Source organism: Eleutherodactylus coqui, chromosome 2, assembly GCF_035609145.1.
Source record: "Eleutherodactylus coqui strain aEleCoq1 chromosome 2, aEleCoq1.hap1, whole genome shotgun sequence".
NCBI classification, from domain to species: Eukaryota; Metazoa; Chordata; class Amphibia; order Anura; family Eleutherodactylidae; genus Eleutherodactylus; species Eleutherodactylus coqui.
Window position 1 is genome coordinate 299566137 of NC_089838.1, and position 72089 is coordinate 299638225.

General features: G+C 46.8%; 2 protein-coding genes across 3 annotated transcripts in view; both read right to left on the bottom strand.

Moving 5' to 3' along the window:
• Positions 1-16131, bottom strand: part of PPP3CC (protein phosphatase 3 catalytic subunit gamma) — a 67494-nt gene extending 51363 nt beyond the window's left edge. The window contains exon 1 of the mRNA XM_066593456.1: positions 15676-16131. Within this exon, the coding sequence (XP_066449553.1) occupies positions 15676-15730 (55 nt within the window). The 5' untranslated portion in view covers positions 15731-16131. The remainder of the gene's footprint in view (positions 1-15675) is intronic.
• A 6717-nt stretch (positions 16132-22848) lies between these two features.
• On the bottom strand, positions 22849-56178 carry SLC39A14 (solute carrier family 39 member 14). 2 transcript variants are annotated; one of them, XM_066593459.1, is made up of 9 exons: positions 56020-56178; positions 54258-54496; positions 46162-46342; positions 37539-37708; positions 33285-33407; positions 31364-31540; positions 31071-31278; positions 26966-27150; positions 22849-24180 (listed from the first exon to the last, which is right to left on the bottom strand). In XM_066593459.1, the coding sequence occupies exons 2-9, from the start codon at positions 54486-54488 to the stop codon at positions 24034-24036; spliced, it is 1422 nt and encodes a 473-aa protein (XP_066449556.1). In that variant the 5' UTR covers positions 54489-54496; positions 56020-56178; the 3' UTR covers positions 22849-24033. The 2 variants fall into 2 exon arrangements, with proteins under 2 accessions (XP_066449556.1, XP_066449557.1); XM_066593460.1 differs by lacking the exon at positions 37539-37708 and adding an exon at positions 41150-41319.
• Positions 56179-72089: the final 15911 nt, after the last annotated feature.

Genomic DNA, 72089 nt, shown 5'->3' on the forward strand with positions numbered 1-72089 from the left:
CCGCTCTGCACAGTGTATGTGTGTGGGATAGAGATGTACATCCCAGATAAACACCAGAACTTGCAGCGTAACCCTTTCATTGCAAAACAGCTGAGGCGTGTACACAGCGCGGCGCATAATGGTGGCACTACACATCCGTCTAATGCCAGCACTGGGCAAACTAGATTCAATTTCCCTTAGTATAACTCACACTGAATGGCCACTTTATTAGGCCGGCTTCACATCTGCTGCACAAAATACTGGAAGAGAAAGTGCTGCATACAGCGCTTTTATCATCCAGCAAAAAAACGGGCAGCTGGGCGGAAGCCGAACCGCCTATTATAGTCAACGGGGTCCGTTCGGCGCGGTTCGGTTCCGAACGGAGCAGGAAAGTGTATCCAACAAGCATAGGTGTGAAACCACCAATAGAAACCCAGACCCCCTTCACGATTGGCGCTCCCCTGTATAGAAATTAGGGCTGTGACCGTAAAACGCTTGTCCATTAAAGGGGTCAGAGGAGGATCTCAAAAATCATTCTGATGCACAGGCATTGAGGCAAATTAGACACTGGTACTCCAACTAATTTGTCCGAACACAGAGCTCATGGTTCCTTAGCAGGGATGGGCTATAACAGCAGATAACTATTGCGTGGGAGGTCAGAATTTGGCACGAGCAGCATGAATCGATGACCCCTTCCTGTCAGCTGGTCAGGACATGTCATTTAATCTGTAAGAACTACAAGAAGCTTCCTGTCCGCGTGGGCCAATATCCCCGCAGAACAACCTCAACGCCCAGTGGAATCTATGCCACGATGAAGTGCTGCGCATCTGAAGGCCAAAGGAAATTCAACACGCCACACGATGGGGGTCTCTAAAAAGTGGCCAACCAGTGTATATATACTGTAGCCAAGCACACTGGTGGAAAGTTTTAAGCCACGTATTAAAATGATGCCACAATACAATTCGGGACGTGCCCAACGCTAGAAGGGAATATTTACATGCGCCTTTACGCTACACCATTTAGAGACGCCCTACCATCACTGAACAGCCAATGGCTTACTTCTTTGAGCATCTCTAGATTAGGGCCACAAAATATGCCCACTGTAAACCCTCAGGGATCTATCAGATCTCCGAGGGGTCACGTGACACTCGTAAAGGCGCCATTCACTTCCCAAAAGGAACGTTGAGCATGAAAACGTCTGCAATGTTGCTCATTGTGTTGGAACAACATAAAAATCGTCGTACTGCCTTCACCCTCCTCCGCCGCTCCCGTTCCATGATGTGCTCTGCTATAGCGATGACATGTAACCCCTGCAGACTATCACAGTCATTCTTCGGCCGGTGATCATCTGCAGTGGTTACATGCCCTGTTTTCAGGATGCTATTGTGTCACAGCAGGAAGTAGAGAGCAGCGAGGGACCTGGAACGGCAGGGGATCGGGTGAGAATTTTTTACGTTTTTTTTTCAGGTCATTGCACCATAGTGCTAGTAGAAGGGAAATATGGTAACGCCTGGCAAATATGGTAATTCTAAGACAACATTTATTATTACAGGCCACCGCCAACCTCGGAGAACGTGTTAGGACAACCTCATAAGGTCACTACTGCCAGCGTGTACTTTCCTTCTGCAATAAGGGATCTGATTGGTAGCCAGACTCCTCTCTACTACAAGCTCTCACACGCGTTGTGCCTTGACATACACAACTGACTGAAGTGCTTTACACGGAGCGGTTATCGTCCGGTCTACCATTTTACAGATCTAACTTTAGTCTAAATAAAAAGTTTTAAAAAGTTTAACATTTTTTGTACTTTCTACTTATTTTCACGGATTTTCAGTTACCGCCTGCATCCTACTCCAGCACCGCCTCTACAATTCTGCAGCTCAGCGCTGTAAATAGCCGACAGCAGCCGGACTCATAGCAGCCTTTTCGATCTCCTATATGACTGATGAAGAGTTAGTTTTAGCGCAAAACGTATCTAGATTTCAGAATTTGTGTATATAGCTCCTATGCCAACCTATGGACTCTGTGGTCACAGACTACCACCAATCCTTGTATAGCCTGATTCTGCAGTCTTACCGTCTTCCACCAGCCTCCTAATTCTTTGCATTAGAGGACCGATGGAAGAAAATAGGACTGCAGGATCAGACTACATAAGGTTTGTTTTAATGTGTTACCATGGACACACACAGGTTCGCACAGGCAGAGACAGAACACTGAGACAAAATGATAGGAAATTCGGAATTAAGACCGATTGCAAAAGGACTATTTCTCATTTTAGGTGCATTGGCACAACAGAAAAGAAAAGGTTGCAAAGGTGGTCGTGCCTTTTAATTAAGGACTACATAGCGACTTCAGTCGCACTGTGCAGACAAAGATCGTTGTATCAAAGTAACTTTCTATGCAGATTAGGGCTGTGCAGCGAGTAGAGCCTGCACCATCAACACCTAATGCAAGCCAATGTGGTTCCATCGCAGCTCCCAAGCTGCTGCGATCCGCTGAGGTTGAAGTAATTTTGCAATACGGTATGTCTTATTTCAGAATTTCCTATCATTTTGTTTCTGTTCCTATACAATCCTATGTGTCTCCATGGTAACAGACAACAAAGAATCTCCGTGTAGTCTGATCCTACAGTCATACTTTATTTAATGTTCCCAACTTTCTGCTAACATACATTCTGTAAGTTACCAAGAAGTAGGAGGCTGATGGAAGAAAGTGTGACTGCAGAATCAAACTATACAAGGTTTGTTTGTGGTCTGTCACCATGGAGATGCATAGGTTTGCATAGGAGCTGCATACACACACACAAAAAAAGAGCCTTTTGCAAAATGACTTCATTCTTGATGGTCGGCATAGACTTTAAAGAGGTTTTCTGGGATTAGTATTGATTAGCGATCCTGAGGATAGATCATCCGCGGTCGATTGGTAAAGATCCAGCACTTGGGATCCCTGCTGATCAGCTATTTGCCGGGCCTGTTATCATTTGGAAACAGAGCTAGAAGCATATAGCTCTGTCCGCAGTGCATGGCCCAGGTTGGTAATGCAGGTATGGAATTCAATGGAAGCTGCACTTGCAATATCAACCTAGACCACTGTATTATACACAGAGCTGTCTACTTCCAGCCTTGTCTGCAATGACAGGGGGCCCGGCAAACAGCTGACCCTGAGGATAGGTCATGAATAGTCAAGTCCCAGGCAAGCCCTTTAAGATATCTAATTTTGTTTTACAATGCCGAGTCCCATTAGGAGTCCGGCAGCGAACCGTGGTATCTGTCATACAGCGGATTCAGTGCGAACGTTGTCTAATCTGTATAATGGCGTTTATGGGTCCTTAAAGGAATGCATTTCATTGATTTTGGCAGTTTCAGCTAAAAGCCGTACAAAATCGCAGACTTTGATCTCACACCCATAGTCAAGTGAAAGTGTTTTTGTAATACACTGAGCTTGCTGGTATATACAGGCAAAGTATAAGAAGTAGCGGAGCATACAGATCTGCTGCCCCGAGGTCAGAGAACTCCGCACCTGTTCCTCAAGGTTATAAGCTAGCGGCTTGTGTGGACAGATGTTGATAAATATACACACAGATATAGTGTCCATAGTTGAGATGTACAGTGATACGATACAGCAGCCCCCTCCCTCCGCTGCACCCAAGTGATCCAGATAATTAGGGCACGTCTCTCCTGCGCAGCCAGAAGACTGCAGGCCCAGCAGCTAAAGGTGCTATAATCTTACCAGCTCCAGATCTACTCGCAGGCAGCAGTGTCTCTGCCAAGGGAAGTGTCTAATGCCAAGACATTGAACATAACCCCACACCTGTACCAGGTGCGTCCTAAGACAGGTCACTGCTGGAAACCCTTGGAGGTCTCTGGATCGCGCCAAGTACACGCTCAGATTTAATTCCAGCAATGCATCTACCAAGCAATGTCAGAGAATGCTTGTACCGCCAAAACAGCTCTAACCCATCGAGGCGTGGACTCCACAAGACCTCCAGGGGGGGGCTGGCTCTAAGACGTTAGCAGCAGATCCTTTAGGTCCTGTGAACCTCGGGGTCCGTGGGTCGGACTTGCTCTTCCAGCACAAGATCGGATTGAGGTCTGGGGAATTTGGAGGACAAGTCTCACCTTGATCTATTCCTCAAGCCCTTCCTGAGCTAATTTTGCCCTTTTTGGCAGAGGGCATTACCCGGCTGAAAAGGGCACTGCCATTGGGGAATACGGCTGCCATTAATACCCAGCAGAACATTGCCTGGTGCATCACGTTGCCTCTGCCAACTTGCCTTCTTTCCATAGTGCATCTTGGTGCCATCTCTTCCCGGTGACGGACCCAGCTGTACATATGATGTAAAAGAAAACATGGCCACCTTCTTCCATTGCTCCATGGTCCAGTTCTGATGCTCCCATGTCCATTGTAGTTGCTTTCGGTGGTAGACAGTGGTCAGCATAGGCTTTCCGATGGATCTACGGCTACACAGTCCCACATACAGCGAACTGCGATGTCCTGTGTGACCTGACACCTATCTATCATTGCCATCAGGAGCTTTTTCAATGATTTGTACTAGAATGGTTCTTGCGTGAGATCGGACTAGACCGGGCCTTCGCTTCCCACATGTTTCACTGAAACTAAGGAATCCATGACCCTGTCGCCAGTTCATTAGTTGTCCTTCCTTGGACTACTTTTGTGGTAGGCACTCACCAGTGTTAAGGCAGCAGAATGCAGTCTTAAGCTCTCGCTCACAACCTGAAGGTTGCGAGTTTAATACCCGCTTGGTTCAGGTAGCCGGCTCAAGGTTGACTCAGCCTTCCATCCTTCCGAGGACGGTAAAATGAGTGCCCAGCTTGGTGGGGGCTGCGGAATAAGTTGATGCTTTACAAATAAAATGTCCCTTCCCACTTCCACTACCTACTGGAAGCAGCCCACAAGCCCTGCAGTTTTAGAGAAGCTCCGACCCAGTCATTTACTCATCGCAATTTGGCCCATGAAAATACGCTCAGATCCTTACACTTGCCCATTTTTTCTGATTATATCAACTTCAACAACTGACTGAACACTTGATACCTAATATATCCTACCCGCTGACACTTCACCTGTCAATGATTTGAATGCTATGATTGACTGGTGTATATCCGATAGACTCATGGAGGTGGTAGGAGAACATGACGTATCTGCAATAGGAGATGTACTGTATACAGCTTTCCTCGGTGGACTAGAATGAACACTATGTATATAGATTTGCATGGATATTAAACAAGGACAATGCAACAGTCATCACCAGCACAAACCTGCAAAGTAAAATAGATGGTGCCACCATAAAAGTAGTTCTGGCCACCTCCTTCACAAGCAATAAAACAATGATTGATGGGTGGCAACAATTGCCTCTCTATGATCATTGCTGCTGTCTTTTCTCCTTGGTATTGTTTTAACAAATGCCCGAATGCTCCAGACCAGCAAACTGCCAAAACCTGTGCTTTTATAGAGCTGGTTACACTTGCTAATGATCAGTTAGGCAAGGGCATTTGAATAGCAGCACCTGGCTATTACTTACCCTCTTACACCCTTACTGCTTCCATAGGGGTTATTTAATTTTTAACACACCGCTTCTGCATTTTGCCCTAGTTTTTGTTAAATAATTAGATGGTGTAATGTGTCATATGTTGCTGTTCATCTGAGGTTGTATTTACCTAAGTTTTAGACCTTCTTAGGACCAGATTTTATTAAGTCTTGATACTTAAAACCATTGAATTCAAAGAGGGTGTACTTCATTCTTCATATGACTGTATGTAACAATTGGAAGGGGGTTAAGGCTCTTTTACACGGCCCAATTTACCGGGCATGAATGTTCCTCCAAACGTTGATTTGCCTGACAATCAGGTCGTGCAAAAATTGTCAAAGATCAGTCAAGAAACACTTGTCAACTGATTGGCGACTTGCAGCCAGCATAAAAATGTTAGCTTGTCATCTACACATCTTACTGTGTGAACAGGGAGATATACAGCCAGCTTATGAGGACCATCGATTGGAACTACAATTACTCATCCCCATAAGCTGATTCTCGGCCCGTATGAAAGAAAATTAAATGAAAGTCGATCGATGTGCATGTTGCTTGCGCTCGTTACATAGGGCCAAGAATTGGGACTTCTTTCTCTACAGCATGATTTACTTAATGAAGAACATTAAATAGATGACAGGAATACAAAATGATGAGAATGGCGCTACAGATCCACAATCTTCATCCCTTGGGACTCGTGTAAAACTGATCCTGTCACTTGGATAGTCCAATTTAAGGAGTTGCCTTCATAGGTTACACCTTATCCATATACCCTACTGGGGCATGTCATAAAGGAGGGGATCACTACATAGATAATGTGCAGGGCTGCTGTATTAAGGCTGATTTAGACACAACGATAATAGCTAAAAAGATATCGCTCAAGCGACTTTTGAGCAATCATCGTGTCATTTACAGCTCAAGATGAGCGATCACCTTGCGCTGCCAGTGGAGGCTGCGGAAGACAAGCGGGGTGTCCCCACTTGACTTCTGCATCCAGATGGGTTTTTTTGCATGGAGCGCACGGCTGTTATACAGCCGGGCGCTCCGTGCCAGGTATGGAGAACAGAGCTGGACCGCTCCGTTCTTCATACCGAGCCTGTTATAAGGGATGGGATACAGCTGAAGCAATAGTATTAGCTGTATCCCGCTGTGAATCCCTGATAAGGCTCATCGTTGTCTTTCACAATGAGCGACGGCTTAACGAAATCTGCATGATGGATGAACATTTACACACAGCAATTATCGCTCAAAAGCTGTCTTTTGAGCGAATTTTGAGCGATAATCGTTGCGTCTAAATGAGCCTGTAGGAAGGGGAGTTTCCATAGTAAAGCTAATTTACTACAGTGGGCACCATTGCTCCTGATAAACATTCCCATTGAGCAAATCGGAAGGGCAAGAATGAGGCATCATCAACTGCCATTAGCTTATGTAACAGCTTCTTCACTCTGTGAGACTTACCGGATAGTTCCAAAAATAAGAGCAAGTAATAAATTGCTACCATTGTTATTCTCAGTGTCACATGGGCCCTGCTGATTGGCTGACAGGAATAACTTAAGAGGCATACATAACTAGACACCCCAAATTTACATGGGTTGATCTATCTGGACAACCCCTTCTTTAAATGACAACCTGCTGGCGGTCAGATGATCACCGTGGGCACGGCAGCTAAAACCTCCGATACAGCAGTTAATACCAGAGGATGAGGGCAGCACATATTGCCTTCATTGTGACAATGACCTTATGATCTAATAGGGCATAAAGCTTTTCCCCATTAATGGGCACCATTAAACCCAATACCTTGAATTAAAGGGGTCTACTTTGCTGAAGGATCCTCCTAAGGTTGCTTTTACATGGGCAGATTAGCTGCCCGTGCAACGACTGCTGACACAATATGGGTGTGTTGGACAGCACTCAGTTACAAAATGTGTATATGGAGGGTCGGGGGTAAAAGCTATTGGTTGAACAATCGTGCATCCGACAATTGCTGAAAGTGTATGGGGGGCTTTACACGGCCCACTGACCAACAAACGTCTGGACAGATATCCGTGCCAGATCATCGTGCCCAAGGCTTCTAAGGCTCATATGAAACAAAAAGTTTCTATAAACCCATCTAGGCCCAATGTGCAGCATTGGGCAGCTAAGTACATGGATACTTAATTAATGCTCTACAGAATAAGTATTCTCAAATGTAATGGCCCTAAACCTGGTCCAAAAGGGGCCCTAAAATAGGAATCTAGTAGAGAGATGGGGAATGGCCATGTGCATCCATACCCTAATATATCGTATACGCAGATGCTCCTCACCCACATTACTCCAAGCTGACCCCATGTATCTAAAGCCGACCATAAGCACAAGATGGCACATTGCTTATAGATCCATACATAGAGAAAGGCTGTCAAAATAAGTCAGCCTTGCAAGCACATTCATATACCCAACCGGCCCCAAAACGGTCATTTGTAACTTAAAATTGAAATGAGGCCGGCACCTTATGAAAACGGTCCAAAAGAAAATCTGTCTTTGTTACCCATAGCAACCAATCACAGCGCAGCTTTCATGTTACCTCAGAGCTATGAGGAATGAGAGCCGAGCGGTGACTGTTACCCATAGCAACCAATCACAGTGCAGCTTTCATGTTACCCCAGCACTATGAGAGCCGAGCGGTGACTGTTACCCATAGCAACCAATCACAGCACAGCTTACATGTTACCTCAGAGCTGTGAGGAATGAGAGCCGAGCTGTGACTGTTACCCATAGCAACCAATCACAGTGCAGCTTTCATGTTACCCCAGCACTATGAGAGCCGAGCGGTGACTGTTACCCATAGCAACCAATCACAGCACAGCTTACATGTTACCTCAGAGCTGTGAGGAATGAGAGCCGAGCTGTGACTGTTACCCATAACAACCAATCACAGCGCAGCTTACATGTTACCACATCAGTATGAGGAATGAGAGCCGAGCCGTGACTGTTACCCATAGCAACCAATCACAGCGCAGCTTTCATATTACCTCAGCAGTATAGCAAATGAAAGATGCACTCTTATTGGTTGCTATGATTTTCCTTTAGCCATCTTTCATAAGAGTGCGGTGCCGGCCTGCGAAAAACACCATGAGTGATTAGGTTTTTCAATAGACTTTTTGGATGAAAAAATGTGGCCAATTAATGGACGTTTGCAAACAAAAATCCCTGAATCATCCATTTCAGCGATAATTATGTGGGGTTTACAGCCGGTTTAAGGTCCAGGGAACAGAGAAGGAGGGGAGGTGCATCACTTGGTTCTGTCCTTTGCCTCTGCGTGTTCCTAAGCCCTCTGTGGTCTTCCAAGATGGCGGCAGCGATTCTAAAACTACTTGATGTACACCGAGCGATCCGGGTGCATCAGCAGTCCAAGGGTACGTGGGCCGGCAGTCACCGAATAATCACTAAAACGAGCGATTATGGGCGACTGTCGCCCACAAAACACGGTACCCGAGTGGGACGTTACTCAGTAGTCGCTCTGTTTCAGATCAATGACTTCTTTCAGTAGAAACAGGCGGACATTTATCTTTGAACGACTGCTTGCTTGCAGTGAACGGAGGCAGGCGGTCACAAGAGATTTCCAGTGGTCGCCGCCTCCATTCACAAAACAAAAGCACAAGGGTGGTAGTCATTGGGACGGCCCAATGACAGTCGTCCTGTCTAAAACCATTTACGACAGAAGGCACCGCTCCGATAGGCCGGTGCTGCTCACATGAGCAGCACTGGCCAATCAGAAAGCAGCATGCCCTCACTGACTACCGAACCCCAATGTATATTGAGCAGTGAGGCGGCCATATTTGAACACTACAGAACAGACAGATCAGGTAGAAGGGAAGACATAAAGTAATACGATTCACCCGGAAGGTTATTTTACTACAATGCTATAGGAAAAGCACTGAGGATTAGAAGAACATGGCTGCTTCCTTTCAAAAACAGCGCCACATATGTGCACAGGATATGTACGGAATTACAGCTCTGGCCCATTCACGTCAAACAGATGTGATTCGCAATACCGCACGGAACCTGCAGGAAGGTGTGGCACTGTTTCTCTAATGCTGCGCCCCCTTTTAACTGGAAAGCTGCATTGTACTGTATGAGATTACACATTTATACGGCATGTTTTATGGCGGCTATAAAACAGATACGCGGCGGTAATATCATGGCAGAACAATAAACTGCTGACTTCTGCCCTGCCTATGCAATAAATCATTGTAATAAGCGGGAGGCAATGTGGCAGGCTTATGTGTGACGGCGCTGACCGTCACCTGCAAATCTTGTCATGCGTGCTAAAATATAAAGCCATTACTAATATAACCCGGAATACGAATGACCTCAATCCCGGGAGTAGCGAAGCAGGCGATCAAGTCTATGCGGTGGGATGATGGGTGTAGTGCTCCACTGCCAAATACTAGAAGAAGCAGCCATTCGACAGGGGAGGGAGCTTGCTGCCCCTACTACTACACCCCAAAATGACCCCATACCGGATGCTCTCCTTCCATCTCTCCGACGCTCTCCTTCTGGGGCCACAGGAGGAGGAGGAGGAGTAATGAGGATCCTGTCCCCCTCCTCCCCAGCCTTTTCCCCTGTGTTGGCCCTGTCACCACCGGATGGCTGGCTGTTACCTGTCCCCATGCTGCATCTGTCCCACCAGGTGGAGGATTACATTAGGGACAAGAGACACTTTAAAGCCGCGCCACACACCTCCAAAGCAAAGCCGGTGTGTGCGTTGGGGAGGAGGAGGAGGGTAGGAAATCCTATTAGTGAGTCAGGAGGGGGAGGGAGATCCCTGATCAGGGACACAGAACTGCTAGATTACCCTGCGGAGAGCCGGGATCTTATATAGAACGTAGCCTACCTGTGCGTCACCTCCGAAGAAATGCATTAGAAATGCATGCAATTTATAGAAAAACTAGGTCATATCTGACAAGGCGTGCGCAGACTTTCATCCGAAAGAAGAAGAAAAAAAATAACAATTCTGAAGGTACTCACGGGTTTCTGTCTGGCTGGAACGCTTCCAAAGGAAAATGAAGCGAGATGTGATCATATCTTTTGCCGCTAATGAGGCAGACCTGTCAGGAAAGTGTAGGCACCGGCAAATTGTAGCCCGACGCAAACCAGAGAGGGTAGCGGGGCTCGTGGAACAGCCCTCTATATTATAGTCCTTGGCTGACCCCCCTGGGAACAGAGCGGACATGGGAGAACAGAACCTGAAAACACTCCCAATGTCATAGTGACTTATTACGGTCAACATTTTCTTAGTTATATCCGTTTTGGGGGGAAATTACAATATGGCTGCCATTGTCGCCAATCGCAGGAACGTGCAGATATATGGATGACGTACTTACTGCTATGGAGTCATCCAAATCTGCACCGTAGTGGGAAATGGTCTGGATGAAACTTGGTAAGTATCCTCAGGATAGTCATCAATAGCTGATTGGCTGGTGTCTGCCACTTAAGATGCCCACCGATCAGCTGATCTACTGGCCCACTGTCAGTGCAGCAGGTCCAGACATCCGTATAAGATGGCTTCAGTCTTGTTGATTTCAATGGGAGTGAAGTCATCGGTTACACTTCCGGCTCTGACCACCGATCAGGACATGGTGCCCCGCTGACTGATCGCATGGCCCGCTATCAGTGCTGCAGGTCCAGATGTCCACATCGGTGGTCAGAGCCGGAAATGTAATAGATGGCTTCGCTCTTGTTGATTCCAATGGGAGTGAAGCTAATTACATTGACCACCGATGCAGACATCCTGCTTCGCTGTCTGATCACATGGCCAGCTGTCCTCATCGGGGTCAGAGATGGAAACTTCACAGAGGACTTCACTGCCAATGAAATCAATGGGACTGCTGCCTGCTATTACACTTCCACATCCAACTACGGTATTGGAATTGCAATCGGAGGCTCCAGATTCCATTGATTTCAATGGGAGTGAAGCTGTCTCTGATATTTCCTCCTCCGATCCCGATGATGATGTCCGGCCACTGCGTCGCCAGGGTGCCTGGCAATCAACTATTGATCACCTATCCTGAGGATAGGGGATTAATAGTAAATGCCCAGAGAACCCCTTTAACACAATGGAGCAACTCTTTCAGCCAGGTTGATATAACCCCAGAGAGCCCCTTTACCTGACCCTTATGTAGGACTTGCTCACATCTACCTTAGGGTTTCCCATCTCTTTGTTCTGTTTTTGGAGCAGAAAACGTGAATTAAAAAGGGAATTAAACATTTCCATTTTTTTCCCATTGATTTCAGTGGATTCTCCAAAAAAAACACTAACTGCTTTTAGTTTGCCAACTAGATCCACTGACTTCTATGTGAGTGCACAACAAATGTGCTAAACTCTGGGGGAACCAAAGCCAACGTGTCCTCGACTACGATTTCACTCTTTTCTGGCGGCGATCGCTTGACTTGTATTAAAATGAGAAATAATTACCTAGATAATACATGGGGTCAGAAAGGCCGTCTGGCGACCATATATCGGTATAGCCGGAGGCATGAAACGCGCTAGTACTTGTGTGCATAGGCTGAATAGAGGACATTGCTCATAAAGTGGACGGTGGAGGCAGAATAGACAAGTAGTACAGGTAATATATAGCACCGGGAGTGATACATGTGATATTACATAGGTTTCCACCTAAAACCCACCTCTTTGCCAGGCTTTTATGTTCTACTTACTGTAAAAGATACCGCTGTGACAGTAACACACAGATGACAGAAGGACGGTACAAGTCCAATACATGGACTAACAGCAGCGTTATTTAGGGATCTGAAGTTGCAGCATTACAGAAGTTGTCCGGTTACAAGAAACTTTTTTGAAGCTAGTGTCAAACAGGTTAAAACAATTTTAAAAAACGGTACTTGTCCAACCTCAGCCCCGGCGATCCAGCGCTGCAGCCGTCTGTGCTGAAGGCGGGAGGCCGCACCGTCAACGCTCCGAACTCCTGGCATCATGGCGCCTATCCATAGTATAGGTGTTAAATGTATGATCAGTCTGGGTCTTACCACTGAGACCCCCACTGGTCCCGAGAACAAGGGTCCCATGTCCTCCTTTTCTTGTTACTGTGCGCTCTCTGCACCCATGTGCAGCGACGTGAGAGTGAATGGAGTGATGGTTGCACATACGAGGTGCCGCTCTATTCATTTCAACGGGGCCAACGAAAATAGTGCAATCGCTCGGATATCTCCATCTGCCCCACTGAAGATGAATGAAACGGCGCGCGGATACTCGACCGACACTCCGTTCACGCTCTTCCTCACGATGGCTATATGGGTGTTGAGAAGAAAAGTGGACAGGAGACCCGTGTTCTCTGGATCCGTTTTAGGTCTTAGCCGTGATCAAACTTGTGTCACCTATTTTATGGACAGGTGATAAAAGTCAATTTTGGTACAACCACCTTTAAGGCATATCCTAGTAATGAGATCGGCACATCCCTTTAAAAACTGTCCATGCAGTTGAGTTAATGGATGAGAAAAGCCCTGGGTTAGACACTAGAATGACCACATCATGAAAGAGATAGCAAGGATTAACCATTACTGACCATGACACAGACATAGTAATTAAGACCAAATATAGGCTAGATTCAACTGAGGGGAACGGCCTTGAGTTAGTGGCTAGAAAAGGCCAAACTGTAATTAGTGAGTAGTAACGACCAAACAGATTAGTAAGACCAAGCTGTAAACTACTAGGAACACCTATGGGGGACTAGTTAGGGCCATCAATGAGAAAGACTCAAGAGAAGGCAACAGGTCATCAAGAGTTGACCTGCGGAGGTCCACCAATCAGGATCCCCGTTGATCAGGTTTTAGTTACTCACCTATGGCCATTCTTAATAGTCTACAACACGTATTAAAGGGGTTCTCCTGGACTTTTGCTATTGACGACCTTTACTTACGATAGATCATCAATAGTTGATGTGTGTAGGTCCACTACTCAGGATCCCCACAGATCAGCTGATTCCCGGACCAGCCGTCAACATGGACAGTGCTGGAAGCAGGTAGCGTTGTCAACAACGCAGCAGCTTGGTTTCGTACCAAAACTGAGCAGCTGCAATATGAACAATGCTATTGGCTATCCACAATGACTGCCGGCCCATAGGGGAGTATCTAAAACCCAAATCGACAGAGATCCTGAGTGGTGGACCTCTGCAGGTCAACTATTGATGATCTGTTCCCTTCTACTACGGTAGGTCTATCTCATTAATTGGCCCAACTAATCCTCCATAGGCGTTCCTAGTAGTTCACAGCTTGGTCTTATAACGTGTTGGTGATTCAGTTCATGTTTGGTCCCAACTACTCACCCATGGCCTTTCCTAGCTACTAACTTGAGGCCATTCCCATCAGTTGAGTCTCATTGAGCGCTATGTAGCCTGCAAAGGGGAAAGTAGAAGCGGTTAAAAACCGCTTCTCCCTTCTCCTCCGAGTCCTTGGCTGTGTCTGACAGCGGAGGACCCAACCTGGACCTGCTTGATTGCAGGAGCAGAAACGTTAATCCTCCACCATACTTCTACTATCGACCGGGATTAAAGCCCATGACCAAGCATTGTATATTTGCGTGCTTGGTCCTTAAGGGATTAAACCGAACAATTAACGGACGAGCAAACGATGATTTTACACCTGCATGAAATGAACAATCAGCGAACAAACTGTTGTTCAATCGTTGGCTGAAGAAGAAAAGATACTGTTACAAGTAGTTGTGACTAGTCAGAGCAAAAGTTAGTGATAAGGGTCTGAACTCTGGGACTCTACTGACCACGAGGACCCTGAGTGTTCCTGGGTGTAGCGGTGGTCACGCATGTTGCATTACCCCTCCATTCATCTCTATGGGACAGTTGGAGATAGCCAACATATACGACAGTCCCCTAGAGAGGAATGAAGTAACAGTGGCTGAGTGTGACCACCGCTACGTTCTCATGATCAGCAGCAGTAAGACCCCCGCTGATCAGAGAATTATTGCTCATCCTGTAGATAGGAAATAGGTTGCTTTATTGGAACGACCCCTATAAAGGGGTTGTGTCAAGTTATAATCTTATCCCCCAACCACAGAATAGGGGGTAAGCTTCCACAGAATAGGGGGTAAGTTTATGATCGTAGGGGTCCGATCACTGGGACCCGCACTTATCCCGAGAACAGGGGTCCGGTCAGTCCCCAAGTGAATGGAGCATGGGAGATTACCAAGTTCAAGTGCTTCAGCAATCTCCGGCATGACCTCCTCCACTCCCATTCACTCGGGAATCAATCAGACCTCCATTCTTGGGATCAGTGGGAGTCTCAGCGATCACAACATCATCCCATATCTACAGGATAGGGGGGATAACTTTACAACTTGGCACAACCCCTTAAAGTCATCAAACAGTGGAAAAAAATTATGGTGGTTACAACAGGTCAAGTCATGGGAAGTAGAAATGTTGGCGTCATCAGGGGTCATGAAGGGCTAAAGAAGAGGTTCATGATGGTCAAGAGAAGTCAACGGCCACCTGTTATGGTCAAGTAGGGGTGAAGCTAAGCATAGACTCCCATTCAGATGAGCATCTGGTTGAAGAAAATGATGCAAATGTCCAGCCTACATGGACGGATCTTTGAAGTTGTTCCAATTGTAGCAAAATTCGCTACAATTGTTCTTTTCGGGGGGCAAAAATCTTCACTCAATGGTCAATGCATTTTTGTTCACATGGACCTCCCCCGATCGCAAGGTGGACCTCCCCCGATCGCAAGGTGGACCTCCCCCGATCGCAAGGTGGACCTCCCCCGATCAGGGCCATCTGTGGGAGGACCCATCAGACGGTGTTCAATTTCCCTACAGCGCCCCAACTGGGGAAATGAGGCATTACACCGTTCTCAGTCAAATCAGGGGTCTTTGCATGAATAGGCGGGGTTGTCTAGATCAAGAGATGGTCTTTGCAGCCACCCCAGCTAATAGTTGAGGGTCCTGAAAAGGAGACCCCCAGCTATTAACTCAGAATTATCTATCAAGGTATTAGGAAATGGGTTTAGTAAGACAAGACCAATGGCGGTCGGTAAAGACCGTCTTGTCCCTGGGCGCTAATGGGCGGTCATCTTGGTCAATTTAAGAGGTTACAAGGTCGATTGCCCCCCTAGGGGTCGGAGGAGATGGCATGCAGCGGTCAGTCAGGTACCTCGGACAGGACGCTCGGTGCTGGACAGCTTGTTCGGAGCCCGTGGTGCTGACATGGTGGGATGTCTTCGATGGCGGCCGGGCAGTTGTCACTCTCGCCGGTAGCTCGCTGTCACTTGCTCGCCATTGCCTGGCCTCACCCCAAAACCTGACCTCCTGAGCTGAGGATGAGCTGTCCGGCTGTCTCTGTATGCAGGCCCCTGTCACTCTTCTCACATTGCTGTCACCCGGGCCTGTCTCTTCTCAGCTGATAATCTGCCCCGTCTCTCTATGTCATCTGACTGCCTCTCTGCTAATTCTCCCGTCCGCCCGCCTGTCTCTCCCAGATATAATAGTCTATCACACCGCGCTCTCTCTCTCCTGCTGTCTCTCCCACCAGCTGTCTCTGCTTCTGACAGTCTCTCCCTCTCTCTCTAGCTCGGGCGCGTACCCCCCGCCCACCTGCCGGTGTCGGGACCGCGCCCGCAGAACACGCCCCCTCACTCGTCACACGCCTGGAAACTACATTTCCCAGAAGGCACGTGGTGATGAGAGGCGTGTCACGTGACAGGAGGCGTCTGAAATAAAGCGCCGCACAGAGAAATGAGCCGCCTGCGGCTGAGCGGTTGTCTAGCGCAACCAATCAGATCGCTTCTTTGATTAGGCGACTTGTGCTGGGAAAATAGAAACTGGAATCTGATTGGTTGCTAGGGGCAACTGCTCCAATCTAGGCCTGTGCTCGTTTTATTTACCTAAGACTCACTTTACACGATTGTATGCATATTTGCACGCATGAACGTAGCGTTTTGGCGAATAAACAGTGCTTTTTAACACAAACATCAGTGTATTTTGCTGTACTTTTTGCACCCACAAGGCATGTTCATTTGCGCAAGGCAAACAAAGCAGCACCAATTGAAATGGCTAATTAGGCTAATGAGTTTCAGATGTGCTCTTTTTCCAGCGGAATTGCGCAGTGTTTCACACATATCCTTGCATATCGCGCGCATTAGCGCACATCCCATTGATTTCTATGGGGACCTTCGAAACCAATGATTTTTTTACTTAACTGCGATTTCCGCTTGGAAAGGGAAAAAAAAATTTGCAGCATGCTTCAGTTGGGGGTGTTTTCTGCACGGACGGCTTCCACTGAAGTCAATGGAAGCCGGCATTTCGAAAAGGTCCCGAAACCCACGTCATCGCCTAGCGACAGCGCAGGGGAATCTATACTGCACATATGCGGTGGCCGGCACATCCGCTTTACATCAGAAAGAAGAAAAATGCTGGTATTCAGGGTCACCGGCGAATTCTGTGCGGGATTTCCCACATGGAATCCCTGCATGCCGTGCGCATTCGGCCTAAGGGGCGTTTCAGGCAGAACAGAATTATCCGCAGGACACAAGCGGATTTTGTCAATCAGTGCGGATCGCGCCGCGTTTTGTAACTGCGCACTGCGGTCTGTGGAACGTCCTGAGGAAGTTCTTGTGTTTTATTCTGCAGATAAATCCGCAACAACAATTTTGAAAGATGTTGTTAATTTTATAACAGAAAGCTTTTGCGCCGCGGCATTTAATCTTGCGGCTTTGAAGTAAAGACGCATGGTTTTTAAGCAGTGCTGAATTCCGTCCCGCCTGAAAGGGCCCTCACAGGCGTAACTGCACATCGTATGACGTGTATTTCTCACACAGATAAGGCCTCATGTCCAAATGCGGGAGTCCGCAGCGCAATCCGACTCTGCCCGCGGCCGAGGAACCTGCTTACCCATCCGGATCTCCTATTTTCTTCAAGGCGGATGTGTGCAGTGGATTTTTTTTTTTTTCAAACTCCTACTTTCCTGCGAAATCCGCAGCCCGTTCCACAATTTAATTGCGGACGGACCGCGGATTGGACGGCGGGATTCGTGCGGGAGCCGCACTGAACTGGAGCATGCTGCGATTTGTTTTCCGGACCAAAGGGTCTGCAAAACAAATCCGCACGCTTTAATTCATGTGCGGACGCTCATGCTTCTCTGTATTCGGCAGCTCAGATCCGCCCGTGCCCATTGGGCCTGAGAAGCACGGACTAGTACCCGGTAATTCTAATATGTTCTGTTGCAAGAATAAACAAAACCATGCCTGATGTTGAACCATGCCCGATGCAAATCACGCGTTGTGAGATGCATACAACTTGATATGAAGTACATTCTTTTAATGGATTTACCCACATGAGCGCTGCTGCGAAAAACAAAACACAGCACGTGGAGCGCCTAGCCCATTGTTTTCAATGGGACCTTAAAAGATATTGCATGGCACTCACATGCCGGGTGATGGGCATGCGAGGGTAATGCAAGGTTTCTCATTGAACTCCACGGGAAACACGTGCGCGAGGATCGCAGTTTCACAGAAGCGATGTGAGGGGTTTTTGAATAAAAACCGCACGCTGGCAGGCCAAGTGTCTCGGCTCGATATTGCGCTCACCTGTGTGAATGCAGCCTTCTACAGCAAGAAGTGATTGCTAAATTTAGGTTCCGTCTTATCGAGTTTTCTCCTACCAATCTTTGTCCAGAATGAATCTCCCCCGTTATGGATATCTGCCCGCTCTGGCGCAATATTTAATTTCTAGTCATAAGTTGAATTTGACACTTGAAGACCCAGTGTTGCCCTGACTGATTTACCGCTGTCCTCCTGCCCAGCTCCTGGCACAGACTGCCAGATACACAGCCCAAAAATGAAGAATAGACACTCAAATATGCTCCTCTCCAAATTCGAAACAGGTGCACCCTTGGAGAATTCCCCGGCCTGGCTGCTCATATCAGGCTGAAAATGGTTTTCCTGTAAAAAGGATGCAAAGCATTTCTAGGACTCCAAAATGTACAAATAAGGCTTAGTTCACATCTCGCTTTTTTGCGTTGAGGCGGTATACACTGACCCATGACGGCATTAGGGACACCTCCTCAATAACGGGATGGTCCACGGCTTTCAAACGTCAAGGAACAGATTCAACAAGGCGACCAACATCCTTAATACTCAACTCAACCCAAGTCCACTGCAGGTGCTCTGTCAGTAGGTGCACATGAGCGAGCAGAACCCACAGCCCTTTCCAGCATATCCAAAACATATTCAATGGGGTTACAGTCCGGTGAGTTTGGGAGCTGAGGCAGTGTGGAGAATTTATGGTCATGTTCCTCCAACCAGTGCCTAGCGACCAAAACGCGATGACACAGAGCGCTGTCCTGTTGACAGAGCCGGGTGCAGACGGTCAGCTACCAGGTCCCTGTATATAATTTTCAATATATTAATAAAGTAGAGGGGACTCACCTGGTGCTCGTGGGCTCATCCTCCCCCCAGAAAAAGGGGATACCAACGGCTGCACCTCAGAAGTCGACCCTCTACAACAAAAGTGTGTCTAGGCAAAATCCCTTCCTTTAACTAGGTGGAACCCAACGCCAGATTCACATACATATATATGGATGGGAGGTGTAAACAAATTTCCTTTTTATGTTGAAAAAGAAGCACTTACATCTTAGGAACTACATCTATATTTTGTCTGCTCAGATCCCTGTAGTGTTCACCATTCAAGGATTGCGGTATGATGACCAACGGTTTTGGGCCATGCCAAGAAACAGTTTTAGAGAACATGACACCGTCACCACTGGCCTATTACATCCCAATGCTGCACCCATGTGATACGGCTTCCTGCTTTTATGGCAGATGCGAACCCGACCATCTGTACGGTTCAAGAGGAAACGGGACTCGTCACTCCAGACAACCTTCCACCACAGGTCCAAGGTGCATTAACGTCTTTCCTAGGCCCATTCAGTCAATGGGGTCCAGTTGGTGTCATCATAAAACAAAACTGATCAGCTAGAGGATTCCGTTTTCTTGCTGTCAGCAAAGTTGTAGGAAAACAAATTCCCCACCCCGGCTATGAACAGAGCCTTACTTATAACCTGTATAGCTTTGAGTCCCTTTTTAAAATAAAGAAAATTTCCTTTTTTTTTTTTTTTTTTTTTAAAGGTTCAGTTAACTTATAATCAATAAAAGTTGTACTGTCTGGTCACATGACACAATTGATTTTCCATAAAAGGTACAAAAACATATATTACCATGTCAAATGTATTCCATACCATGGCCAGATGATCTGTCCATGTAAAAGGACCCCGAAGCTGCATTCACATAGGCGAGCGCAGTATCGATCTGAGGAACTGATAGTACACTTGTTTTGCTTGCAAACAATGGTGTTAAAAACAGACCAATCCCATAAGACTTCAGATAAAGCAATGTAGGAAAAATAAACGGAGTTGTCCATAATAAAAAGATGGCACATGGCTTAGATTGAGACCCTTTGAAACCCATTGGGCTTCACAGTTTAAAAACTTTTGCCAATGGTCACCACCACACCTGGATCTGGTAAAGGCGCTATGCCAGCACTGCGCTTCTGAACAACATGCGATTGTGGCGTATTGTATTCAAAGGGGTTTTCTGGTTACTTTTTGTAAATTTAATGACATGTGCAGCTGTAAGAAAATCAATACAGCAGTACTTACCCATCGTCAGCGGTGCAGTGCTGCAGCCGCGCTGTTCCAGTCTCTGGCAGGAGACTGCTGCTTGGCAGAGGCAGTATGCAGAACTCCTGGCATCATGGCACCCAGGATGTGAGTGCTGATGCCAAGAGAATGGGCAGCGACACTGTGACCTCTGATTGACAAGTAGCAGCCACCTTACTTCCATTGTCAACAGAGACCAGGACAACAGCATGGCTGCAGCACTTGATCATCGGAGCAGAGGATGGGCAAGTACTGCTTTTCTCTTACAGCTACAACAAAAAGTAACCAAACTCCTCCTAACGAAGAGCCGTTCCTTCAGATGTATGCCGTGAGGAAGGAATCACTTTCCAAGACGTGTTGCATTTATCTGAATTGGCATCATGTCTTTTTTTTTTTTTTTTTTTTTTTTAACTATTTCAATGGAGATTTAACTAGATGTGGCAGTGCGGGAGGCTAAGGTTTTTGTGCTACTTGGATTCCTGTATGCCAGGTCTCTTAGTCCTAAGAAGAATCTATCAATCTTAAAAAAGGTTCACAAGATAAATTTAGGAAACCATGATAGTACCGGATCGAACTTCAGTGTGCTATGGAATTCGGTAACACCTACAAACCTCAAGTGCCCAAGGATGCTAAACTATGTTCTTCTTAGAATTAGATCTAACCGTTTTATTCCCTCACAGGTTTGTCCTTCACCGACTTGCCTTTATACAATGCTTTTCTTACTTTTACACATACCTACCCCCCTCTTTTTTTTCCCCGCCCCCAGATCATTGACTCCCTTAAGAGGCTATTCTTCTCTTATATGGGGACAGATCTAGTTCATGGGTGAGGTCGTATTGCCAACCAGTAAAGGATATTTAGTGAGCGGATCATGGATCTCTATCTTCATGGGGTCCCTCTTCTCAGTGGTCTGAAGTGTTGGTCCCCATGTCATCCTCACACTACCTTATGCTCTGGCCGGTTAATTCCACCTCCTTGGTTATGTTATGATATATTGTGTATTGCACCAGTAATGCAAATTTTTATGGTTTGTTAACATGATTTCACAGTTTTAGGGCTTATTCAGACGACCGTATATCGGCTGGGTTTTCACGCCGAGCCGATATACAGCGTCCCTCTCTGCGGGGGGGGGGGGGGGGGCTGGAAGAGCCGGGAGCAGTGCTCTGAGTTCCCGCCCCCTCTCCGCCCCTCTGCACTATTTGCAATGAGAGGAGGCGAGACAGGGGAGGGGCTAAGTGGCAAGGAATTAGTCCCCATCCCGCCTCTCCTCATTGCAAATAGTGCAGGGGGGGGGGGGGGGTGGAGAGGAGGCAGAAAGGGGGCGGGAGCTCAGAGCACTGCTCCCGGCTCTTCCAGCCTCCTCCCCCTGCAGAGAGAGACGCCGTATATCGGCTGGGCGTGAATACCCGGCTGATATACGGTCGTCTGAATAAGCCCTTACACCGATAACCATGATGTATAGAAAATTAAAAATGTATAAATAAAGAAAAAAATAATAAAATAAATCTAATCCCTCTTTAAATGGGAGTATTTTTCCATGGTTTTTTTCTTTTACACATAGAACATGCAGTACATTTGTCTGTTTTTGGTGGTAATTCCGCTCATTGCAGTCTATGAGAAGTGATTAAGATACAGATGCATCCTTATTTGCTTTCATTGGTATTAATTTTCTAATGGACAAAAAACAGATCTGTATTTGGCCAGCAGAAAATAAAACCACTGAACGCGAATACAGAGACAAATACTCCTGCGATTGGAGCGCAGTTTCATCTGTCAGGCTGTCTTTACACCTGCGTTAGCCCTTTCCAGCAAAATGTAGTCTCCATTCAGTTTTGAAACAGTAAACCCAGAATTAAACATTTTTGTTTCTTTTTATCCTGTCGCCTTCAGTAGGTTTTCAAAAACAGATTGCTTCTAGTTCTGCAGGCCGCAGCGCCATTTGTTCCGATAAAAACAATAAAAATGAAATAAGGAAGGGGAAAAAAAAAATCCTTCATTCCATTTTCTGCTCCAAAATTGAAACAGACACAGAATTCTACTGGAAAGCTCTAACGCACTGGCGCAATTATACAATTATGGGGGATGCGGTTGCACCCAGACCCTTAGTGGACCCATAAGGCCTCTCTTCTCCATATTAGGGGGCCCAGTACTAAGCATTATAAGCTGGGGGCCCCGTTACAGATTTTGCATTGGAGCCCAGGAGCTTCAAGTTACACCTCTGCATTAAGGGGTTAAGGGAAGTTAGCCGCACCCCCCCCCCCCCATCCAGGTTAAACTTTTGCACGCATGCCCATGAGCTCCAACGCAGGTGTGAACGGGCCCAAATTCTTCCAAATTATGGATGCATTACAATAGTCTTGCATGAAACCATCAAAGTCCAAGTAAATATAGATTTACCACCAGTAACCGGTTAGATCCACAGCCCAGTCTGTTCCTCCAAGACATGCTATGGATCTCCGACACTTCCAGATATGATAAAAATCCATCAAAACCATTGTGGTTCGAAACGTGCAGACATGCACTATTCCTTAGACCGCGCTTTAACACCCATATAAAACTGGCCTTGGAGCGTGTGACCAATGTAAACAGTACTATAGTAAAATCCATTACCTAGTTTGCAGGGAAAGTGTTAGTCTCCTCTATTCGGGTTATAAAAAAAGAAAACAAGGACTCTACAATTAAATATTTTATTGTCAGAACCTGAGATGGGAGTTTAGGAGGAAGAAGAGAACAAGTGATGACCGCCATCTTCACCCTTGCTGTACTGCCAACCCAAGAAATAGCAAATGATGGTACAACAAAAAACAAAGGTTCTGCCATCAGAGTATTTCCGGGTGCTCCGATGTTACGGAAAGCATTGTGGATAAGGAATAGTGGCAGTACGGTAAGGAAGGACTTTACCGCCGTAGAACCGTCACACTCAGTACTGCTGTTCCCAAAAGACATATTAGCCGAGCGTTATCGGATGCCCTCAACTATTAAATATCATTCACACAAATACCAAAGTGTGCAAATCCACTGGCGAACCTCTACTACAACTGTGCTATTCTATCACTGTGCTACAAGCTGCTATACTAGTGTCGAGGGCTAGCTTCTAACGTCATGGCGGCCTCTGCGAACGGTCACGTGCAAACAGCTTTAAGTTCTCTTCTTCCTTGTATTTCAAGATAAAGCAAACACTATTTAGGTGTCAAGACAATAGCAGCAGGGGAGACATTAGGTCCGGTCCATGTCAGATCGTTCTCTTTAACCAGCGCCTCTCGGTCAGTTCATCAGACACAGCCAGATTAAGAGATAACGGAATGGCAACGGTAAACGTATCAATGAATTAGTGTTCGGAACGCATGTAACAGCAGAGTGCTTTGTCACCTCTGTTGCACGGAAAAAAAAAAAAAAAAAAAAAAAAAAAAATCACCCCTTTTGTTCACTTGGTTTGGTCCATTTTTTTTTTCTTTCTAAGGAGGAGAATAATCCACTTATCAATATGATAAGATAAACGTTCTAAAAACAGAGTCCTCACATCTCCATTATAGAGACTGACGTAAAAGGAGAGCAAGCAATTATCGATTGCAGCGATGACGGAGTCGGTACAGGCCTCTTAATCGAATTAGGAGGAAAATCGACAGTAACCCCTAAAGCTCTTTTTGTCCAAGATTAACCACCATGGATGAGGATCAGGCCATTATGTATATAGCAGGAAGGCCCCTCTGGACCTGGAAATGAAATGGCAGCACTTATGGACGTCTTCGGAGCCCTCTACTGAGGGGTTAACACTGTTGTAAAATGCTCCTCTTCCTTTGGTCCAATTCCTTCCTCAAAAGCAAGCTGGAAAAGTTGTAAGGAGTCTCCTCCTTTGGCCTATCCCAGCGAGATCTGACCAGAGAACATGGTCAGCATTAGCATGATAGAGAAGCCCGTGAGCAGTCCAGCGTTTTGTATGAAGAAGGCAATGAGCGGATGTCCTCCCTCCTCATCCTCTTTACTGACTTCATTCATCTCCGGGAACTAAAGAAGAAGAAATAATAAAGTTCTAAGATGGGATGAAGAAACATTACTTCTGTCTTTACCAAGAAGTCTGAGGCACAACAGGAAAGTTCAACTCATGTTACATGCAGTCTTCTCAGTCACATGACCATGTGAAACATACACATATAAAACTTAACGAAGAAGTTTCTAGCAACCCTGGAGGGGAAAAAAAAAAATGAGAAAGCAAAAGGGAATGTAAAGGAACCTGAAAAAGCAGTCAACACTACATGATCATCTCGAAGGTGGTGCATATTGTTATATGGATATTACCCACACGGTTACTACCCCATTGAGAAAGGATCCTGCTAGATAAAACCAAATACTGTGGAGGAGACTTTGTGGGGTCAGTTCTGGTTATCCAGACTGCGCACCCCTCTAATTTGAACTTCTCACTTCCGCCTCCAAGACTTCTCCAGAGCAGCACCAGTCCTCTGGAACGCACTACCAAAGGATCCCGGGCAATCCAGGACTCGAAAAACTTCAGGCGTGCTCTAAAAACGCACCTCTTCAGGGAGGCATACCGCATTTCCTAAACAAACCACTCGTTATCCGCCTGATAACATGCTCTCTGACCTACTGACTGCAATCCCTGCTGGCCGTGATAAACCGCTCCTGCAGTCATACTGATCCTGCTGTCACATGGGTAAATTTCTGACCATTGTCTGTATATAGCATCCCTCACTCTCCACCTCGCCATACCGTGCACATCTCCAGTCCTTTACCTTCTGTATCACCCCATTACTTGTAGTATGTAAGCTCGTTGGAGCAGGGCCCGCACCCCTATTGTTTCCATCAACTGATTACTATGTAACTGTGGTTCTGTAATTTTTTGTACTTTTGTCTTTCTGTATCCCCCCTGTCTATGTAAGCGCTGCGGAATATGTTGGCGCTATAAAAAAAAAAAAAAAAAAAAAATTATTATTAGAGATGAGCGAACGTACTCGGATAAGCACTACTCGTCCGAGTAATGTGCTTTATCCGAGTACCGCTGTGCTCGTCTTGAAAGATTCGGGGAGCGCCGCGGAGCGGGGAGCTGCAGGGGAGAGCCGGGAGGAACGGAGGGGAGATCTTTCTCTCCTTCTCTCCCGTCCGCTCTCCCCTGCTCCCCGCCGCAACTCACCTGTCAGCAGCGGCGCTCCCCGAATCTTTCAAGACGAGCACAGCGATACTCAGATAAAGCACATTACTCGGACGAGTAGTGCTTATCCGAGTACGTTCGCTCATCTCTAATTATTATATTATCATCCTTTTACTCCCCCTGCACCTGAATGAAGGAGGAAGTAGAAGTTTCACTAGGGAAGGTATTGCTAGTTTAATCAATGTCTCGGTCTTGGACCCTACAGGACCATTATTAATTATGGTATTTAGGAAACTTTATACAGCAACAACCCAAAATGTTGCGGAATGATTAGATGCAATATATGGATCATTTTTACAGAATTCTACATTTAACCATGATGACGCCTATTCCAGACTCCATAACATTGTCATTTCCATAGTCAAGACAGGAGACCACCATGAACTGAACTATCCTCCAGTCTGGTGTCCAACTAACCAGACTCCCCTCTATATGAGCTCTGCTGCTAGATTTATCCCATCAGTCTAACCATTCCCCCTCCATCTATGCATCCCCAGCGCTCCCCTCTTCCTCTTATTTCCCAGTATGAAGTAGGAGGAAGAGGAGAGATTCGGGCAGAGCACACTTGTGAGGGGAATCCTCGACAGGGTCAGCTGAGGAATCCTCGAGCAATTTACTGGAGAATCCAGTGGCTTGGCTGGCGAGATAATCTGGAGCCCATAAGAGGAGAAGCGGAAGCCCACATCCAGATGTTGACTGGAGAGAGAGGGTGATGAGACTTTCGGTCTTCAAAGTAGGCTACAGCAGTGGTATTGGTTTAAGAGAGAGGTTGCCCGCTTCATGCGGGTGGACATTTCAATACTTTAGTTCAGTTTTGGACTTGGCAGACTTGAGTTTTTATGGCTATGACCAAGTCTGACGTGTTTTATAGGTTACTGATTTATTTATATAGTCATTGAATACCAATTAAAGTTGGGTAACCCCTTCAAAAAAAAAAAAAATACAGCGGCCTTTTAGAATCCAAGTTGTGTGTTTATTACTGATTTGTATTTTATTATTCATGTGCCATGACATATAGGGTCCCATGACACCTTGCACATCCTCCTACGCCTAGTAGGAAGTTCCGAGACAAGATTATGCTTCTCGGAGACCTTCGGAAGATTGACCCCCCTTCCCTGTATTTCTTGACAAGAGATGAGCGAGTATACTCGCTAAGGCACATTACTCGAGCGAGTAGTGAATAAGCCGAGTATCTCCCCGCTCGTCTCTAAAGATTCGGGGGCCGCGTGGGTGACAGGTGAGTTGCGGCGGGGAGAGAGGGAGAGCGAGATCTCCCCTCCGTTCCTCCTCGCTCTCCCCTGCCGCTCCCCACCGCCCCCCCCGAATCTTTAGAGACGAGCGGGGAGATACTCGGCTAAGGCCCTACTCGCTCGAGTAATGTGCCTTAGCGAGTATACTCACTCATCTCTATTCTTGACCCCATGAGCAGGTGGGGTCTGAAAATTTAGCTTTTTATATAAAAATTTTAGTAACAAACAAATGTGCAAAGTTTTGTAAAAATCTGAGATGTTGAGTGTTACCCCTTGGGTGATTTGTCCTGGAATGATCCAGCGGCTTCCGTTGAAGGTACACATCAAAGGCAAGAAACAAACAGAGCTATACATTATTTCCCCTCCTTTTACTCACCATATCAGCAAGAGCGATGTACAGAAACATTCCTCCAGCGAGCCCGAAGATCCAGTTAGAAGAGAAGTGGCTGCCAGCAAGGATCCCAAACGCCAGGCCGAGGTAGCAGCAGCAAGCGGACAGGAAGTTAAAGAAGAGCGCCTGAGGAATGCTCATCCCGGCATTTAGCAGAATGACAAAGTCGCCTGCAACACAACCCGAGAGAAGGTCAGGATCCAAAAATCAGTAAATGGCGCCAGACAACAATTAAGGAATAAGCTGCATGGATGATGACCTGTGTATACATAGCTACTGTACCAACAAGGCTAATAACCGCCTTGTGTAACCATTATAAATATCCAGCTGTGCCCGCTGTTCATTATAACTTCATTACCCCTTAAAGGCCGGACACTTTAGGGATTTTACCCATGTAGTGGTTTTACATTCTTCTTGTTTTTTCTTCAATTACCAAAGTTAGTTTTGCAGCATTTTTCCAGTGATATATAGGGCTATATTTTTTTAATTTTATTTCTTTTTTCACTTTTTTTAAAAGTTTCATTTGGGATAAAATCAGCAAGAGCGATGTACAGTTACAGGGGAAAACATCACCCTAGTGTGATAGCAATCAAAATTCCAAGTGTCTGGCAGCACTCCTTAGTAGATCCCAAACATGGGTGAGGTGCCTTACCATGCAGAGCCACAAAAAGAGGATTATGGACCTCCCAATCCCCAAGAGCAGTCCAACAATAATTGAGGTAGTGGCAGCATCAGAGGTGTAATAAAATCAACTTGACCTAGTGTGATAGAAGTCACTAACAGAGCTGATCTGGATCTGCTAGGACCCTGCAGCTCTGCCGTGGCAGGGAGCACCCGGTGATCATGTGATTGCTTGCTGGGTCAAATAGTGGAAGTGACACTTCTGCTTTCTCTCTTGTAGACTACAACAAGCTCTAAGAAGTGAATAGAGAAAGCTGAAGCGGTTACAAAAGGCTTCTGCCTCCTCCTTTGGGTCCTTCACTGGGACTTACAGCCAAGGACTCTACTTGCTCTTGCTACATTGCAGGAGCACAAGCTTTCATCCCACGCCATATTTTTACCATCGGCTGGGATGAAAGCCCAGGACCAAGCACAGTTAATTTACAGTGCTTGGCCCCTAAGGGGTTTAAAGGTCAATGTTTCTTTTTGTCCTTTGCAGCACTTGGCGCTGACAGTCCGCCATACAGGCAGTTCATCACAGACATGAACTGATCATACTCAAGCAGCTGATAAAGAGTCTTTTAGTCATTTGGCATCCAGTTAGAATACATTAGCTTTGAAAAGCAAAATGTAGCAAGTCTGCATCCAACTGACGATACACGGCCAATACCATACGGCACAGCTGTGGCACACCATATGCATTAGGTTACCAGCCAAATACATTGCAGTCCTTGCCGAGGATCCACTAAAGGGGATAACAGTTTAGCAGCAGAGCCTGATACAAATATTGCCCTTAGCAATCACAATGTTACCTCCGATATCACCAAAGTTACATATTTGTAACCTGTAGTAATAACTCCTCTATAGATAACTTATTTAGCGCTGCGGAATAAGTTGGCGCTATACAAATAAGGATTATTGTATTTTACGTTTCCAACAAGCAGGTTATTGTCCTGCACAGATCTATAGATCAAGTCTCGGGAATCAAAAAAAGGTGTGCTGATTTCTTATGGTGCCTTCACACTAGTGATGAAATCATGCGATTTCCCAGCGCTGCGAGAAATCGCAAAATTATGAAGCCAATGGATTCCTTCCCAGCATCCAGCCAATGGGAGGCAGCGCTTTCAGGAGGCGGGAATTTTTTAATCCCCATGCTGAAGAAGAGTGCGGGGAACCTGCTACAAGTCACATCGTAGAGGACAGTGCTTCTAAGGTGATTTTTTTTTTCCTGCAGATTGGGTTTATTTTCTGGGTAGAGCTTATATTTCAGGTACCACGTGCTAAAGGCGAGCTCCTCCATGTTTTTCGGCTTTGCACTGCTTCTTTCAGTTGTGTAATATCCATGCCAGTATTGGCCAATCCTGTCCTTTGGTGGCCGGGTCTTCTTTTGCCGCTGATCTGTCCAGGCCTGAGGGCTCCTACCCACTTGCGTTTTTTTAACGCTGCATTTTTTTAACATGATTGTCAATGGGACTGTCGAATGTTAAAAACACATCGCAGGTCGGTGCTTTGCAATTTTTGTGCGATGTGTTTTTAACATTAGAAAGTCCCATTGACAATCGCGTGAAAAAAACCGTGATATTGCGTGAAAAAACTGTGCAAGAAAAACGCAAGCCCTTATAGATTTTTCTAGTGACTCTGCTCGCACTACATGGCCAAAATCCGTGAATCTGAGTCCAGTTATCTTCCCCACCAGTGATATATCGGGTCTTATATGATTCAGGACTTCTGTTCCTCTCGCCGTCCAGGGCATACGCAGCAGCTTTCGTCAGCCCCACAGCTCAAACGCATCAATCCTCCTCCTATCAGCTGTTTTCGCAGTCCAGTTCTCACATCCATACACGGCTATTGGGGATACGGTGGTTTGCACCATCCTGCGTTTAGTTGCTATACCGATATCCCTTCTTCACCAGATTTTGTCCATTTTCAGCATTGTGCTTCGCCCCAATGCTATCCTACGTTTTATCTCTGGCCTAGATTCTCCAGTCTGGTCAGTTTTTCAGCCAAGGAAGATGAAGTTTCGCATGTGTTCTATGACCTCGTTGTCGATTTTGATTTGAATTTGACCATTTTTTGCAGTGGTCATAATTTTTGTCTTCTTTAAATTCAGGTAGAGGCCCATTTTTCCACTTTCAGTTTTAATCTTCCATATCAGCTGCCTCAGACCGGCTTCTGCTTCTGCAAGCAGAGTTGTGTCATTCACATAACGAAGATTGTTGATGTTTCTTCCACCTATTCTCACCCCAATTTCCAATTCATCTAGGTCCATTTTCCGCATGATCACTTCCGTATATAGGTTAAACAAGAAGGGTGAGAGCTCTTATAATCTCACATTATGCCCAGGTCGTAACTGTACGTCCTGTTGCATTAACTACCCCTCTGCCAGGACGTACAATTACGCCCTGTGGCGGAAAGGGGTTACAGACGCAGCCTATTGCAGCCTTCTAGACAAGGCAAACTTTTTGTCTTTTCATCCTTGCATTCCGAGAGCTGTAACTTTTATTTCTCCGCTCATGCAGATGTGCGAGGGCCTGTCTTTTATGGGGAGAGGTATATTTTTTAATAGCACCATTTTTGGGTACACATAATGTAATGAAAAACGTAATTTTCTAAGGCTAGTTTCACACGGCCGAGCGCGATATCGGGCCGTGAAACTCAGTCCAATATCGTACTCATGCGATGCGCCTGCGTATGTGAGGAGTTTGCGTCAAAACTGCCTCCCATCACTTCAGTTGAGTTGATATCCTGAAAGTCACGTTGAAGGTTTGGCAAGTGTTTTCCATTGGGAAACCTCGTGACGCACACGCGCACGCACCACGCACGCACGCAACGCCTGAGAATAAGTCACTGCGCATGTGCCCCATCCTTCAGTGCAGCTGATGTGCGGAAACCATGGGATGCAAGCTATATCCATCGGCCAGAGCTGGAGACGTCCAACTTCAATCCAGAGGACTGGGAAGGGAGAGAGCCCGGACCAGAGAGGGATGTGAATCGCCTATGGAATGGTCCCCCAGGCATTAGCATACTACAACGGTCATCTCTTGATTGTTGTATCTAGCCAACAGAATTAAAAAGCAACATGTCCCACATCTTCCATTATATTTGGCTCACAAAGCAAAAATAACGTGGCAGACGTCTTTAACTCTATGCAGTCGATTTTGACCTATATAACAGAAAAACCTAACTTTGACCCCTAGAGATTCACTCAAGGAATAACTAACAGTACTGCCCATACAGCAATTAGCTACAATAAAATGATCAAGAACTCCAAGAATGATCCTATATTAGCAGCTTCTGCCGAGAGATGGCAAGTTAAAATTTGGAAGAGGGATTTATGTCAACTCAAGTTTCATCCAAGATCGGAGCTTCACTACAGAACATGAAGAGCCCAGACAACTACTCTTGCTTTGGTTAGCATTAAGTAACCTACCAAGTTCATGGGGGAACTCTTCACACAAGATGGCGATAGATGTGCTGACCCCTTGGAAGACAGACACTGTAAACGAGGCTCCGATAGCCAAGCCATCTATGAAATTATGGAGTCCGTCACTTAGTGTGATCATCCAGGCTAGTGTGCCAATGTCCGAGTAGCGGATGCCTTTGAGCCAGTAGCAAGAGCTTTGCTGCCCTGGGAGGTCCTACATCAGAAGACAAGAAAAGAGTACGTTATTAATGCTCATCATATGGGGTGGAGGCATTGAATGGAGGAGATTCATAACCCACCTGCACAGCCAGGGACCCCACCACGACCTTCTCATCACCCAAGTGTTGTCGGAGGTCGGACTCACTGCCGCCTGGTGGAGGAATGATGTGATCCAGGTCACCGTTCTGTAGCTTTTCTGTCACACCTTCCTCGGCATCCCGTTTACTGACGTCAGCGGTGTAGTGACTGTGCCCATGCTAAGGATGGAACGCAAGGAATTAATCATTTGCACTAAAGCCACCAAGATGTTGATCGATGGTGGTCCTCGTCTCCACAGACAGGAGCAGCCAGAAGTAGTCAGGAGACCAATATAGCAAAGACTTTAGTAACACAAACAGAGTTTACCGGTGGTCTGCAGGACAAGTATGGACATGCGGAAATTCCCATCTCTCGGCTGTAGCTGAAGGTATCAAATCTAATCATAATGGAATTGCTAGTTATGCAATTCCCAAATGTAATGGTTAAAACTAACTCAATTATTCTAGGAAATAATTGCATAATACACGGACATGCCAAAAGTCATGGGGCAGGAACCAATATCATGTAGGACCCCTTCTGGCCTAGTGAAGTATAACAATTCAATGTGGCATGGATTCCACAAGTAAACTGAAGACGGCTGGAGGGATGGTCAGTCATGCCGTCTGGTCAGCCCCTCACAGTTCTATGGTATTTGTAGGTGGAGGATCTCGGGTGCGAATTGACCTATTCTCCAGACCCCATAAAAGCTTGACTGGGCTCATGCTGGGTGAACATGCAGGCCATACCATTCGTAGAAACTTTCCAGACTGCTCATCAAACCAATGATGCATAATCCTGCTGGAATAGCACATTATTCTGGGGGTACATGAAGTCCATAATGGGCTGAAAATGGTCACCAAGCAGTGATATGAAGCAGAAATTGGTCAATGACATGTTTAGGTGGATGAGTGTACCCAACCCATGCCACGAGAACACCCCACACCAGTATAGAGCCACCATCTGCCTGTACCGTGCCTTGTAGACAACTGGGGTCCATGGCTTCATGGGGTCTGTGCCACACATGATCCTCCCATAAGCCCGAAACGATTAGTACTACGACACATCAGACCACGCAATATGTAGCCAGTCCTCTATGCTCCAGTTATCAACCTCACAAGCCCAGATGAGGCGCTGTGTCCGATGTGGTGGTGTTAACAGAGGCCTCTGGTGGGTCTTCTGCTCCTATATCCCATGGAAGCTAAAAAATGCTACACTGACCTGCGGAATATGTGTATGGGGCCTCCGGCATTAAAGGTGTGATTTTTGCTGAAGTCGCCTATCTGTTTCCATGCACAATTCTAGCCAGATGCCCCCATGGTCGTGATCATCAAGCACCCATGGGAGGTCACTGTGCTGTCCATTGTGGAAAGTAATGCTTTCTACGAAGTATTCCCGGTGCACATTAGACTATTGACCAAAGAATATTAAATGCCCATCCATCTGTCACCCACTATCGAACTCCGATAACTCCGGTCACTTTACCATGAGCCCGCTGGCCGGTGTTCAACCTCACAACAGGTGTGGGTGTTCCCAAGACGTCACCTGAGGTAACGCCACTTCATAATCAATTTGCATACTGCTATCCCACGACTTCTGCTACATCAGAGTAGGTTTGCTCCTGAAGTAATCACCCAATGCCTTAGGCCACACGGCCGCAGTGCCTGCACCCTCCGTATAAATTTGCATAGGGTTATAGGATGCATGTAGCCTTAGTACACAGAACACAAATGCTAGTAATTCTCCGGATGCTTTTGTGCCCATCTAACAGGGCTGCCAGCAATACATGTGTTCAGGAATTCTCCATCTCCTTGCGGTGGGCTTAGCACGCATGTAATAATACTTGACTGTAGCCATGACAACAATTTACAGAAATTATTTAGCAGACCACAAATATACCCTGTTCCTCCGCTGCTGAGACGTTACCTCATGTTTCTGCTTAAGAAGCATCTTCAGGACCTTCTCGGTGAAAAAGAAAAGATAAAACCCCCCAAAGACGACTGTGGATGTGGAGATGTAGGAGGCTTCCTGAGGGTTAAAGCCGAACGCCTGCAGTACAGCGAGAAATAAGAGTCAGTGGTTGTATTACGGCTCTAGGTAAAGGAAGCCCGGCTTTACTGCGGGGGCTACGCAACGATAAAAGGACGAACATCAAAGTAATGCGCCATTTAGCACTGCTCAAATAGCAATCCCCCTAATTGGTTACTATTGGAACTGCTTACTTGGCTGTGATTGTGGTCAGACGTCTGTACAGCGCTGCAATGACAATGGCTAAAAGATGTAGACTTTTCAGAACAGGAGAAGCGGGCATTAGGCTGGATTTGCGCCAATGTATTTGCATCCTGCTTACGGGAAGCCATCATCAGGTTGTAACCGTATAAACGTTCCCACCGCCTTATCTGACAGGAAAATACCTCAACATTAAAGCAATTATTTCCCGTCAGCGCCTCATAGAAAACGAACTTAGAAAACCTCGCATGACCCATGCGAACGAGGGCTCAAGTGTCAGTTGGGCGTACATAGCCAAGCCTTCCATTTATCCTGGTCAATCTAATCTACGCTGGCTTCTGGTCCTTTAAGGGATGTCTCATCATCCACAGACCACCCCACCAGAGAAACGCAGCCCAAGAATCTCAGGCGCAATTTGCACGAACCGCACATGGATACCAGTCAGTGCAGACTGCATGTCCTATTCTCGTCCTTGATGCAAAATAGGACGTGTGGTGATTCCCCCCACAGCCCCCCATACGGACCATCAGTCCATGTGAAAGCTCACCCACAACCCCTTAGTGACAGACCTACTTTTTGCTTTTAAGGACCAAGCGATTGTCATTTTCACAACGCAGGAACCATTGACATAGCTGTATGAGGACTTGTTTTTTGTGGGACGAGTGGTATATCCTAATGGTGCCTCTCTGGGGTGCCTATAATGTGTTGTAGAACTTTATTACATTTTTTTGAGAGGAGATGCAAAAACCCTGAGGAAATTCCGCCATCGTTTTTATGGCGTTCACCATTTGGTAAAAACGCAATAACCATCTTATTTAATCAGTAGGATTACTGAGATACCAAGTTTAGACTGTTTTTTTTTACTACTTTGGCCACATAGCTCTGTGAGGGCTTGTTACTTGCATTTGGAGTTGTAGTTTTTTGGATTGCTTTTTTGGGGGAGATTAATATAAAAAAATAAATAAATATATAAAAAAATATAGCAATTCTGGAGTTCGCTGTTGAAATCGTTTAAAAAAAACTTTCACTAAGTAACAGAAATAAAATCTATTTCCATTGTTTTGGGTCATTACAAAGGCAGTAAAACCCATTATGCGTTTTTTTTCTTCTTCTGTATTTTATCCATTTAAAGAGGGTTTTTGTGGGAAAAAGTATGCTTTTTTTAAACTGGATTTGTTTTTTTTCTTTAAATTAAACTTTATGGAACTTTTTTGATGCTGTTTTTTAGTCCCTCAAGGGTCCCCGGGGTCTCCGTAGGTACTCTGGGTACTCACCAGGGAACTTGAAGATGTGATCATTTGATCGCTAGGATAGTAAACTGCATTACTTATGCAGTGCAATCTATTAAGCCTATGATAGCATCTGCCAGAGGTGGGGTCTTATAGGCTGAATTACATGGCAGACAGAGGCCTGTGTTAGGCTTCTGACTGCCATGGGAACCCATTGGTACCTTGCAATCACACTGTAGGGTGCCAATGGGTGACAGAAGGAGCCCCTTCCCCCTGTCATTTGCTTACATGCTGCATTTGCTATTGAGTGTGGCATGTAAGAGGTTAAACTGCCAGGATCTGATGTTTCTCCGCATATGTCGGATAGAGCAGGAGTCTGGCTGTCAGTAGTCAGCCAAGCCACTGCTGTAAAGCCATGTATGCACAGGTTTAAAGCCCATCAGTGAGATCAGTGGAAAGGTGTATTGGCCGTCACCAAGTGGCTAATAGTCTCATATTGATGCTACTAATATACTGCACAGTAGTGCTGCTTATAATACTTCAGGGTATTCACAAATCGTGGAAGCCATAGGGAATCTACTGAATGTCGCAGGCAGCTGTGCTGTAATTTCGAATAGTTTCCACAACCAATGCAGCAGGAGCCCCTCCAATAACACTAATGGGATTGCTATTTGAGCAATTACCTAAATATATTAATATAAAAATGCTGTGAAAGTGGAGCTTTCCTTCAATAGCGGTAAACCACCTATGCTTCTCCTGCCGGGTCTATGACTGCCAAGCAGCCCAGTTGGGCATTAAAAGGGTTATCCAGACTTTTACTAGTGACGATCTATCCTTAGGATAGGTTATCCATAGTCGATCATTGAGGTCTGCTGCTCGGGATTCTCGCCGATCACTCTGATTCTCTGTACTGCCGTCAGTACGGACAACGCTGTTCATATTGCAGTGGCCCGCTTTGGTACTACAAATTGAATGGGAGCTGTGCCTACAGTACCAAACCGGGCCACAGGAAAACGGACAGCACCATCTGCTTCCACACTGACCGCTGGCCCAGAGCTCAGCTTATTAGCGGGAACTCTGAGCCGCAGTCCCCAGCTAATCAACTATTGATCCTGAGGATTAGTCATCAATAGTAAAAGTCTAGACAACCACTTTAGTGCATGTAGTCCCCATAGGCCAGGGACGCTAGTGTCTTTCTACTATTCTAGAAAGTGTGGTTTACATGTGGGCAGAAAAAAAAAAAGTTTTTCTATTTTTTTAACAACATTTTAGTTTAATTTCACATAACATATTGAAAAACTCAATGTTCTACTTCACTTATTCTTTACCACCTTGTTTTCTTCTTCATTCACATCTAAAGCTGAAGGCGCACTTTTCTACTCTCTTGGCTTTTCCCAGAAGGTTTCCAAGAAGTGGAAGTCTCTCAGACATCCAAAACACAAAGCAAGCCGAGTGCCCCCATAACAGCCGGTAGCTGTGGCGGATCCTCACCGGTCATGGCGTGTGGGTGCATGGTTAGTATAGGAGACAGGAGGCTTGTACAAACAACACGTGTTATAAAAGGGAATGTCTACTTTCGTCCTGAAACTATTTCTTAAAGGGGTAGTCCAGGGCATTTAACACACTGGTGGAAAGCAGAAGGTGTGATAAAACCTCGAAATAAGCTGCTCCGGTGGCCCTGCTGGCTGCTCTCTATTGCCGTCCTGCGGTGATGATGTTCAGACTACCCACATAGGACTGCAGCAGCCAATCACGGTCCTCAGCAGTCACATGCCCATCAAGTTACAGCGACTGACTACAGCAGCCACATGCAAGAAGTTCAAACATCCTCACTGCAGGATAGCAATAGAGAACAGCCCGACTATCCAAGCAGTGGCACTATAGCAGCAATGGATTTACCAGGTGATTAATACTTATTATTGCTGTTTGCATCACATTTCCCATTTTCTGTCTGTGCTTTAAACGTTCCGAACATCCCCTTAAAGAGCGGACATATATAAAAATGGGTTTTCTAAACTAGACAACCCCTTTAAATACCTTTGCGGGGAATTCAGAGTTAAAAGGGTTTTCTGGTACTTTTACTATGGATGACTTATCCTAAGCACAGGGCATCAATAGTTGATAGGCGGGGGTTGGCTACTTGGGGTCCCCACCGATCAGCTGATAAGAGGCAAGAAGCAGACTACTTTCACTTCAGTACTATGCAACTTGGGCGGCTGCACTATAGACAATGGGAGCTGTGCCTGCAGTACCAACTTAGTGCGTGCAGAGCAGGAAGCAGATAGTGATGTCAACACTTGGCAAACGGCTGATTGGTGGAAAGCCTGAGCAGTAGATCCCCTGACCAACAAATATTGATGACCTATCCTCAGTAAATGTCCCAGACAACCCCTTTTAATAGAAGTGGGTCTGTTCAGGATCCTCATCCCCAGGCCACAGCGGAGAATGGGTACAAAGAGCATCCAAGTCTAGGGAATCCATCCTGTCCTGCATTACACAGACAACCCACTGATGTGAACAGGCACTTAGACAAAAATTAAAAGAACCCTTGGTTTTTGCTGTGAATGAAGAAGAAAAAAATAAAAAACACAAATATGAAAATGCCCAAAATACTGGCTACGTATTACTATATATCACTAATACTATACATGCATATTATTACACAGCACCCAATAGTCAGCACAGCACACAGTGTCTCAGGATTGTACTCGGCCCCCCATACCTCGGGGATGAGCTGAAAGAGAGCGTTGGAATAGAGGGTCCCAATGGCGAGAGCAATGAAGAAGAGGAGAAGACGCTTGTAACAGGCTTTCTTCATGAAGGGAACCACACCGGCCCCCAGGAGGGAGCAGAGAGAAATGACGGTGACACATAGGAAGCCATAACCCCATACTGAGGAAGAAATCGGGGAGAGAGATCCACATAACATAAATGGAAGACAAAACAGAAATGGGGAAAGATGAAGGAAAAACTCCCAGAGGGAGGGGAGAAAGAACAAATATGATTAATGATCCGATTCCATAGATACGGTTTGATCACGTCAATTGACTCTTAGGCATAATGCACATATAACCAGAGTACTACCGATGTCTACTCTATGCAGTATCTCAATCCTTGGGTTGTATAGTATTAGGAAAACATGGCCGCTTTCTTTCAGAAACAGTGCCCCACCTGTCCATAGGTTGTATGCAGTATTGCAACCATTCCCCATACATTTATAGGAATTGGATATCACCATCTCATAAAGTTATGGCTAGCATATCACTTTATAAATCAGTGGAAGTCTAACGTCTGGGACCCTTCCACCCCCACGATCCTCGGAAGGGCTCACAGTGCCGAATCACTGAACTCAACTGAATGGACTCTGCAGGAAGAGACAGGATCAGTGATGGCCCCAGAGGTCTGATCCCCACCGATCACAAAGGAATGGCATATCCTAGTTATTGACCATCACTTTATGAGATGCAAAACCCCTCTAAGAGAAGCTGCAATACCAGATATAACCTATAAAACAGATATCATGTGGCTTCTGGAAGGAAGCAGATACAGTAGGTTTTGCAAAGCCTTAAAGGGGTTGCCCGGGTCTGAACCATTGAGGACCTATTCTCAGGATGGCTTATCAATAGTTGATTGGCAGAGGGCCACCACTTGGGATCCCCAACGATCAGATGTTATTGGGCCCGCTCACGGCTCCATCCACATTGCAGCGACCCTGCTTGGAAATGCATTCAATAGGAGTTGTGCCTGAAACACCAGCCAGGCCCACTGCAGTGTGTAAGCGGCTGTCCGCTTCCGACTCCGTCTGCACTGACAGCGGGCTTAGCAAACAGCCGATTGCCGGGGGTCCTGAGCCAATCAACAACTGGTCGCCTATCCTGAGAATAGGTCATCGTTCGTTTAGTCCTGGAAACCCCCTTTAAAAGGATTGTACGGCATGTATTGAACCTTGTAGTACTCTCTTTAGACATGCATGAGTCCCGTCATTTCCAACGAGGTCCCGAACAGATGGGATTGCACCAGTACAATGAAAGAAGATTATAAAAGAATGTTCTTCATATAGATGGATCCAATGCCCCAGCCATGTAGAACTGAGGGGCAGGAGACCAAGAACACCAGATAATTCTGCTGTAGCTGATATTCCTAGAACAACAAATAACCTAATTTTTTCTGTCTGCCATCCACTGCCCTTTCCCTTTTGCTAGAGACAGAGGGTAATGGCCAAGACTGCTTGGTGTTTATTGCTGGTCACATCAGGTACTGTAAACCAGTGATCCAAGTGTAGCCACTGTGACTCAAGTCTTGTTCTAGCCTCTTCAAGCCTCCAAAGATGGTGAGCCAATTCCCCTTCAGTGGCTGTAGCACACTTAGTGGCCAATCCACAGTTTTATGTTCAGACTAGGTGCACTTTCTTGTGACTTCTATTATAGAAGAATCATGGCGCTGCTGGCATCAGGGGAATGCAAGGTTTCACAGCAGCGTCATGGCCACAGACCACATGATGCATGCTGGCATTCGGTGCTAGACGTCAAGGGAGAAACCTCTCCCTTCTGTTGTAAAGTCTCCTTTGGTACCTCCCTTTTATGCACTTTGGACTACATTTGTTCTGACTATTGCTGGTCTCAAACCCTGACCTCATCTTTGTATTTTCTGTCCTGTCCTCATATATTCTTTCACCCTTATTTTACAATCTAGGAATTTACAGGGGATGAAGCGAGATCGCCCTTTTCAGGGCGGGTACTCCGCTTAATAGGCAGGCTAAGTCAGGGTAGATTAGGGAGAAGTTTTAGGTTTATTTTCATTTTTACCACTATCCGTTATATTGTCATACATGTCTAGCAACTCAATACCCCCCCCCCCCCCCGCATTCTATACATCATTCAGTCTATCCCTTTCCTCTGCTTCAGAAGCCATTGATCTGCATCTCTGACAGGCCTGGACGGAAGTGACAGTGCGGCAACAAAATCTGGTCTCCTTTGCCAAAAGGAGAAAGGAAAAAAGGTTCCTGCTGCAGCAAGGAGCCTCCCATACAGTCTTGTCTATGCCACATCCTTCCCATGCATTAGAAAGGGAGGAGGCAGAATGAGGAAAAAAAAGAGGGAGAATTCATTCTCTCCCCCCACCCAAAAAAATAATATTTTTTTTAAATGTCCCTTTAAACACCGAACAAATGGATCATCAGTTACAGCAGAAATACGATCATTAAAGGGGTTGTCCCGCGGCAGCAAGTGGGGGTATACACTTCTGTATGGCCATATTAATGCACTTTGTAATGTACATTGTGCATTAAATATGAGCCATACAGAAGTTATTCACTTACCTGTTCCGTTGCTGGCATCCCCGTTGCCATGGTGCCGTCTAATTTCAGGGTCTAATCGCCCGATTAGACGCGCTTGCGCAGATGGGTCTTTTCCCTTCGGCTCGGTCCGGCATCATTGCGTAGCTCCGCCCCGTCACGTGTGCCGATTCCAGCCTCCTGATTGGCTGGAATCGGCACACGTGACGGGGCGGAGCTACGCAATGACGCGTAGAAGGGGGCGGAGCCAGAACACCGCTGCTGCCAGACAGAGCCGAAGGGAAAAGACCCATCTGCGCAAGCGCGTCTTATCGAGCGATTAGACGCTGAAATTAGACGGCACCATGGCGACGGGGACGCCAGCAATGGAACAGGTAAGTGAATAACTTCTGTATGGCTCATAATTAATGCACGATGTATATTACAAAGTGCATTAATATGGCCATACAGAAGTGTATAGACCCACTTGCTATCGCGGGACAACCCCTTTAATTACACACTAGAAATAAGAAAGATGTTGAATTGATGTATGAAATTAACATCACAAATCATTTCTATATCCGCCATATTCTGTAATGACCTTAACATTCCGATTGAAAGAACATATTAACATCCACTTGTTGCAGTGACCGCCAGTTTTGATCGGTGAGCCAATCGAATATTAATAATGAGATCCTAAGTGAATTGGCCAAATTTTTGCAAATCGGAATAATGGCTCATCCTACAAAATAGCGGCCTGCAAAAAAGCGTCAACACGTATAAACTGAATTAAAGATAGATCTGTCAGCTCATCAAGGACACAGGGGAATAAGAGGCAGCACCTTCTGAGACTCGAGCATTGGTTATGCTACTGTATGACTCCAGGACATGGGTCCCCTCCAACCCACCAGTATATGCAAGTCAGTTGTAAGTGTATGTTATGAGAAATTTATATTATATATGTGTTTAATACTGGCTACTCCCCCGATCATTATACATAAATGGTCAGTGTGTGTAAATGTTCTGTAGAGCCTCCCCTATGGTGAACACTGGTACTGCACCTCCGGGATCAACTGCATGAGAGCAGTAGACAGCAGCGTGCCAATGGACAGGCCGATGAAATAGATAAGCATTCGTCGGAAGATGGGTCTCTCCACACATGGGGCAAAGAAGACACCCATGAGAGAGGACAGGCTGATCACGGTGACTGCCAGGAACCCAAAACCCCAGACTGTGGGATAAAAGGACAAAGTAAGGAATGTGTATGTAACAGTTATTATATTTTGGGTGCAAATGCACCTTAGAAAATTTTCACCAAGATCATTGACTGGTTAATATATATCCTAGTTGTCCTATTCTGGCAAGTTGTTAGAAACTCTCTTCGCCTGTTCCTTAGCATTTCTGTTTCTTGAAAACCTAAATGACTCCAATACATGGATGGAGTGGTCACGCAACTTTCCTGGAGTCCAGAGTGGCAGATCTGCCATAATATGCAGCTATATAGGTTCGGGTGTGTATAATTAGGCAAGTTTTCTGTTCAGGGATCCCGCGTTCAAGAAGCAGATGCTCACATAGTGGTTGATACATAGCCTTTACCAGAAAATAGGACATGGGATGGGATTGTCCTGAGTGGAGCATATGCACAAATGGTGGTGGAAGCAAGGACTACATCACCATTGTGGTAGCTGCCTCGAGAAAGAGGGTAGTTCTAGATAGGCAAATTCTGTCATAGGGCCATGTCAAGACTTTTGATCGCTGAGGGTCCAGCTGTTAAAGCCTCCACAGATCGTTGGAAGTAGCCGGCTGACGCACTCCCTAGCTGAAGACAGACTCAATACAAAGTCTATGAGGCCATTTTTAGCTAGTGAGCAGCGACCGCACTTGAGTGAGCACTTCATCTGGCTCAGTCTAACAAATCGATTGGGTGGGATCTGAGCAGCTGGATCTCTGGCAATCAAAACATTTGACATGTCCCCATGACATGTCAAAAGTTTTTAAAGAGAGCAGTTTTAAGCTTTTAGGTAATAAGTTTTATCACTGTATAAATGAAAAAGTTCTACAACTTTCTAATATACTTTAGGTTTCAATTCCTCACCATTTTCAAGATGTCTACTGTCAGTGAAAGACAACACCCCTACATTCAGAGACAGTAACCCTATACCCATCTAGTCCTGCTCTCAGATAAGAATTGAATACAGTTGTAGAACACTCTAGACAATGCTTTGAGAGCTAAACATTTCAGCAGCTGCTGCACAATTCTCTCAGTTTGAAGTCCAGGCTGTTGAGCTCACAGAGCATTGTCCAGACTGGATACAACCGAATCCACTTCTCAGCTGGGAACAGGACTAGATATGTATAGGTTTACTGCCTGTGAACAAGTGTTCTCATTCACTGACAGCAAACTACGAGATCATTCGCTTCAGCGCTAGGGGGCTTCTCTTTTCCTGCTCCATTTGGGAAGCAGGACAATGGCACACCCTGGCCGAAAGGATACATCTTATGAGAGAATCGAATGGCACTGAACAGACCCCATTGACTAGAATGGGGTCTGTTTAGCTTCTAACCATGTTTTAAGCAGAATTCAATGGTGATGTGAACAAGCCTTAGTATCTTAAAAATGGAGGGGAATTTGAATATATACCTGAAGTACAAAGTATCAGCACATTGTAGAACCTTATTCATGTGTGGATTAAACCATTTTAAAATAACTTGAAAGAAGAGGACAACATGGACTTATAGTTACGGGTGATTTTTACTTTTTTTTTGGAAGAAAATTAACCTCTACAGTTCTGTTCACACGGTGTTTTACTCTAGGTCCCAGGCTATGGACTGTCCTTAGTCAGAGAACAATAAGGTCGATTAGGTTTCCATTTGTTTTTGTCAGATTGGTATATTTGACCATGCTACTCCGGTTTGGCACAAATGCCAGCAATGGACAGAAAGTTGCTCAAAAGGAGACCTCATTGACCTCAGTTTGACTAATGAAAGCCTATGGCCTGGGATGCATAGCAAAATGCAGCTGGAATAGACCCTATTAATACGACCCTGCCAAAGACTGAAAGGGGTCAGACTCCGTCTATACAGCCTACAGAGCTCTTCAGAGATGAGCTTGTGAGGAGAACCTTGAAAGAACAAAACTCCATAAGCAGGAACCTGTACCTTCATCCAAGGACGCGACGTGGAAAGAGAGCAGCTGTGAGGTTCACGTTAGTATCTTTATACTTGGCTAAAGCCATTCCGCTCTAATTTACATCAAACACATTTATCAAGAAGAAAGCTAATAATGGTCACAGCTGCCAAGGTGTGCGCCAATCACCGGAGCCGGCTGTTCTTCTGAACACTTGGCCATTGACAGGTATCATCTTCTAGTAGGACTTTCTTAGATACTATATACAGGGCATTCCCTTCATACCGCCAATCCATCAGTATGAGAGAGACTCCTGTGAAGGATGTGATCCCGGGAGTGAGAGCAGTTCTTTAGAGAATAGTCGGTAGGGTGCTGTCAGTCCAGTTACCCTCCCCATGTGTAATGGGGCAGGTTATTCTATTATTACATTATTTTACTACCACTCCTGATTAGATTAGGTTCTTGGTCCTCACTGTTATCTTTTTAGACTAGCAAATGATATAAACCATATGTATTTATTTAGCTATACATTGGCTTTGATACCAGTATTATTTTATGCTTCATTATATACCGTATATACTGGCGTATAAGACGACTTTTGAACCCCCAAAAATCTGCTCTGAAGTCGGGGGTCGTCTTGTACGCCGGTAATACAAAAAAAAAAAAAAAAGAAAGTGTCCAAAAAAAAATCATTACTCACCTCCCCCGGCGTTCTGCGGCGCTGCTGCAGGATGACGCTCCCTCCTCGTCCCCAGCAGAGCATTGCTTTCTGAATGCGGGGCTTGAAATCCCCGCCTCCAGAAAGCTAATACTCTGATTAGCTAACACACGCCGTCAGCCATTCAATGACATCATTGAATGGCTGTGATTGGCTGAAGCCACGTGTGTTTTAGCCAATCACAGCTTTCAATGATGTCATTGAATGGCTGTGATTGGCTGACGGCGTGTGTTAGCTAATCACAGTATTAGCTTTCTGGAGGCGGGGATTTCAAGCCCCGCATTCAGAAAGCAATGCTCTGCCGGGGACCAGGAGGGAGTGACATCGTGCAGCAGCGCCGCAGAACGCCGGGGGAGGTGAGTAATGATTTTTTTTTTTGCTCCGCTGTATTCCCGGCGTATAAGGTGACAGTTGGGGGAGGAGGGGGGAGGGTTGCCTTATACGCCGGAATATACGGTAGATATTAATTGTTCAGGCTCGCTATTTTGTGCTTTTATCATTATGATCATTTCATGCTCCATTTACTCACTAAATGTAAAAACATTGCATTAGATTTTACTTCTTATATAAATTTATTAACTGATCATATAATCTCTTAATCATTTAGTGCATTTATCTACCCCGGCTAATTTGTTGAGTTTATTATTGTTCCTAATTATTGTTTTTATTTTTTGACTTATTCTTCCATTTGTTTTACCAGTACTCTTTCCAGGCATCTCTGAAGAAGGGTCTGCGTCTCCAAAACACATCAATGTGCTGCCCATGATTTAACTAAGAAAGAAGATTTGGGAGGCTGAATGCGCTTTAGATTACTGTGGGTTGGGCCTACAGTGCTTCGTTTTCTCCTTTTTAGGATTAAACATTAACACTAAAATGGTCCTTTCCTGCACACAGCAGCCAATCACAGCTCCGATTTCATTTTACCGCAATAGTGTAAGTAAAGAGATTTGCTGCAGTTGGTTGCCATGAGCAACAAATACCGTTTTAATGCCAAATAGTTTTGATAAATAAGGTTTTTTGTCTCAAAGAAATTTAATTTTTTTTTTTTTTTAAAGTAAAGTGCTTTTAGACTAAACTATTATCGTTTACAAAATCGTTCAGACGAGCGAAAGTCGACCCAATGACGAACGATATTCGCTGACGTTTCACTAGTTGTAGGCATAAAAATCATTGGCTCATGCACTTCTATTAAAGGGGTTGTCCCGCGGCAGCAAGTGGGGTTATACACTTCTGTATGGCCATATTAATGCACTTTGTAATATACATCGTGCATTAAATATTGGCCATACAGAAGTTAAAACTTACCCCCTCCGGTGCTGGCGTCCCCGTCTCCATGGCGCCGACCAAAGCCGCCTTCTGCCTGGATTAGACGCGCTTGCGCCGAAGGGGCCGCTCCGGCGAGCTCGCGCCGCACAGATCTTCTGCGCATGCGCAGAAGACCTCTGCGGCGCAAGCACGCCGGAGCCGGACAGAAGAGGGCAGACAGCGCAAGCGCATCTAATCCAGGGAGAAGAAGGCTTTGGTCGGAGCCATGGAGATGGGGGGACGCCAGCACCGGAGGGGGTAAGTATATAACTTCTGTATGGCCAATATTTAATGCACGATGTATATTACAAAGTGCATTAATATGGCCATACAGAAGTGTATAACCCCACTTGCTATCGCAGGACAACCCCTTTAAGTTTAAACAGCGATCGTTCAGTCATTCTCATCACTTACACAGCGAATGAACGATTCTCATTTCAACGAGCCAATGATGCATCTGCCTGTCCAAACAGGCTGAGGAGATCGAATGGGCTACCGGTAACGTCACACTGTGTCAAATGAGAATCGGCTCATCTTAAAGGACTCGTACATGAAAGCCCGTGTACATTTATTTGTGACTACAGTGAACGATCCCCCAGATGTGAGAGCCCACATACATGATATGATTGCTACCATATCAGACATGTTGGAGAGAACACTGCAAGAAATGGGAGTACAGATTGGATATTGTTCATACCACCAATGGGGAACATGTACAGGTTTATTAGTGTGCTTTTACATATCCTTTAGGATCATTTTCCTACCATTCATACGTCCTACTCTACAAACTGATGAAATGTAGGAGGTCTGAATGGAACACCCTGTATATAGCATGAGGAGGACATATCAGGCCTGGCACAGACGTTCTACAAGGACCGACATCTGTTAGTGGGTCACAGTACTGTAGGTGGCATCTTACATACCTTCACCACTGCTCGGTCTTCCCTCAATCTCGGTGTCATTGTGAAGGACGGTGTTCTCCTGGCATGCTTTCGTTTCTAACTGTTGGAGGATGGATGGGCAGAGACTTTGCAGACCCCCTGCGTCAACTGCAGATTTGGCGGTCAGGTTGTGAGCAGAGAATAGGGTGGAGGCGCTGAGACACTGGAGGAAGAAGAATGATATAGAGAATTATAAACCGGCTGTTCTGAGCAACTCAGAGAAAAGACACTGAGTGAGAGTTAAGGCCCATTTAAACAACGATTATCGCTCAAAAGATGTCGCTCAAGCGACTTTTACGCGATAATCGTTGGTCATTTACAGCGCAAGATGATCGCTCAAGATGAGTGATCACCTTGCGCTGACAGCGGAGGATGCAGAAGACAAGCGGGGTGTTCCTGCTTTTCCTCTGCATCCAGCTGTTCCCCGCTCCAGCGCCCGGCTGTTATACAGCTGAGCGCTCCCAGTGGAGGATGCAGATGACAAGGGGGGTGCCCCTGTGGAGGATGCAGATGACAAGCGGGGTGTCTCCGCTTGTGTTCTGCATCCAGATGCTTTCTGCATGGAGCGCCCGGCTGTTATACAGTCAAGCGCTCCGTGCCGGGTATGGAGAACAGAGCTGGACTGCTCTGTTCTTCATACCCCGCCTGTGTTCAGGGAGCGAACTACAGCTGAAATAATAGTATCAGCTGTATCCCGCTGTGAATCCCTGATAAGGCTCATCGTTGTCTTTCAGCACACTGAAAGACAACGATGAGCGACGGCTTAACGAAAACTGTATGATGGACGAACATTCACACAGAACGATTATCGCTCAAAAGACGGCTTTTGAGCGATTATCGTTGTGTCTAAATGTGCCTTTATACAGGAACCCTGTCTTGCTGTGGAGGTCAGCAAGGTCAATCAATAGGGATCTTACTTGTAGTGGTACGAGGGACAATGACAGCTCAGCGATATGTTCAGGACATCCTGCAGCAACATGTGTTCCTCTCATGGTGGCTTCCAGCAGGATAATGCTCGGCCGCACACACAAGGGGGGGTCACAGGAAGCCCCCACAACATTGTCACACTTCTGTGGCTGCCCAGTTGTCAGATTTATCAATAGAACACGTATGGGACTGACGCCAGCTTCAACAGCCTACATGTTTGCATGATCTAGAGGCTCAGTTACAGCAAATATGGACTGATATGCTGCAGGATACCATACGGAACCTGTATGCCTTCATGCCCACCTGTATCACATCTTGTATCCAAGCTAAAGGCAGTACAACAGGGTACTAGAGCCTCCATGCCTGTCCATATCACATCTTGTATCCAAGCTAAAGCCAGTAAAACAGGGTACTAGAGCCTCCATGCCCACCTGTATTACATCTTGTATCAAAGCTACAGGTGGCCCAACAGGGTACTACTTCTAGGTGAGGGATTGTTTTTTGACAATGAGTATCTAAGAGCTCAAAAGATGACTGTAGAGCATTTTATTCTACCCAAATGTGGGTGGCTAGTTTCTGATAAGCCCCAATGACACGGCAGACCCCTAGGTTCTCATGCTCCAGTACCCCACATGTCATATCGCTAGTGCACAGACCTCCAGTCCTTTATACCTTGTAAGGCACGTTCACCTTTTAGCGATGGCCAGGAGCCACATTCAACTCAAAAATGGAGGAGAGAAGTTTTTAGGCTACAGCTGTGTGGCGACTTTGGTCACAATGTGATTGTTCTCAGCAAGAGAAACCACGTAATCTTGTAGATATGATACCTTTTAATGGCTAACAAAAATACATGATGTAATAATAGCGAGCTTCCGAACCGACGCAGGGCTCTTCTTCAGGCTTATGGATTGGATCTGAAGAGGCATGCATATTTATACACACTTTGGTCACGACATACATTGTGTAGCGAATGATTGCACTACAGCAGAGGTCCCCAACTCCGGTCCTCAGGGACCACCAACAAGTCATGTTTTCAGGATATCCTATAGTAAGAACACCTGTGGGAATGTCTGAGGCCCCGACAATAATTACATCACCTGTGCAATACTGAGGAAATCCTGACAACATGACCTGTTGGGGTCCCTGAGAACTGGAGTTGGGGAACCCTGGCGTACAGCCCCGCTCCATCCCATCCTACGGTAAGCAGACACAGCCGAGTTGTGACTCGCAAGTTACCACAACATGATAACTGCAATAAATCCAAGCCCGATGGATTTTTTTGTGCTGTTGGGTCATGGATATAACAACTTACTAGACTGTGATATGAAGGGCCATAGTGTGATTTTTGGCCGTGCGCCATGTGCCATGCTGAAAGCCATCATGTAACCCTAGCTTAAATGTGGAAAACACGAAATTGTGAAATAGCAAACATTTACTGATAAATGTCAGTGCAAGATTTGACACTTGTAGGTCAACAGAATCAGTATTGATCGTGGCTGCTGCTGTCAAACAGAGCCGGCACCCACCTTGTATGGAACGGGATTGGCTCACGATCCCACGCCATACAAACCTAGACAGAGAAGGGCATATATATACGCCCAAAAGCATCAAGGTATAAAAGGGGTTTTCTGGGATTAAGATACCCTCATGATAGGTTATCATTATGCAATCAGTGGGGGTCTACTGCACGGGACCCCTGTCTATCAGCTGTACGAAGAGATTTTCATCAGTCACATGGTCGTACAGCAGCTCTGTCCCATTCAAGAGACTAGGACTGAGATGCTATACCAGACACAGCTGCTATAGTAACATAGTATGTTAGGCTGAATGGAGACAATGTCCATCTCATTCAGCCTGTTTCAACCTCCTTGTGGATCCAGAGGAAGGCAAAAAAAAAAGAAAAAGCACAACGAGCCAATTAGCTCATATGAAGGAAAAAAATTTCTTCCTGACTCTATAATGACAGCCAAAGTAATCCCTGGATCAACATTTAAGATAAACAACCCGCTGGTCACCTAATGTCTATATCCTGTAATGTCGTAGCGCTCTACAAAGACATTTAGTCCCCTCTTAAACCCCTCTATGGATTTTGCCATCACCACGTCCTCAGGCAGAGAGTTCCACAGTCTCACTGCTCTTACAGTAAAGAACCCCCTTTTTTGTTGGTGATGGAACCTTCGTTCCTCTAGACGTAGCAGATGCCTTCTTGTTACTGTCGCAGTCCTGGGTATAAACAGATCATGGCAGAGATCCTTGTATTGTCCCCTCTTGTATTTATACATAGTTATTTGATCGCCCCTTAGCCATCTTTTTTCCAGGGTAAATAATCCCAATTTTGATGCCTCTCTGGGTATTCCAGTCCTCCCATTCCGTTTATTAATTTAGTTACCCTTCTTTGAACTCCCTCAAGCACTGCAACATCCTTCCTGGGCACTGGTAACCAGAACTGTACACAGTATGAAATGTACAGTGAAGTAGTTGCGGCACGCACACAAGCGCAGCACCTACTTCAAATGATCAGTCTGGATCACAAGTGGGAGACCCCCACAAATCTGATACAGATGACAAGTCATCAATATGTCCTGGAAAACCCCTTTTATCTAGTTGTGCTTACGTTTTCTCATGCCCACTATGCAACATCTATTTGTTTTCCCATATGTCGGCAAGGTCAGCAAACCAGTGACTATACAGAGATGGCTGAGGTCCATCAACAGGATAGGTGACCGCACCGATCATGAGCACAGGGGTCCCCAGCGTCCCCCATTTGATTGAAGTGGTGGGAGAGAATGCATGCTGCCGCTATAATTCAAAGCCTATGGACCTGATGGAGATAGCAGAGTAGACACTCTTCCCCCGCAGGTACATGGGGCTTATTTACTATAACAGTTTTCAGACACAAAATTGTACCAGAAAACTAGCTTACATGCTTACGGCTTGTTTATCATAGGTTTTAGAAACTTTTGGACACTTTTTTCAACTTGTCCAAAAAGGGAGCAGCCTAAATTGCCCCATTATTCGGTGATAAATCTGGCACATTTTACAACTGCCTAGTCTAAGGGACCGTAGGAGCTCTAAGTTTGGCCTGTAAGGCCGGCTGTCCATGGGCGTAGCGATATACTACTGCGGGAGAACACTCTTTTCCGCTCGTGTACATCGGGCTGCGCTTTCCATAGTTACCCTATGGATTATCGCTGCAGGTAAGGCGGTGAGATATCGCCCGTGGACAAGAGGCCCAACTCTTATGGCACTGTCCCACAGGATGGCGGTCGGGTAAACAACTGCATGAGCGCCGACGTCACGCTAAGGTAGTTAGCGCCTGGGCAGAGCGCTTACACTGACCGGCTTCGCTGCTGGATTGCGGACTTCTTGCTCCGCTCTTCACCTTCTATGTGAAATGCTGAGCGGGAAAGGTTTACTCGGAACGAGAAGCCAGCGATCCCGCGATGTCCGCTGCTGACGGAAGCGCTTTCATCTGCATTCACACTGCATGATCATCACTCAGTTTGGGTGATAATTGTTTCGTATAAACGGGCCTTCAGACAGTATTAGTAAATACGTCCCCTCGTATACACGGTGATGTACTATGACCAACTGATCATCCAGGACATTTCAGATTCCACTAATGGCGGATTTTGTTCCTATAGACGGACACACTGGGTGGCCGCGGCGATTACGGTCTCTATAAAGAGTCCTCTGCTCAGTGAAGCCTAAAGCCCCATTTACACGCAACGATTGTCGTTTGAACAAACCATCGATTTTTTTGCTTGCAAATGCTGAGCGTTTACACGTAAAAATAATGGTTTGAAATCGCCGCCAGCTATGTAAACACGGTATATGTTGTATGCTTAGGTAGGTGTGTATATACGAAGAATCTCTGGCCAGGAGGTGTTTAATTAGTGCGAAGAGACAGCCTCTGTCTACTGAGGCAGGAGTCATTGTGGTTAGCTGGCGGAACACTCCCCCCTCCCCTCAAGTCCTATGAAAGACTGAATGACTGAACGAATGCCGTTTAAACCCAACGACGAGCGAACGAGCCAACGACTGTTTTTATGCAGACTGAAACGCATTGATAAACGACAAGTGACCGTATAATGCACGATGGCTTCACGTTTACATGTAACGATTATCGCTCATATCTGCTCGATTGAACAAATTTTGAGTGATAATCGTTGCGTGTAAAGGGGCCTTTAGGTTGTAACCTTGATAAACTACTTTACATCATTCACAAGTATTATAAATGGGGAGTTTTATAGTATCTACCACATCTTCCTGGATGGAGGCTGACAACGCTAATCCGAAATCTGACAACGATTGTCCCGGGTCATATATTGTCCCAGGATATTAACGGAGGCTCCAGCAGAACAAAGGCAGGAGGGGAGGAGGAGGAGGAGGAGGAGAAGTATACGGTCTGTAGTCTACCTGCTCTATAGTCTAACCTCCCAATTTCCACTAAGTGAGGGGGCAGAACGTTTCCTGCTGCATGTGCACAGAATTTACAGTAAACTTTGCTACATTCTCTCCTGACAGGTCATACATGCAGAGATCACACACCGGTGCCGTCTACCATCAGGACTGAGTCACAAGAGAAGGGCACCATCAGGACTGAGTCACCAGAGAAGGGCATGTCACTGTATAAGTGATGAGAGCGGCTGAACTTTCCATTTCCCTGATCTGTTTTTATCTTCCGACTGTAGATTTTTTATTCTATTACCTGTACATGACTTTAGGGTCGGCCATCTTGCCTGAACAGCAGTTAAAAAGGTCTTTCCAGGCAAAAACTAAGGAGCCCCTATCCTCAGCATAGGTCATCAATAGTGAGTCGCCAGGGACCCGCTGCTTGCCGATTGTCCAGCCCGTTGTCATTGGGATCTGGACGGGGAGTGCCAGAGCTTGCTTCATTCCCATTCAAATCAATGGAAGCTGAATGAAGTAGCAGAGCAAGTACCTGGCTATCTCCAGCAGTCCATTGGGAATGAACAGAGCAGCACTGCATATGTGTACCTGCCACTACATTCAATCTCCATGTCATTGCAGGGGGTCTCAGCAGTGAAGAAGAGAGGAGGACATCAGGATCGGTGGGGGTCTCAGCAGTGAAGAAGAGAGGAGGACATCAGGATCGGTGGGGGTCTCAGCGGTGAGACGGCCATCCATTAGACTTATCACCTATGCTATGGTCAGTTGTGGGACATCCCACACATTTACGATAGCAAATGTCCTATTATATACATTAAGTTTTTAATTACAAGTCCCTTTCAAAGCAAAGTACTGCAGGGGGCACTCGCTTGTAGCAGATGTGCTGAAACTGAAACAATCTTACCCCTTTTGGGGGAAGGCACATACCCGCTAAGGCACATTACTCGAGCGAGCAGTGCCTTAGCCGAGTATCTCTCCGTTCGTCTCTAAAGATTCGGGGGCCGGCGGGGGGTGGAGAGCGGCGGGGGAGATCTCTCTCTCCCTCTCCTGCACCCCCGCAACTCACCTGTCACCCGCGCCGCCCCCGAATCTTCAGAGACGAACGGAGAGATACTCGGCTAAGGCACTGCTCGCTCGAGTAATGTGCCTTAGCAAGTATACTCGCTCATCTCTAGTCCAATTCAATTAAAGGGGTGAAATCTGCTGAGGATCTGGACATTAAATTTACCCCAAACGGTGCAGATTCTTCCAGCGGCAGAAAACCTGCAGCACATCAGCTACAGGTAAAAGCATCCATGCCGTCAGGCAACCTAAAGAACACGCAGTTGGTGTTTAGTAAGGCTCCCAGGACAATTTATAAAGGGATTCCCAGTTTTCTATAAAAAATAGCTAAATTAATTCACACAGGAAAAGTTCTTCAACTTTCTTATATAGATTTTTTATTCTGCTCCTGGTCATTTTCTAAGTGTTCTTGCTGTCAGTGGATGGAAAAACAAAACAGCTCTGGGTCTTTGAATCCAGCGATGCCAAAAATAATAGATTTAAAAATAAGAGGATTATATATTTTTTTCTCTTTATACAATTAAGGGTTGAAGAAAAAAAAAAAAAAAAGATGATAAAAAAAAAAATATATATATTTTTTTTACTTTGGCACAGTCAGAATCGTACTGACCCAGAGAAGAAAAAAAAAAGAAGCTTTTATGTTATTTATACCACATATTGAACAGCAAGAAAAAAACAAAAGGAGAATTGATGTATTTTTTGCCCCCCCCCCCCCTTCCCGCGCCCCAAGAATTAATAATGTTACACAATACATTATATGTGACTTTAAAAAAAAATGGTACTAATCCAAACTGCAGCTCACCACACAGTACACAAGCCCAACGGCATCTCAGTGGTGGGGTAAAAGAAAAGTTATGGCTTTTTAAAAGTGGAGATGAAAATCCCAAAGAGTCATCATGTATTCTAGAGCTTTGGAGGGGTTAAGAAGGTTTTGTGGGATAGACCACTAGTACAAGCCATTGACGTGTGATCGCTGAGATTCCTACCTAGGCACCCTCTCCAATTAGCAGACAGAAGGGGCTTATTGGAGCACTTCCCTGCAGCACCTAGACAGCACTGTTGGCAACCCTGTGGCTGTACCTGGTACTGCAGCTCAGCCACACTCACCGACAGTCTAGCTTAAGGACTGGACCCCAGTGGAGGTGGATCAGTGTAGCTTCCATCTCCTTAGTGGCAGTAGCATTATCTCATATCAGTATACAGATAGGTGAAATCTATATACAATGTATATTCACAACCCCTAACGGACAACAGTTATTACTGCCACTGATAATACTGTTGACTAACAACTTATCCCAATATTCTCTGCAGATAAGCATGGTATTGTACCCTGTTATCAGCCAAGCCAGGAGGCAGTTCTTTCACAGCTGCACTGGTGTAACTATAGAGGGTGCAGGGGATGCAGTTGCACCCTGGCCCAGGAGCCTTAGGGGGCCCATAAGGCCTCTCTTCTCCATATAGGGAGCCCAGTACTATGAATAAAGCATTATAGTTGGGGGCCCTATTATAGGTTTTGCATTGGGGCCCAATAGCTTCACGTTAGGCCTCTGCATTAAGGGGCTAAGATGGACTTTTGCACCCGGGCCCATGAGCCTTTAGCTACGCCCCTGCACAGCCGTACACGTATGTTAGAGATATTAGCAACATGTTTCAGGTTTAGCGCTCCTACAACCCACCTGGGATACGTTGCGGGTCTCTCCGGACCCCGTTCCTACTTCCAGTCTCTCCAGGAGGGTCTGTAGCTGCAGTAGTGAGAGGGTCTCGTTCTCCCCGTATCTCTCCAGGATGTCCTGCATGAAGGAAGCCGCGCTCAGCTGATCACCGGAGGTCGGAGCAGACGCCCGCGCCAAAGAGCTCAGGAGTGCCAGACCAAGCAGCAAGGAGGCAAGTAGCCGTGTACCAGCCATGATGGAGTCTAGAGGAGAAAAAAATACAGCATAGGTGGCTCTGCAGGGCTCAGGATAAGGGGCACGGACTACCCAATGGGGTCACCAGAGCGTGGGGCAGGAGGAGGGCGGCAACGTGAGGCCACAGGCTTACAATGTAGGGTAGAACTGGCAACAGCCCTTAAAGCGTGAGGGCTACAGCCTCAGAGTGGGGCATTGGCCTGGGCTGATGGGCTCATGGAGTGGGGCGATGCTCTGGGTAACAGGGTGAGTGGCAAAGCATGGGGCTAACAGGCTCACACAGCAGGGAAACATCCCGACGTAACAGCCACAAAGCGGGAGGGCAACGGGCTCACGGAGTGGGGCAACGGCCTGGGGTAACAGGATGCCAACACAGGGAAGCAGGCTCACAGTGCAAGGGCAACAGTCTCGCCGCGCCGCGCCACTGCCAGGGGGCAACAGCCTCGCCGCGCCACTGCCAGGGGGCAACAGTCTCGCCGCGCCACTGCCAGGGGGCAACAGTCTCGCCGCGCCACTGCCAGGGGGCAACAGTCTCGCCGCGCCACTGCCAGGGGGCAACAGTCTCGCCGCGCCACTGCCAGGGGGCAACAGTCTCGCCGCGCCACTGCCAGGGGGCAACAGTCTCGCCGCGCCGGGCGACTGCCAGGGGGCAACAGTCTCGCCGCGCCGGGCGACTGCCAGGGGGCAACAGTCTCGCCGCGCCGGGCGACTGCCAGGGGGCAACAGTCTCGCCGCGCCGGGCGACTGCCAGGGGGCAACAGTCTCGCCGCGCCGGGCGACTGCCAGGGGGCAACAGTCTCGCCGCGCCGGGCGACTGCCAGGGGGCAACAGTCTCGCCGCGCCGGGCGACTGCCAGGGGGCAACAGTCTCGCCGCGCCGGGCGACTGCCAGGGGGCAACAGTCTCGCCGCGCCGGGCGACTGCCAGGGGGCAACAGTCTCGCCGCGCCGGGCGACCGCCAGGGGGCAACAGTCTCGCCGCGCCGGGCGACCGCCAGGGGGCAACAGTCTCGCCGCGCCGGGCGACCGCCAGGGGGCAACAGTCGCGCCGGGCGACCGCCAGGGGGCAACAGTCGCGCCGGGCGACCGCCAGGGGGCAACAGTCGCGCCGGGCGACTGCCAGGGGGCAACAGTCTCGCCGCGCCGGGCGACTGCCAGGGGGCAACAGTCTCGCCGCGCCGGGCGACTGCCAGGGGGCAACAGTCTCGCCGCGCCGGGCGACCGCCAGGGGGCAACAGTCTCGCCGCGCCGGGCGACCGCCAGGGGGCAACAGTCGCGCCGGGCGACCGCCAGGGGGCAACAGTCGCGCCGGGCGACCGCCAGGGGGCAACAGTCGCGCCGGGCGACTGCCAGGGGGCAACAGTCGCGCCGGGCGACTGCCAGGGGGCAGCATTGCAGGGGCTGGGTGACAGCCCAGTATCACAGGAATAAGTATCACAGGGTGACTGTAGGCAGTGACATTGAGAAGTACACATCGATAATAGAAATGAGTCACAAGGAATCTCCTCCCGGTCCAGCCGCCTCCCCACTCACCTCTCCGGGCAGCCGACCTCACACACACTCACGGGCTGCCGGTCCCTCTGCACATCACGATCTGCGCCCAACAACGTGGAGCTCGGGAGCTGGCTCTTTAAACCTTAACGTCACATCAAGCTCAGCTCCGCCTCTTTTCCGTGACGAAGGAGGCGTCACCAGAGATCTGCAACAGTCAGTGCATCGTGATAGAGACAGACACTGTAATCATCAACGAGGTCAAGTTCAACCATAAAATCCGTCCGCAGAGAGTGTCCCCCGCAGCGTCCCAACACCGCCCATTATACCTGAGAACTAGGCTCCGACAATATGGCTTCCATCACTACCGATCCTATCAGACACCCCGCGCTCTAGTGGCGGAACCCTGTGTAAATTGTATGAATGGAATGCAGCTCACGACTAACCCGTCCCCGCCTGTGATTGGCTGTTCATATTCACGTGGTATCCTTTACAGTAGTAACTTATGCTGGAGTACAGTGGAATGTTACAGTAGTCACGTGATGTAGCGTCGGTGGCAGGATTCTGGCAGTGTGAGGAGAATGTAGCTGCTCACCTCAGTGTGCCCACACTGTGCCAATGCTGCCAGAACATGGAGGGCACCGAAGTACAACAATTTAATTTTGGACTGTGGAAAAGCTAACTAAAACAACTATAACAGATAATAAAAATATAAAGAAACAACATGACTATGAGGGAATGTATGGGGCTCCAGGGACAATGCCAAAAAAGGCTATGGCCCGAGATATAGTTATGGGCACGGTCATGGGCAGGGCTCCTTCACACTTGTGTGCGCTTGGAATTTCTGCGCGCAAAACGCTCGCTTTTACTTTTTTAGGATGCACATTTTTCCCACATGGAAAAAAACCCCACAGCATGCTCTACTTACCTGCACCAAAGGTCTCCATATGGGGTGTGTGAAAATGGGTGCGCAACGTGCTGCGCCATTCTGCCATGACTGACACACACATGAACTTCATTTACATTGCGACATCTTGGGATAATCTCCATAGAGAAAAATGGAGGTTGCGCTTGAGCTGTGGTAATGCTGTGGTTTTACTGCAACTTGTGGGCAAACAAAGATTGCCCCGGAGGCCTGGTCCAAAGGCCGGTAAAAAAAATAAATGTCAGCTGAGAGCACCTGCGGTCAGGCAGCAACCCGCGATCCATCCGATAAGTCACTAGCTCCCGTTCGGCCATCGCTCTAGCAAACATCCTGTACATAGCAGAAACACTATTGGGAACTCTATCAATATTGGGGATACTACTGGGGGCACTATTACTATTACAGGCACTGTTACTTTTGGGGCCACTTCTGGGGGCACTGTTACTATTGGGGCCACTTTTGGGGGCACTATTACTACTGTGGCACTTACTATTGGGACCACTTCTGGGGGCAATATTACCACTGTGGGCGTTGTTACTATTGGGACCACTTCTGGGGGCACTATTACTACTGTGGGCACTGTTACTATTGGGACCACTTCTGGTGGCACTGTTACTATTGTGGACACTTACTATTGGGACCACTTCTGGGGGCACTATTACTACTGTGGGCACGATTACTACTGTGGGCACTGTTACTATTGGGACCACTTCTGGGAGCACTGTTACTATTGTGGACACTTACTACTGAGACCACTTCTGGGGGCACTATTACTACTGTGGGCACTGTTACTATTGGGACCACTTCTGGGGGCACTATTACTACTGTGGGCACTGTTACTATTGGGGCTACTTCTAGGGGCACTATTACTACTGTGGGCACTGTTACTATTGGGGCTACTTCTAGGGGCACTATTACTACTGTGGGCACTGTTACTATTGGGACCACTTCTGGTGGCACTGTTACTATTGTGGACACTTACTATTGGGACCACTTCTGGGGGCACTATTACTACTGTGGGCACGATTACTACTGTGGGCACTGTTACTATTGGGACCATTTCTGGGGGCACTATTACTACTGTGGGCACTATTACTATTGGGACCACTTCTGGGGGCACTATTACTACTGTGGGCACTATTACTATTGGGACCACTTCTGGTGGCACTGTTACTATTGTGGACACTTACTATTGAGACCACTTCTGGGGGCACTATTACTACTGTGGGCACTGTTCCTAATGGGACCACTTCTGGGGGAACTATTACTACTGTGGGCATGATTACTACCGCGGGCACTGTTACTATTGTGGACACTGGGGGGGGGGGGGGGGCACATTTACTAGTTTCAGCCACTAGAGTGCCTCAGGTAAAACCATAGGTCATGATAAACCACACCCGCTTTTGCCTTATCTTTTTTTTTTATGATGAAGGTGGCAACCATATTCACAATGCACGCTCATTGGTTGCTGAAACCACCGAATGCACATATATACGTGTGTGCGGTCTCTGAGACCAGCAAGAGACTACTGCAGGAAGTGAATCATCGACGACCAAGACCAGCCCCGACCATAGCAGCAAGGGAATGTTCCATCAAGGATTACTCACACGTGTTTATGTGTTTTCGGGAACCAATTAGCGTTAAGCGGGAGGGCGGAATGTTCAGAATAGGGTTTAGCCAATCAGCATTCAATGAGACACCAAACAAGCGCACATATAAAACATTGGTTTGATAATTCTGTATTTCACTCGCTCTCCCATGTGGTTTTATTGTGTGAAGGCACACTAATTGGGCTTGTAATGGGAGCATATCGAGGCTATCAAGACATATTGTAAAATTTGGCAAGTGTGTTGTCACATGTGCCAGAGAATGATGAAGTCTTCAAGGAGAGGACAGACACAGGGAAGATTCACTAATAGCCCAGACAGGCATAGAATGTGCGACCTTTATCACAGCGCTGGGTAATAAATCTGGCGGATCGTTAGAGACTTCAGTCTGGATGATTATCGCTCTTGTGCTCCAGACAGGAGCCATAGTCGTTCTGTGAATGGAGGCGGATGGGCCGGAGATGTCTTCCATCCACCCGCCGCCATTCGCTGTAAACAGGCAGTCGTTCTCAGATGACTGCCTGTTTACACGGCCCGATAGTTGCTTGGGGAGCTAAAAACCAAGCGACTTCAACAAGGAAACGATTTCTCGCTCAGGCCCTGCCGGGGCAGCTATCTCCTGAATTTGCCGTTTCCAGCAATTATTCCTGAGACTATCGCTGTGTGTAAAGATACCTTACTGTATACCACCTAGTAATTGACTTAGTTTATGACAGTTTTTGTGGCAAAAACTTGTTTTTGCAAGTTTTGGCACCCGGTGTCACATTTAAGCCACGCCCACTTCTCATGATGCCTTGCCAATTTTTTAAACACAACGCAAAAAAAAGAGTGTAAAAGTGTCTAAAACACGTAATCAGTGTGGTGCAAAGCACGTTCTCTAGCATAATTTGTGTATTTTCAGTAGTATAGTGGCCCCATAGTTACAGAATTGTGCTGACAGATCTGAATGCGGGATCAACAGGATATATTTGTATTAAGGGGATGAGAGATAAATAACTGCTGCCACCCAGACCAAAACTGATGATGTCAGCACAAAGCAGAGCAGGAGGAACTCGTTGTCTCCTTAATTGGCTATAACCAAACTCATAATTGCTGAACTGCCCGTATAATAATCTACTAATAACAGCGATATATAATATGTATAATAATCTACTAATAACAGCGATATATAAATAATAGAGATGAGCGAGCATACTCGCTAGGGCAAACTACTCGAGCGAGTAGTGCCTTATTCGAGTACCTGCCCACTCGTCTCTAAAGATTTGGGTGCCGGCGGGGGAGAGTGGTGAGTTGCGGGAGTAAGCAGGGAGGAGCGGGGAGGAGAGAGAGATTTCCCCCCCATTCCTCCCCGCCCCCTGCCGCACCCGAATCTTTAGAGACGAGCGGGCAGATACTCGGCTAAGGCACTACTCGCTCGAGTAGTTTGCCTTAGCGAGTATACTCGCTCATCTCTAATAAATAAGTATAATAATCTACTAATAACTGCAATATATAAATACGTATAATAATCCTTTATATAATATTCTAGTATATGTTATCTCACTCAGAAGCATTTGTGTGACTCCCCACTGCACTCGTATTCTAGAAGTACTTTCACCTGTACTTCGTGTAGTTTGCCTGTCCGTCACTTGTGTTCCGCCCTCCGCCACCTTACAACCACCCCGGGCAGGTACGCTGCTGCTCTGCTTTGGAAACTTTGAGGCTATTTTAGAAGTAGGTCTGATGGGAGGAGACGCGTTTCGCTATCATGGTGACCCATTTCTAGCGGCCTCGCTGATAATAAGGCAGGGACATATTTCTGATAAGGTTGTTCCTATAATTAGGTTCTTGACATCCCACGTTGCTCTATGCAGAAGCGGCTCCATCACCAGAATATCCTGCATGCGAAATTCACTGCCAGGATCTAGTAGCTGCATTTCATGCAAAAAAAAAATTGCCCCCGGTGGCTGGAGATGCAGCGCCCGACGGGGATGGTCCAGATGCAAAGGCAGCTGTTTGACACCTGAAGCCGCTCCTGTAGTAAAGCAAATCTGTTCTACATCTCCACCTATTTCATCTAGGCCGTGGCATATCGACTGTAGATAGATTTAGGCCACTCTCACACATGGCCCCGCCAAGAGCAGTGATTTTCCTTTTGTTTTTGGTGGAAGTGTTTGCCTCTGACTGCGGCTTTAGCGCACCCAATCATTAATGAGGTGCGCTAAACGCAAAAAATAGAACAGACAACCCACGGAAAGCGACGTGTTCCAGCATGTCTGCGAGGCTCTATTGAAATCAATGGGAGCGTTATATCACGATTCTCGTGGGAATTGCGGAAGAAAACGTCTGTCTGAGAGTGGCCTAAGGATACGGTCACACCTGCGTTTTTTTCAATCTCGCTTTGTTAAAAACCGAAATCAGAAAACGGAATTGAAAAAGCGTCTGTAAAGTTTCTACTTCAATGCATGTGGCTCAGTGGTGAGCACTGTTGCCTTGCAGTGCTGCGGTCCTAGGTTCAAATCTCATCAAGGGCAACATCAACTGAAAAACTCCATACCGCCATCACCCTTGGTCTTGGCCTTGAACCTACAACTCCAGCACTGTAAGTTCAAGTACCCGGCTAACTCCAGAAGTCCTACTGAAATGAGTGGAGTGGCACCGCAGTGTATATGCTTGACCGTTGCTCCATTTCTATGGGGAACTTTGGGACCCCCATTCTTAGGCGGGGGGGGGGGGCTGGAAGAGCCAGGAGCAGGAACTGAGCTCCCGCCCCCTCTCTGCCCCTCTGCACTATTTGCAATGGGGAGAGGTGGGCCGGGGGCGGCGCTAAGTGCGAGAATTAGCCACACCCCCGGCCCGCCTCTCCCCATTGCAAATTGTGCAGAGGGGCAGAAAGGGGGCGGGAGCTCAGTTCCTGCTCCTGGCTCTTCCATCCTCCCCTCTCCCCCCCCCCTGCACACGAGGACAACGTATATCGGCTCGGCGTGAAAACCCAGCCGATATATGTTCGTGGGAATGCACCCTCAGGGTGCGTTCACACGAGCGTAGGCGTATTTACGTTCGCACGAGCGCAGCGTATAATCGCCGGAAAGAACGTTTTTCGCCGATCACAACCAGAGCTAGAAAGCGTATTATCGTTTGTTCCTACTTTGCAAACTATCTTTTCGGCCATCGAATATGCGTTGGCGCGTATTTCGGTCGCATATGTTCCGTGTTTTTTTTTGGGTTGCCGTTTTTACGCGCCGTAAAATCGCCCGTGCGAACGAATACATTGGAAACCAATGCCTCAGATGGTCACGTATATACGATTGGGCGCAAAAACGTGCCGTTTATGCGCTCGTGTGAACGCACCCTGAGGATCAGAACACTGATCAGAAAGTTAACAGCTATCCTGTGGATAGGGGAGAACGTTCAAATATTCAATCATGGCACAGCCCCCTTAAATCTGGAGTCTAGAGAAGTGGTGATGATGACACTTGTGGGCGCTACATCCGTTGTCCCCGGACTAATAAGGGAGCTTTTAGATAGAACGATTATCGTACAAACATGCGAAAGTGAACAATAATCGTTTGGTCTAAACGAGAACCAACTAGAATCACTTACGGTTCGGTTTAACCAGCGCTCGTTCAGTTCCTCTCATCACTTATACAGTGAATGTGAAAGACTGAACGATTGTTATTTGAATGAGGCAACAAAGTATCTGCCTGTGTAAACAGCCTGCAGGAGAGCGATGGAGCTAATGATGACATCACTCGCTTGTTCAAACGAGAAGCGGCTCGTCTAAAAGGACCCTTAGAAACAGCTGAGGATTTCTGCACATGCTACTGCAGTGGATGACAGTGTCTTGCCTATTTACATTCTGACATTTCTAAAGATGCCGTTTTGCTGGATATGCCGCATTATTCTCTTCCCCTCGCAGAGCGGTAACACCTGCGCAGTCTGCAGATTAGTCCATGACTACAATGCACTCCATCCTCCCAAGCTCATATACTGGCTGTCACAGCACACTGCATGATGATATTTCCCTGGAGGGTCACAGGTTGGGGACCCCTGCTATGGTCTGCTACTGGTGCAGAATGGACACTTGTCTATAGATTAGACTATTGCAGATCAGACAACCTTATCTAGGAAGATGTGTAGTCCCAGCCTATAACTAGTATCTAGGTCACTCCTAGTACTCACTAATAATTACTGCTTCCTGTCCTGGTAATTATAAGGTGGAGTCCCTAAAGTCTCTCTCTATTGATCACTGCTTTGTCATCATGCAAGCATGTCCCACAGCTGTGCTATAGGTAAGGCTGGGTGCAGTAGAGCAGATACACTCCTTGTCAGGAACAGTCCCTCCCCTAGAAGTTGTTGGAGTGGAATGAAATTCTCTGTGATTGTAGCATTGATATAAGTAAGTGATTACAATATCAATATATGAGAGTTTATTGCGGAAAACCGACCCCTTTTACCACCTCTAGCCTGGATACAAGATGTGATACGGGGGGCATGGAGGCTCTAGTACCCTGTTGTTCGCCTCTAGCTTGGATACAAGATGTGATACGGGCAGGCATGGAGGCTCTAGTACTCTGTTGTACCGCCTCTAGCCTGGATACAAGATGTGATACGGGGGGCATGGAGGCTCTAGTACCCTGTTGTTCGCCTCTAGCTTGGATACAAGATGTGATATGGGGGGCCGTGGAGGCTCTTGGACCCTAGAGGTACTAGAGCCTGCCTACAAGGGGTCAGTTTTCTGCCATAAATTCCCCTTTTGCTCTGATCTTGTAATCACTCACTTATAACAATGTTACAATCACATAGAGAAAGTTTCATTCCATCCGACAACTTCTAGGGGGGATTGATTTTGACAATTAGTGTATATAGATTACAATCCTGGATCGGGCTTTCTACCAGTGCTTTTATAATAGGTTGTTTGTAGTATTTAGGTTTTTATGGCATGAGACAATTCCCAGTGTTTGCTATGCAGCCTTGAAGGATGCCAAGACATCATGTAAATACAGTCAGTAACAATAAGGATGTCTATGGGATTATTGGCATCCTGGAAATATGGCGAATGTCTCTGACCTGACGTTTGTGTCGGGTGTAGCAGCTCTGTGTAATAAGTGAAGTAGTGTAATATAACAGTTTAGACCAGCCCATTGTATTATGTGTATTATGGTAAATGTTTGCACTGACGGATTGTCAGATCTGGCCTTGATGCACTCATTGCATAATTCTAATAAAGGGACATTTACTATTGAGGACATATCCTCAGGATTAGTCATCAATTGTTGATCGGAAGGGGTCTGTTGCTGGGGATCCCCGCTGATCAGCTGCTTGCAAGGCCCCCACCCCCGTTAGTGCAGATAGCGCTGTTAACATTGCAGCTGCCCGGGTTGGCATTGTTGGCGCAGCTCCCATTGAGTTCAATACTTGCATTACCAACCCGCTCCGCTGCAGTATGAAGAATGCTAACTGCTTCTGTTTCATAATCATTCATTATGAATGGTTACTTAATAAATGTTACTTAATGTGCCCTTAAATGGTCATTAAGTGGGAGATTAAACAACTTTCCATTTACTGTTCTGACTGCATTAGTTAAGTAAACGGTGGTTTTCCAGTGAATATTACATGAGTGCAGATACGTAGAAGTAGGTAACCCGCTAGTGATCCCTCTCATCACTCTGCATTCCAGATTAGGGAGACCAGTACTTGTTGACAAGGTTATCTCAAGATGCAGACCCTTGGAGGTGTCACCATAGGGCTCTTTCCCACGGGCACATAAACAGCAATGGCGTTTTTATGTTTTCACGCCCGCTCCGTATTATTGCCTCGATGGGCGTTTTTTCCGCAATCACGGCCAGCGTTTTCTCCATTCACATGACCGTGAGAAAAAACTAAGCCGCAACCCAGAAATCGCTCTGCCAAAATCCTCAGGATGCCTTCCAGTGCCTACATAGTGGCAGCATTGCAGCACTGGACACTGTATAAATGCCTCCCCCTCCCTTCTCTTTTCCTGCTCCCATAGGAGTCTATAGGACCCGGCGGCATATATTGGCCAAAAGATAGTTCCAGAACTATCTTTTGGTTGATCGTATATGCGTCGGCTGCGTATATGTTCTAATATTCACGCTGCTGATGTATTTACGCACTGTATGCTCACCCGTATAGATGCATTAAAAATCAATGCTTCTCATGGGCACGTATATACACCCGGGTAAAAAAACCGCGCCGTATATGCGCACATGTGAAAGAGCCCAGAGTTTGTGACGGGAACTACACGGTTTTGGATATTGGGTTATGCTGCTATATACATGCCGTCCATCATGAAGCACAATGCATCGGCCGTCTACAATGGAGCAAGGAGCGCCGTCATTGGACAGCTGAGCGATGGAAGAACGTTCTATGTAGTGATGAATCGCACTACTCCAGCTTCACATCAGATGGACATACCTGGGTGTGGAGGAGCCTGGGGAACACCTTCTCCCTGTGTGGTGCCAACAGGTATGTACGGCGGAGGCTCCGCTATGGTCTGGAGATGTTTTACGTGGCACGGTCTCAGTCCGTTGGTTGTAGTGACATACTGAGCATGAGATGAGCCATTTTTTCCACTTAGAAGTCAGTAAAAGGATGGTTTGGTGACCTTACATCAAGATCTGCTGGTCCTTGTGAGGTCTACCGGTATATTACAATCTACTATTTAGCCACCACTGATCTATAGGTACATAAATCTGAATGAACAGTAGGGTATGCTCACATGCGCAATGTGTGAACATTCCCTAAAGAGATGATAGAGAATAAAGAATACACAGAGTAGACCGCCAGTTGTGTGACTTACCTCTCTGCCCCAGCCCTGATAGGGTATTACTGCTGGAAGAAACTCAGTTTATATGTAGTCCGATGCTCTTATCAGAGAGTTTTGGTACTTTGCTACATAATGGGATTATGATTGCACTTCTAAGAGGTGGAAGTTACTAATTAACAGGCAGGATGACATGAAGTACAATCGGTAATAAGCTAGTGGAAAATATATAGTAAACAACATTGCCCCCCCCCGGTACACTTCCTTTTTATATAGTTGCGGAAAAGATGACAGCGAGAGTCATAAATAAATGGTTAGAATGTTTATTAGGGCTCAACAAAACCCATGGGAATACGAAAAGTGACCCTCGTGACTGATCTCTACCAGCCCTGTATACAATTGGCAACTGTGTGCTTATACCGCCTACCAAATGCATTAAGTGGAGCTGTGATAGATAGTGTCTTGCTCCTTGCTTTGCAGTAGACGTGGTTGGGTATACTGGGACCCCCAGCTATCAGCTGTAATCTGTAGGGAAATCTGGCAGTAAGTATTGAATTTCTCTGCAGCACCCCCACAGGGGAAATGAAGTATTACATAGTCCCCATTCAAATCAATGGATTGTTTGTGTAATGCAAAACAGGAAAGTCCTCCAAAGCGAGAAACGCTGTGTGTAACCACTCTAGTCTGACCGGATCAATGTACATTATTAATAAGGAGAAAATCTAACACAGCTGGCATGGAAATCCATAGCCTACTGATCCTCATAATGGACTTTTTACAGTGCAGTATAAATGGTGATTACAGATGGAGGATGCCCACTGACTCTTTAGCTGAATTGCCTTTTTTTCTGTCTGCTGCCTGCACCAATGCTGAACCTATTCAATTTGCCCTGACCTCTGGCTTGTCCCTCATTCTGCAGTTATGCCTCAATCCTGGACCCCTCTGACCATGCCCCTGCGCATTACCATGCCCTGGTCTATAGTAGAGTCAGCTCCCACATAACTGGGACCACTTCCTGAGTAATGGCTTGGGAACCTTGCAGCGAAACCCAGATCCTGACTGGTGGGGTAAAAAGGGTGAAGAATGAGCTTCCTCAGGTGTTGCTTCTGGATTTGGCCCAAAGTCAAATCATTGCATGGCCCAGCGGGTCCTCAGCCACTGATCCTAACACTGGGTTTGTGTTATTTTCCATATGAAACAAGGTAATTGTGAAGCCATTGCTTTCTGCTGGATTGTTACTTGATTATAAAATACAGCAAAAGCTGTGTTACTTGTAAAAGAACAAGATGTTATTCATTCCTAGTCTCGTGGCCTCGTAGTGTTCTGTGGGTTTGGGCCCTGCAGTTTCTTGGATGTGGTAGTTAACAAAAAAAGACGGAGGAGGAAGAGGATGCAGCTGCGGTTTCTCTCTTTATGTTTCTTCTTGTCAGACCTCCAAAAGTATGAATCCTAAATGCTGGGACATTCTAATTCCCATCTGTTCCTATTGGAAATGGTCCGGATATGGCACAGAAATATAAGCCCCACGTCTTTATGTTCTCTCTCATGGACAGCTCCCAGAAAAAAACGGGACTGCTACAACCTATGGCATGCTGCAAGAGGGGACGAGCAGGAAGACAGCCGATTGTCCCAGAATGTTGTGTAGCTGCAAGTAACACCAAAGCGCAAACATCACAGCCTGTCCACAAAGGGTGCTTTCATACGGACGCCAACATTTCCACAAGATGACTGAAATTTCGGGTGCCGGCGCGGGGGAGCGGTGAGTAGCGGCAGTCAGCAGGGGGGATCGGGGGGGAGAGAGATCTCCCCTCCGTTCCTCCCCGCTCTCCCCCGCAGCTCCCTGCCCGCCGACGGCACCCGAACCTTCTGTCTCGAGCGCGCAGGTACTCGCTAAGGGCAATGCTCGCTCGAGCAATTGCCCTTAGCGAGTATACTCGCTCATCACTATTCATTAGTTGTTCACGGAGATATCGTTCATAGGACGGATCTCCATGCAGATTGGTTCCTAAGTTGTTCAAATACGAACGACGGTAACTTTACACCAGACGACTTTCGATCAACCAACCCCAGATTTTTTGGGTGAGCTGAAACGAAACAACTAACGACTTCTGCTGTTGGTTGGTTTACATGAATGTATGCATTTTCTCTTTTGAGTGATTATTCGGAGAACAGTTGTCTTCTGTAAAGGTAATTAATGGGGTTGTCCGGTTGTAAGCTATCGATGGCCTATCTTCAGGTTAGGTGAATGAATACTAGATTGGTGGAGGTTTGCCACCCAGGAACCCCACTGATCAGCAGTTCTGATCTGATGCGCTTATGCATTGAGGGGATTTCTTCAGGAAGCAGACAGAGCTATTACTATTGCAGTGGTCAGGCTTGGTATTGCAGGTAAAATTTCAATGCCTGCAATGCCAAGTTTGGCCACTACAGTGGGAACAAAGCTCTCTGCTTCTTACAGAAATAAGCTCAGTTCCTGACCCTGGCGATGGATCTCTGCCAATCTATTATTGATGTTCTATCCTCAGGATAACACATCAATAGTTTACAACTGTACAACCCCATTAAGAAAATGTGGAAGAAATAGTAGTATCAACAGATGTGTCAACCCTTAACTTTCCGTAATGAAATTACATCTAGATCAGTTTTCATTAGTCAAACTATGACGACTTCGGTCTCCAATTGCCCTGGTTGCAATGCGAAAATAACATAGTCTACACCACACAGCTCAATCACAAGGCCCGCAGGCCGATCAGACCCGCCACCTCATTTTATGTGTCCCGCCAGCTGTGCAGCATTCTACTCATCCAGCCTGCCGGTCCGGTCTGACTTCTGTGTGTTTTGAGTTTGACATCCCGGGTCTACACTATTCTGTCCAGCAAAAATGCTGGGAAAGATTGGAAAGCTGGTCAAAGGGGGACTAAAACTTGAACTTTTGGTCTCTGACTAATGAAATATACAGGATGGGCGCAAATAAAACTCAGCCCTAGACACTACAGTTCTGGCTCTGCTACATTTACAGCTGCCTTAGGATAATTGGAGGTTTTTGTACAGCTAGGCGCTCTAAGTCACGGCACACATACTAAAATTCTTAAATACTAAAATTGTGCCGGTAAATCCATGCGCAGCTAGAAGAACTCAATCCCCCGCACCCCCCCGCTGGAGCATGTGTGACCTGTTAATCCGGTGTTAATCTCTGCAGTAACGGGACTGTAGAATAGCTGCGCTAACACTAAGAAGCCGGCCGTGGAGTTGGATTATTCAGCCCCATTTCTGGTTTGTTGTAATGACTTATTTACCTAGACAACGCTCCAAGCTCACCGCTCCTTACAGATAGAAGTGCACTAATACAGTAGATACACTTTACTAGCAAGGAACATTTCACATGGGATGTAAGTACACCGCTGCTGAGTCTGACGCCAGAACCTGCAGGACTAACTACGGATTTTGATGCAGAATTGCGGGCAGGTATTAAGTCATTTACAATTCTGCACCAAAACCTGCAGGCAGCCTGAATTTAGCGTGGCTTGCGGTGCAGCGTGCGGCCCATTCCATCCCATGTGAGATGTCCGTAACGCTCTTCCCTATACTGCATTGGACTGTTTGTAATAACACGATAAGGTGTTTGCACAGCGGGGAGCAGACTACCCTGACCTGCACGCTGACGGTTTGACATTTGCTTTATACAGGCGAGGACTATTTAAAGGTCTCATATCTACGGCACTGATGCATGCAAAAAGCAGAACAGATACCAGATAGATTGTTCAGTGTGCATGCTAGGGTGGATTTATCCAAGACAACAGTCCACCGAATATCAGTCAAATGAGCAATTTTCAGCGTTAGATGTCCCGTGTGAACAAAGAAACCCGACGGTAAACAGGAGTCATGCAATCTTTCAATGACTACCTGACCACAGGGAATGGAGGCGAGCAGCCGGAAGAGATCTCCGCACGCCCCGCCTCCATTCACTGAATGACTATCGCTCCTATATGGACAGCATGGCATAAGTCGTGTAAAGTCACTATTAGGGTATAGTCTCATAACGTGGCAATCAGATGGGGGTGAAACCCTGCCCACCTGTGGCTGCCCATGGCTGCACGATCTTGCCGATAATTCTGGCAAGATCATGTGGCCATTGGCTGCTGCGGATTGGGGGTTTTTGGCCACATCCAGTTAGCGCATCATGGGACTACACCCCTTAAAGAGTTTGCACAGGACTAGAAAGGAGTGAATTTCTTACCGAAAATTCCTTTTTTCCGAGTTATCCTGACGGCAGACATGGAGGTTGCACCTTGACCTTGTAGGGGCAGGAAGCAAGAGACTTCAAAAGGCTCCTCCTGCCTCCCATTCACCAGTGTCTTCTAAATTACTTACATGGACATGTCGTGGTTAACCAAGGAGGATTTTTATTGCTCCGAGACAAAATAACATGGTTAGTTCTATTTGAACATAAACAATAAGAGGGTAGCTTACCCGGATTAACCAAAGGAAATATGCACAAATTTACCGCATAAACAGAAATGTCCACAATAGGAGCCTCTGGGCTACTGGTTCGTGCCCGCACAGACGTAGGTACAATCGTGTGAATTTTTGGGAGGGAAATACATGCCGTCAGGATGACTCGGAAAAAAGGAATTTTCGGTAAGAAATTCACTCCCTTTCCCCGGCGTCATCCTGACGGCAGACATGGAGTATACCAGATTAACTCTTTAGGGAGGGAACACTGCTTGCAGGACCTTTCTCCCGAAAGAGAGATCGGAGGAGAGGTCCGTATTCAGCCTGTAATGTTTTGCGAAGGTGTGCAGGTTGGACCATGTGGCTGCCTTACAGATTTGGTCCGGCGTTGCCATAGCCCTCTCTGCCCAGGAGCAGGATACTGCCCTGGTTGAATGGGCCTTGAGTCCTTCCTGGATAGTTCTGTTGCAGGAAGAGTAGACCTGCTGGATGGTGGATTTTATCCAGCGGCTAATGGATCTCCTAGAAGCCGCTCTTCCTCTGCCCGGCCCCTGGAATTGAACAAAAAGACAGTCAGCCTTCCTGAAGGATGATGTCTGCTCTAAGTAGCATAGAATGGCCCTCCCTACATCCAGGCTATGGTAGTCTCTTTCCCTATCGTTTTGGGGATTTTGACAGAAGGATGTGAGAATAATTTCTTGCTGTCTATGGAATTTTGAGGCTACCTTTGGGAGAAAGACGGGGTCTGTTTTTAGTATGACCCTATCGTCCTGGATTAATAGGTAAGGTGTCTTACAAGATAGGGCCTGGAGCTCGCTTACGCGCCTTGCTGTTGTGATAGCTACCAAGAACACAGTTTTAAATGTGAGGAACCTAATTGGTATCTGATCGATAGGCTCAAAGAGATCTCTGCACAGATTTTGGAGGACTAAGTTTAGGTCCCATGGGGGGGGGACTATACTACGGCTAACTGGCCTCATTCTTTCTGCCGCTTTCATAAACCTGCGGATCAGTCTATGATCCGCTAGGGGTTGGTCTAGAATGGCCGAGAGTGCTGATACCTGCACTTTCAGGGTTCCCGATCTCAGGTTTTTGGCTAGACCCTCCTGGAGGAAATCCAAAATCTCCGCCACCGAAGTGTTGAGATTGGAGACTTCCAGCCCCCTCCAGGAGGAGAATCTTTTCCAGATTTTATTATAAATAGCTGAGGTCACGGGTTTTCGGGACTGGCGTAACGTCGCAATGACTCTGGAGGACAGACCTTGTCTTAGTAGCGTCTGTTCCTCAATATCCAGACCGCGAGGTTCAGTCTCTCTAAGTTGGGGCACAGAACTGGGCCCTGTGCTAGAAGATCCTTCCTGGATGGAAGGCGGATTGGCTCCGTGATGGCGAGTTTTAGGAGTACCGGAAACCATGCCCTTTTTTCCCAATGTGGAGCGATTAGTATCAGCGTGATGTTGCTCTGCTGGACCTTCTGAAGAACTCTCGGGATCAGGGGTATGGGGGGGAAGGCGTATGCCAGACTGAAATCCCAACTCTGGGAAAAGGCGTCTAACCCCTCGGCCCTGTCCCTCGGATCTAGGGAAAAGTAGGCGGGGCATTTTGAGTTTTTGCTGCTCGCGAACAGGTCCACCTGTGGACTGCCCCAGGTTTCTGTAATAAGACGAAACTCCTCTTGATTCAGCGACCATTCCCCGGGGTCCAGGCGTCTTCGGCTGAGGAAGTCGGCTGTCCGGTTCTGGGACCCATTTGAGATGGACTGCTGTCAGGGATTGTACCGTGGTCTCAGCCCATCGGAAGATCCGGGCTGTTAGTTTCAGCAGGTGAAAGTTTCTGGTGCCCCCCTGGTGGCGAATAAGTGAAACGGCGGTCACATTATCAGAGAAGACTTTTACATGTCTCTTCTTTAGGATATCCTGAGCTCTGTGAAGCGCTTCCCAGATGGCCCTAAGTTCTCTGAAATGCGATGTCTGGGCACGCAGCGTCGGCCCCCACTCGCCCTGGAGCAGGCGCTGCCCCACTTGCGCTCCCCAGCCAGACTGGCTCGCATCGGTTACTACAGAGATGAAGGGCTCTGCCACCCATGGGGACTCAGCTTCTAGGATGTCGGTTGACCGCCACCAGCGGAGGGACCTTAAGACGGATGATGACATGGGCATTCTCCTATCCAGAGAGATGGATGTCCCATCCCAGTTACCCAGGATGGCTCTCTGTAGCGTTCTAGAGTGAGCCTGGGCCCAAGGGATAATGCCAATACAGGAGGTCATGAGGCCCAGGAGCCTCATTGCGTCCCTGATTGCTATTTTCTTCTTCTGGCCGCCCTCCTGTGCTGCCAGTCTAAGACTTTCCTGTCTGGGTGGAG

Bases quoted from the DNA above. Each gene is read 5' to 3' on its own strand.
- SLC39A14 (XM_066593459.1), bottom strand. From the start codon at position 54,488: ATGGCTGGTACACGGCTACTTGCCTCCTTGCTGCTTGGTCTGGCACTC. The intron at 46,343-54,257 runs GTGGGTTGTAGG...TTCTTCCTCCAG, and splicing joins AGACCCGCAACGTATCCCAG to TGTCTCAGCGCCTCCACCCT. The intron at 37,709-46,161 runs GTATGTAAGATG...TTTCTTCCTCAG, and splicing joins AAGACCGAGCAGTGGTGAAG to TATGGGGTTATGGCTTCCTA.